Source organism: Phaseolus vulgaris, chromosome 3 (genome assembly GCF_051622355.1).
Source record: "Phaseolus vulgaris cultivar YP4 chromosome 3, ASM5162235v1, whole genome shotgun sequence".
NCBI lineage: Eukaryota > Viridiplantae > Streptophyta > Magnoliopsida > Fabales > Fabaceae > Phaseolus > Phaseolus vulgaris.
Window position 1 is genome coordinate 9263772 of NC_143500.1, and position 68249 is coordinate 9332020.

The 68249-nt window shown below is 31.6% G+C and overlaps 4 protein-coding genes and 1 pseudogene across 14 annotated transcripts; 3 read left to right on the forward strand and 2 right to left on the reverse strand.

The window, feature by feature from the left end:
- The first annotated feature begins 21292 nt into the window (after positions 1 to 21292).
- Positions 21293 to 22826, forward strand: LOC137806506 (two-component response regulator ORR5). Of its 2 annotated transcripts, none has more exons than XM_068606667.1 (5): positions 21293 to 21646; positions 21768 to 21856; positions 21956 to 22036; positions 22154 to 22224; positions 22309 to 22826. In XM_068606667.1, exons 1-5 carry the CDS (start codon positions 21484 to 21486, stop codon positions 22568 to 22570), a joined length of 666 nt encoding a protein of 221 aa, XP_068462768.1. In that variant the 5' UTR covers positions 21293 to 21483; the 3' UTR covers positions 22571 to 22826. The 2 variants fall into 2 exon arrangements, with proteins under 2 accessions (XP_068462768.1, XP_068462769.1); XM_068606668.1 differs by having other exon boundaries at positions 21316 to 21646; positions 21959 to 22036.
- A 12354-nt stretch (positions 22827 to 35180) lies between these two features.
- Positions 35181 to 36619, reverse strand: LOC150028653 (uncharacterized). The gene is made up of 2 exons (XM_090299826.1): positions 35614 to 36619; positions 35181 to 35305 (listed from the first exon to the last, which is right to left on the reverse strand). Exons 1-2 carry the CDS (start codon positions 36617 to 36619, stop codon positions 35181 to 35183), a joined length of 1131 nt encoding a protein of 376 aa, XP_090155952.1.
- A 2522-nt stretch (positions 36620 to 39141) lies between these two features.
- Positions 39142 to 41566, forward strand: LOC150028654 (uncharacterized; annotated as a pseudogene).
- An 8486-nt stretch (positions 41567 to 50052) lies between these two features.
- On the forward strand, positions 50053 to 53035 carry LOC137806507 (formin-like protein 4). Its single transcript, XM_068606669.2, has 2 exons — positions 50053 to 51541; positions 51633 to 53035. Exons 1-2 carry the CDS (start codon positions 50433 to 50435, stop codon positions 52852 to 52854), a joined length of 2331 nt encoding a protein of 776 aa, XP_068462770.1. The 5' UTR covers positions 50053 to 50432; the 3' UTR covers positions 52855 to 53035.
- Positions 53036 to 54264: 1229 nt separating this feature from the next.
- On the reverse strand, positions 54265 to 59975 carry LOC137806508 (uncharacterized). 10 transcript variants are annotated; one of them, XR_011080357.1, is made up of 10 exons: positions 59632 to 59819; positions 59242 to 59374; positions 58958 to 59029; positions 58053 to 58730; positions 57499 to 57918; positions 57329 to 57393; positions 55911 to 56060; positions 55712 to 55783; positions 55498 to 55584; positions 54265 to 54547 (listed from the first exon to the last, which is right to left on the reverse strand). XR_011080357.1 is itself a non-coding variant. In XM_068606673.1 (10 exons), the coding sequence occupies exons 4-10, from the start codon at positions 58728 to 58730 to the stop codon at positions 54518 to 54520; spliced, it is 1449 nt and encodes a 482-aa protein (XP_068462774.1). In that variant the 5' UTR covers positions 58958 to 59029; positions 59242 to 59374; positions 59632 to 59975; the 3' UTR covers positions 54265 to 54517. The 10 variants fall into 10 exon arrangements, 7 of the variants coding, with proteins under 7 accessions (XP_068462774.1, XP_068462776.1, XP_068462773.1 ...); XM_068606673.1 differs by having other exon boundaries at positions 55964 to 56060; positions 59632 to 59975; XM_068606675.2 differs by having other exon boundaries at positions 55964 to 56060; positions 58953 to 59029; positions 59637 to 59819.
- Between the last annotated feature and the right edge of the window lie 8274 nt (positions 59976 to 68249).

The window sequence follows — 68249 nt, forward strand, 5'->3', positions numbered from 1 at the left end:
GGGAAGACATAAGCCTAAATTTCATATTAGATCTTCCTAGGACAACAAAAGGTTTTGATTCCATTTTCATGGACATGGATAAACTCTTCCTTAAAGAAGTGACAAGTCTTCATGATTTCTCTTCAAACTTAGTGTTGGATAGAGCTCCAAAATTTGAAAACCATCATTTGAGGATTCTCTTGGAAAAACTTGCAACTAAGTTGTCCTTTTCAAATTCTTATCATCCTCAAAAGAATGGTCAAAATAAAATTGAAAACATAGCTCTTGTTACTATGCCTAGAGAAATCATGAAAGCCAACCACAATTCTTGGGATGAGTATCCTTTTTCTATTGAGCATGCATACAATAGAGTAGTCCACAAGACTACTAATATTTCTACATTTGAAGTTGTATGTGAACATAATCCTCTTTCTCTTTTTGCGTTGTTACCACTTCCTAAAGGAATTATGCCTAAGGAACAAGTAACCACTATTGAAAATTTTACAAAGCATGAAAGGATTAGAGAACACATGCAACCATCAAAAGAGAAATATTGTAAAAAGTTGCCAAAAATAAAAGAAAAACAAAAATGGCAACTTCATAAAATTGATTTGTATATAACTGCTTCAACTAACTCATTTGCTTTATTTGATAATTCCCCTAGGTGGACGTTTGATCCGGGAGGGCAAGCATAGTTGAAGAAGCAAGAGGCTGCTATCCGAGATCAAATCTCTAGATCTGAGGATAGATCTTCTCAAGGAGAAGGAGATGATGGACACCATCCAGCCACATCCATTCCCCTAGCCATGAAGAAGAAGAAGCAATGGATTTGAGGACAAATCCTTTTCAAGAGGGAGGGGATGATGGAAGAGGCCCAAGCACAAGCCCACATGCAAGCCCACCGGGTAGATTTGGGCCAACCATAGAGTTATGGCCAAGAGGATCCAAGAAGACGTTCTTTTACATGTTCAAATGCCATAAACTCTAGTGTAGAGTAGACTTTAATTTCTTGTCAAAATTAGTATAGGAACTTTATTTGTAATTTTCTTAGAATTAATTTTGGCACCTAAAACACCAACCTAGGTAAACTTAGAGTTTCTAAAAAAACCTCTAAATTTACCAAGGCCGGTCTAGAAAGCCCATGGAGGGGGTGAGCATAAAAACTAGACACACCCCTCCCCATGTGCTCATTTGTGCACCCATGTGCCATGTGCACCCATGTGCTTCACATTTACATTTCATTTGGCTAGCATTAGGGTTGCATTATGGTCCTCCTTAGCCTATAAAAGGAGGAGCCTACACCTTGTATTTTCAAGTTTATTGTGAGTAAAGTTATGCTGCCATTTTGTGCCAAGCTTTGCTTCTCCCTAGAACTCTAGGCTCTAAACTTCACATCCTTCACCTTTCCTTGGGCTGGCCGAACCTCCCAATGATCATACACATCATGCACCTTCAAGATCAACACCACTCTTAGGAGGATCTTGCACACACACATCCATTGCTTCCGCACCATCTCTTACATGATTCAAGAAGACCTTCATGAAATTTGCCATCAACATTCGTGCCTTAAAGAAACTACATCAGATTGAACCATCAATGGTAGCAACGACTTGTTTCCATAACATTAAGTTGTCATCACCAAGCTTGAGCGAAAGTAGTGTTGTAAAGTCATGAAGGGTGGGAGAAGCCATCGAAGAGCATTGCAGATGAGGCATAATGTTAATTGTCAAAGAAGACGAATCAGAGTCATAGGTCATGAAACACAAAAAAATAGTTCATGATACAATATTAACGTGAAAGAGAAGAGTCATATTTGTGAAAAAATAAAGTTTATTCATTTGTGACTTTAGAGAAAGACAAGTATCTATTATATATAGACATTTTCAAGTGTCTAACACATATAAATAGAGGGTCTAACATATTACTTTGTTATACTCTGTTAAAAAATAAATAAAAACAGAGATCATCTAATGTATAACCAGTGTTTATTGTATGTTATGGTTAAAAGTATGAAAATTTATTCTTTTCTTCCATTAAATTTCTAAAAACTAAGCTTCTACTTGTCATCGTTTTGAATTTTATTTCTTACAAATTTTTAATTCCAACACGTCTATAAAACACTAGTATTATTAATACTAAAAAAACAAAGCAGCATTCTTATTATTAATTACTATTGGAAATGCATGGGATTGTGTTTATTTTTTTATAAAAATAAGAAAAAATATTATTATAATAATTATTAAAATATAAAAATATTATTAAATTTTAGATTAAAACTCCCTAAAGCGTGTTCATAAAAAGAAGTTATTGAATTAAATCAATTTTTTTATTTTTTTATGATTTTATTATCGATATTTTTTTCAAAGAATAAAACTAATAATATACAAAATTGAGTTAAAAAGCAATAAGAAATATAAAAATCTTACAAAATATAAAAAATAAAATAAAATGGCAAAGAATTGTTTCAATAGAAGTAGTTAAGCATAGAATCTCTTTATTAGTGGTACAGATATATGGACTCCAGATAAAAATATTCTTTTGACAGTTTGTTATGTTTTTTTTAACAAATATTTAATCGAAAAAAAAACTGATTAAAGGTTAAAACTTAACCGGTTTTTATTTTCTTTATAACTAAAACTAAAAAAATACAAATAGTTGCTATATGAACTAAATAAACTATATATCCCATTTTTAATGTATCTTTTCCCTTAAAACACGAACAAATAATATTTTTTTTTTTAGATTTTAATTCCCTTTATTGTGTGGTTTTAAACCTTTCGATTTCAAACAATCAAGGATAGATAATATTTAGCGATTTTTCTTAAAGTTGATAATGCAAATTCTTGACCAAAATTTTTCCTGAAATTCAAAAATATAATAAATGACTCTTTCAAATTACATTGTTATATAAAAAATATAATATTATAGCATATCTTTGAATTCAACTTTCAGAGTACTGCATCTCTTTATAGTGTTTGAAAAGATGAAGGAATGCTCTCAACTTTTTGTTTTCTTATTCTACTTCTCTCATAAAGAATGCTTTGATTACTTGTTGTTTTTAAAGTAAGATCCAAAGCTCAAATTATATTCCTATAATACAACAAAACAAAAAAAAGATATTACAAATCACAGTCAAATTTGTAAAAGGAAAATGACAAATTCGGAGTGAGAAAAAAATATAAGGTGGATTCCTCTTATTTCTCTCTTATGGCCCTTTACAAAAGCCTTGTTATAGGAATAACTTAAAAGGACAATTCTTCCTACACCTCTATAGTTTCTTTTGCCACCCCATATTTTCAAAAATATCAAAATTATTTTTCCCAAATTTTACAATTTTAAATATAAATTTTGTATTTTGTATTTTCATAATACAAAATTTGTATTCTGAATTCTCGTGCTCAACATCTATAAATTAATAAAAATAACTATATATCTTTTATCTGCCCACTAGGGATCTCTCTCACTTGCAGCCTCCTTTGCTCCCGTGTAAAATACAAGATGATCACAGATAAAGAAAACAAACACAAAATAAAACACATGGTAAGCTAGCTATAAAAAAAATTCTATATAATTTCAATTTCAATTAACAAACATAAAGTCATCAACTCTCATACATTTTCTCAAAATCCATCAAGTGTCTAACATTAATTATCATTCACATTTCTCATGTCAAATTTCTACTGACCAACATACTTAGACACTTGATTCTACTTCTGGAATACTCGTGCATTCACTTAGACTCAGAGATTTGCATTTGTCATATTATCTCACTGTGAAATCCACACAGCTATGCGCATAAATAATCTCAATATCATATCTCTTCTAGTATGACAAGGTTAATTCATATAACAGGTCAAATTAGTTATCTTTCAAATAAACTTACTCATTCATATGAATCTTCTTCAACTTTCACCACCTGAATAATTTCATCTATATGATTCCATTATCTTAGGAGAGTTAGGATATATCCTTCTAGACGAATCCCTAGTTAATGCACACCCTAAACAATCTTAACACGATATTTTCTTTCCTGAAAATATTGTCTTGATTAAAAATTCATATTCCACATCTCACAATATCTAAAATCACACAATCAAGTCATACCAAACCTTAAGATTTCAAAACACACAAAATTTCATCCAATACTCACATAATTAGGTAATTAAAGAATTTTTCAATTATATATAAATAAAATAAAATTTTATATAATTTATAACTAAAATTTTGAAATAGAAATAACCAACCTTTTAAAAGCAAGTAAAAAAAAATAGTTTAGGTTTTTTTTTAAATCTGGCTTGAGCGAAAAATTTTAGCTTGAGCAAAACTGCACCCGCGAGCAACCCAAATTTTTTGGCTTGAACAAACTTTTTTGGTTTGAGCGAAACTGCACCCACAAGCAACGCAAAAATTTTGGCTTGAGAATTTTTTGTTTGTTTGAGCGAAACTTAAACAGTAAACACTCCAATGTTTAACCCATCTTCGGTTGAACGAGATCCTATCTTATTTGAGCGAAAATGGACCTGATAATATCTAATATTTTCATTAAAATTGTTATTTTATCAAATATACTAAGTCAAAGTAACAATGTCCCTACTATAGTTGAATAATTACTCTAAATCAAAATCAAACAATCAATACTCAATTACTTTATCCTTTAAGTGATACATTAAACTATTTAAATCCATTCATTTACTTATTCAAATAAAAAACAATATAATTTTTATAACATCTACCATATATAAAATTTCTCATTCTAATCTTAATCAACTACTAATATACTTAAAACAAAAAATCCTGCAAAAATTTTTGAGACTGGTGACCACGTCACCCCACATCCCATATCTTGTAGCCTAAGGTTCTATTAGAAATAAAGGCTAGCTTCTCTTATTTAAACTTGAGCAGATGCTCACTAAGAGCTACAAACCTACAAAAAACTCAAGGGTAGACTAACCTACACCACAAAGTCCTAACTATATCACTAGGACACTGAAGCTAACAGACATTAACCCTGAAGCTAAAAGAGTCACATGCAAAGTCTACGTAGAGACAAACCTAACAAGTTCAAAATCTGACTCAAAGAGAAGAGCAAAAATGGACTTACTCTATTAAATATTCTGATCGGGCAGTCTTGTAGTATTCACTGTCATGAGTCTAATGGCGGACTCCGATCATCAAACTGATGAACGAGGATATCATAATCTTAGAGAGAAGGCATGGAAGGCAGAGAAAGTAAAAAAAAAAAGTTTTTAGAGAGATGTTCTCTTAAAATGAAACCGGAATAACTGAATTTTTATTTATATACTCTTTTAAATTTAATAATAAAATATTCTGATGTTATTTTAATTGTATCACTTCTCCTCTACTAATCCTCTACTAAAACTATTTTTCTCGTTCTTTACGACATTAATTATTTGATTAACTGATATTTGCGTTCGAATTGCACAATATAATGCAACATACCTTTTCTTTACACAATAGCAATGTGTGAGCATAAATATATTTTAATTTATTCCAGTTTTATTTTTACATTAAATATAGAGCATAGTCTAAATTATCAATATATTTATTTATGTACTAGGTAAATTTGGTTAGGTCTTTTAAAAATAAAATAAAAAACTTGATTCAACCTTTTATATTTTAAAAATAAATAAATATCATTTTATTAAATTAGAGTTAAATTTATTTTTTTATCGATAAAAGAATAAATAAAGTAAAAAGTGAGGCAACACTCATCGTGAAACACTCATCATCATAAACATTCCCAACTTACACTATTCCATCATTACCAAAATATTATCTTCCCAAAACAGCAAAACAATACAAAAAAAATTCAATAAAAAAGCAGATCCCAATTGCATCTGGAACATTTAACTGGTATAGCACCTCTAATTGTATTGTATCCACGATGACCTTTTCTTCTTGTTGATGGCTGAGGGGACACAAAATGCTTTGTATAATAACCCCTTTATTCACTAAGTTCATCCTTGTGGGAACTTTACTTAATAATACCCTTAAGGCAATGATTTGAGCATTGAGATTAACACGGAACATTTTTTTTTATCGGCAATAATAAATTAATAAATACGAGTCATTTCAGACGTGGTTCAACCCTTATACAAAGGAAACAAGAGATATCAAACCAACTACTAGCTAAAATTCCCAAACTAACAAACACAATCACTAACCGGACATAGACTTAAACTACATCAAACAACCATTCTCATACACTCCAAAGGTACCATACACCAGCTAGAAAAGGGAAACAAAGCGGAACAAGATCTAGCATTAATCCAAGACCAAACATTTGCTTGCACCCGTGCACACACTTCAGACGCATCAACCACTCCCCTGTTGAAGATAATAAAATTCCTATGGGTCCAAATTTCACCCACCACCCCAACCCAAATTGTGTGCCACACTTCATTAACCGACTTTGAAGACTGGCACATCCTAAACTGTGCAAAGTTTAACACCGGATCAATATGGGACACAAACGCCACCCCCAACCACTCAAGGCAAAGGCAGCAAACCCGCCAAGCAAATCTGCAATCGAAAAACAAATGGCGGTAAGACTCTTCCTCTTTCCCACACAAACAACACAAAGGGTTACCAACCAACACACCTCGCCTTTCCAAATTGGCCCTAGTAGCAATCTTATTCTCCAACACCCTCCAGGCAGTGACTAAAGCAGAAGGTACGGCTTTACAACTCCATAACTTACTGTATGTCGGGGAGAAAACAACTTCACCATCCCTCCTAAGAAGAGAATAAGCATAACTAACTGAAAACGTTTGAAGACCCCCTGCCTTCCAAACCCACCTATCCGCTTCTCCCAGGACCAACCTAACCTCAAGTAAAGCTTGATATAACTGATCCACCAAAGGTTTCTCTCATTCAAACAAAGATCTACGGCAAGCTAAATGCCAAACCCACACACCATCAGACCAGGACCCAAACTCAACTACCTTTGCATCTTTGACCAGACACAGGGAGAACAGTCTCGGAAATACTCTCTTTAGCGCATCTTGACCTAGCCAACAGTCCTCTCAGAAAAGAACATCATTTCCATCCTTTAAAAAAATAATAATTAGTCACTATATTAACTAAATTACATACTAATTAAAAAAACTAAAAAAATTATTGATACATATAGTTTCTAAATTTAAATACTAATTTAAAAACTACTTTATATACTAATAATATTTTTAGTCTCTAAAATAATATTTAATTTTATTAATATAATAATTAATTATTTTGGTTTTTAAAATTAATTTTTATTTAATAATTTTTAATAATAATATAATCATAAAGATTTAAGTAGGTGTCAACACGTAGTTTTTTAACACTTACATCAACTTTTGTAATAGTGATCTAGCTGTACACAGAAAAATATGAACAGTGCTCAACAATTGCACAAATGATTCAGGAATGTTAAAGAATATAGATATATATACAAATAATTGTAATAAAAATAATTTTTATAAATTAAAAAATTAAGTTGTATCCTTTGTGGTGATTGTTAAGGCTAAGTTAGATATTAGATGTGAGCTGGAAGCAAATATTGAGAGTGTCCTTGGAAGGTGCATGATGTTCCTAAATAAACATACTAAGTGTTCACTCAAACATAGTTAAGATTGTCTCCACTTTCCCACTCTCTGGTTGGTTTTTCTCATCTTCATTTTAGAATCTTATCGTCTTTTTCTTTTCATTTTTACACTTCCTTATCCTGTCTGGAGGAACAATATAAGTCATGGTCAGAAAAAACTCTGATTCAAATTTCCCACAATATTGCTATTTGTAGAATGTGAATCAATTATTAACAATTGCAGTTTGGTTCAGAGGTAAGTCGACACGTTAGTGAGAGAAAATTATTGAAGATATGCCAACTCCCAAACAAATCTTTGGTAGATGGGACCAACTACGCAAATACCAATTCTCAACTTCACTCCTTCAAACTTTTTTCATGCTTTTTACTGTACCTCGTGGAAATTTCAAACTCTTGCGACAATGGCAGGTCTAAATCATGGAGATTTTTCTTTTCACTTCCTTTCATATCTGTCTGTGTTTCCAAGATTCATTTTTAAGAGACCACTGAATCAAACCATCTCTAACACATGTTCAAAATTATGAAATAATGTAGAAAAAGTATAACTAAATTATACTATATTCGAATTTGTAATACCAGACGATCAAGAAGAGAAAGGAGAATAGAAAGCTGACTGGGAGGATGACCGACCAGAAAGTTGAGTGCGAAGATTACTGATGAAAAAAGAAATAAAAATCATTCTCTAGATCCAATATCCGTTTGAGAACAGTATAATAATAAATTTAAATTTTTTCTTGTGTATTAATTTTTTAAAATATATCAAAATTTATTTAGTTTATTAGATCATTATATATACAAATATTTACTTTCAACTATGTGCTATAGTTCGAATGAGAAGTAATTTTGTAAAACGAGAGTGAGATAAATTTAAAAATATAATATATCTTAATATCCATTAAAAATAATATAAGAATTAGTTATATCAAATTTTAGTGTGGAAACAATCAATATTGCAAATTCTTAAATTAGATTAAGACTTAGACCACAAAATTTATACAATAGAAGATTGATTACATGAAGCACCAATACAGCCACAAAAATAATGTTCAGAATCTTAAAATAAATCTTAAATTTAAAGATGACATCATGGCATATCTACTCATGCTAACACCATATCTATTCATATGCTCACACCAGCTGGATGGCATTAGACATAACTCCTCACAAATAAAAAAGAAATAAAGGCTAAAGATAACCTAATTATCTTATATATTTTTCCATTTTTTTATTATAACACAAAATTAATTTTTTATTTTAATTTTTAATTTTAATAAAAAATATTAAAAAGAATTTTTATTAACTACATTCACGTTAACAATAAATAAATATAAAATATTTTAACATCTTAATTTATATTTAGATATTTTATTTTAAATCGGTTTCTATATTTCTAAATTTTTATACATACCATCTGTTGGGGATTTATTTATAATAAAGTAGATCATTTGTGAGGGTGTTAAATTGGTTGATGAAGAAAAATAAAAGAATTTTTATTATAATATTTTTTTTATTTCTTTTATTAATTACATTATTATATTTTTTTATTTCTTTTATTAATTACATTATTATATTTTTTAAAAGTTAAAAAAAGTAGAGTTGTCTTAAAAAACAAACAACCTAAGATAATGAATTGTTTCCATGACTACATCGTACCATTTATAGATTTGACAACTTTTCTATTTTTTCCTATCCAACTTTTTTTTCTTTTTCATTCTCATCCTCTTTTATTTTATGACACCTATTTTCATGCCATTCAAACCAAAAATTAAAGATACAAATAATTTTTACCGAGATTAAAAATTTTCATTTTTCAAATTCTTAAAATCATATCTTGTTATTAAAAATACTATAAAGTCTTATAAATCATTTAAATTCCATCCATTTTATTTTCTTATGAACCGATCAATTATTTTCTCAAGTTGATCTCAAAACTTAAGTAGAACATACTAATTTCAAGATTTTGAATGTAAAAATGTTAAAGATTTATTCATATCAGTTTAAAACATTAACTATTTTTTTTTTTATAAAAGCGTTTTGAGATCAAAATTACATGTTACTAAAAGTAAAATATATTTTTAGTTTGAGCATAGTAAACATGAAAGTTTTTATTTTAAAAAATATATATATTTTTAGTTTGTCTAACATTTTTAACATTTTGAAACTTTAATTTCAGTCTCCTTAATTTTTTTTTTATCTATTTTCTGTTCTTCTAATTTTGGAATGCACCACTATAAAAGTAATCACAATAACATTTCATAAGTATTACTAGTACGATATTAAGTCAGGGGAAGAGAAGTTGAGGAAGCGATGCCCTTTTTCGTGTAATTCACTCAAATGTATTTTAAAACTAGAGACAAAAAACTTGTATAATTTTTTTAAAAATAGATTAAACTAAAATTTAATAAATTTTACAATTAGTCAGAGATGTCTTAACTTATTAATAAAACACATTAGTTTTATAGTAAACTCATGATTCATTACATTAGATGTGTTTCACCATATATGTAAGATTACATTTATTTTTCATTCTTTTCGTACAATAAATTCGTTAAATAAAAATTAATTTTAGAGATTAAGAATAATTAGTCTTTATATTAACTAAATTGGATATTATTTTAAAAATTAAAAAATTATTGTATCTAAAATAGTTTCTACTATTAATAAAATTCATAGATTAGTTTCTAAATTGATATCTAATTAACTACTAAGGTTTTAGTTACCAACTTTAAAATGTAATGTTTGACGAGAATTTTTTGTTTGATTTTAGATGATGTTGGTTTAGTTTAGAGAACACACACAAACACACATATATATATATATATATATATATGTGTATATATGTGTATATATATATATATGTATATATGTGTATATATATGTATATATATGTATATATGTGTATAAATTAACATAATAGCTAGAATGCTTCAATAATTTTGAGTAAGAACTATTATTTTAATGTGTAGATTTAAAAAAATATGAGTTGAATGTAATTTTTGTAGAAAAAACATAAATATAGCAGGTTTATGCAGATTTTCATGCATATCTCGCTCAAGCGAGATAATTCTTGCTCAGGAGAGATAATTCTAGCTCAAGAGAAATAATTCTCGCTCAAGCAAGGTAATTCTCTCTCAATTGAGAATATAATGAAAATTGAGTGTTTTTTGGTTCGTTTTTCCCCAATCGAGAAGAAATCTCGCACAGGCGAAGCCTAGGATAAAATTTTGGGTGTTCTCAGGTTCAATCTTGCTCAAGTAGGAGAATTTTTGCTTGGGCAAGACTCTTCTTGCTTAAAGCTGAAATTTTATTCTTACTTTTCAAAAGGTTGATTTATGTCTATTTTATAGTTTTTACTTATAACTTACGTAAAATTTTATTTAATGTATATTTAATTAAAAAATATTTTAATTAGATATTTATGTGATTATTGGATGAATCTTTGTGTGTTTTGAAATTTTAAGTTTTTGTATGATTTAATTGTGTGATCTTGGATATTGTGTGTAAGGATCTAGAAAATAACCTTAGAGTAGAAGTGATATATTTTAAATGATACTGAATATTTTATTATTAAAATGAAAATGACATATAAATAGAAAATTCACTTATCCAGGTTTCATTTTAAAATAACCACCATCTCTCTAAAAGTTTCCCTTTTCCTTTCTCTCCCTTCTCTCTAAGATTCTGACCTCCTCGTTCATCTGTTTGACGATCAGAATACGCCATTAGACTCCTGGCAGCAAAGACTACAAGACTGCCCGATCAAAATAATTTTCGTACCCTTTTCCTTTCCTCTCCTTCTCTATGATTCTGACATCCTCAGTTATCAGTTTGACGATCGGAGTCTGCCATTGAACTCCTGCCAATGAACTCTACAAGATTGCCCGATCAAAATCCTAAATAGAGTAAGTTCATTTTTGGCCGAGTCAAATTTTGAACTTGATAGGTTGTCTACATGAGTTTTACATGTGACTCTTTTAGCTTTAGGGTTAATCTCTGTTAACTTAAGGTCCTAGTTATATAGTTAGATTTTGATTAGGACTCTGTGGTGCAGGTTAATTATTTTCAATAAAACCCTAGGTTAGAAGATTCTGGATGTGGAGGTGACGTGGTCACCAATTCTAATTGTTTTTGCTTGCAGGATTGTCTCTATTGAAGAGTAAAGTAATATATTGACTGGAATGGTTGATTTTGAATTTGTTATGGGAATAATTTGTTGAAACTGTTTGTGATTGAGAATTGAAAGTGTTTGAATGATAATATAAATGAGCTGAACTATTCTTTTTGAATATTTTGGTTGAATTACTTAAGTGAGATGTTTGATGAGAAGTGGTTGTGTGATTTCAGATGACGATTGATTTAAAAAGCATATATTTGGAATTAATTATGTGTTTTAAGTAAAGTTTGAGATATATTTGGATTGTTTAGAAAGTTTATATATATGAAGTGATTGAGTGGTGCATTGATATGTTAAATGATGTATGTAATGAGGTTAAAGTGTGATCAAGACGTAGTATTTTCAGGAAAGGAAATACCATGTTGAGATTGTTATTAGGGTATATTGATTTGTGAGTGTCCTGTGAATGAGACAATCCTGACTCTACTGATATAATGGAATCAAATAGATGAAGTTATTCAGTTGGTGAGAGTCGAAGGAGGTTCATTTGGCTGATTCTGAGGTTTGAAAGAACTGATCAGAGCATATCAAATGGATTTACCCTGTCATATGAAGATGATGAGATGATGAGATATTGAGATAATTATGTGCATGGCTGTGTGGGTTTCACAGCAGTAGTATGACAGGTGCAGGTCTCTGGATGCTAATTTCAATACACGAGTCTTCCGAAAGTAGAGTCAAGTGTCTATGTGTTGTGAGTCCGTAAAAGTCTGACATATGAAAGATGAATTTTATGAATGTAATAGACACTTGATGGTTTGAGAAATCATATGAGAATTGATGAATTATGCTTATTAATTTGAAATTTAAATTATATCAAAACTTTTTATATAGATAGCTTACCCTGTTATTTGTTTGTGTTTGTTTCTTTATCTGTGATGATCGTGTTTTACATGGGATGAGATTTCAGGTGATAGAGCTCCTTAGTGAACAGCTGGAGAATGAGATAGTTTTATTTGAATGTTTTGTTTTGTTGTTAAAACTTTTGATGTATATATATTAAATCCCTATGAAGAGGGATATTTCTTTTGAGATACACATATGAGAAAGTAGTATATGTTATTTGTAATTAGATATTGCTTGTTTTACTTTTATTACATTATATATGGGTAAAATTAAGGATGTTACATTGTGAGATGTGGAATATGAATCTTAATCAAGACATAGTATTTTCAAGAAAAAAAAATATTGTGTTAAGATTGTTTAGGATGTGCATTGATTAGGGATTCATTTAGAAGGAGATATTCTGACTCTCCTGATATATTGGATTCATATAGATGAAGATTATCATGTGTTGAGAGTCGAAGGAGGTTCATATGATTTTGTCTGCGGTGTGAAATATAATATGGTCTTTCAGGTCATATGAATTAACCTTGTCATACTGGGTGATATGATATTGAGATTATTTTTGCGCATAGTTGTGTGGATTCACAATGAGATACTATAACAAGTGTAGATCTTTGAGTTTAAGTCAACGCACGAGTCTTATGAAGCAGATTCCCTCTCACTTGAGCAAAAATGGACCCAAGAGAACCAAATTTTTCATTTTGTTCTTGCTTGAGCGAGATATGCATAAACTAGTTTCCAAAATATGATATATTACACATTTTCATCCAAAAAAATTCATTCACACTAGTATATATTCAAACATATCAAACCAAATAAGCAATTCCTTGCTAGAATTGGGTAGTTACTCTTTAAATCCATAATAACATATATATATATATATAATATTTCTAAATCAAAATCATTCTCAAATAAACAATTAAAAATTAGGATTTCTTGCACATCAATTATCATAATACAATTCAATTTACTCATACTAACATTCAACACTTTTAGTACCAAACAAAGCACAATCGATACATATTCTCATAAAAAAAAAGCATATACTATACAAAATATGCAAAATCAAATGTTTCACAGTTTAAGTTCCTCCAAAACACTGCTTTACTCAAAAGCAAACAATCCTACAAGAAAATTTGAGACGAGTTACCATGTCACTCCCACATCCAAATCTTCTAACCTCAGATTCTATTGAACATGAAACTAGCTTCCCTTACTAACTTTGAGTAGGTTCTCACTAAGAGTTCCAACTCCTACAAGGCTCAAGGATAGTTTAACTTATACCACAAAGTCCTGATAAAAAATCTAACTATATCACTAGCGCTCAAAGTTAACAATGACTAATCTTGAAGCTAAAAGCATAACATGTAAAGACCTATACTAAAGGCAAACCTAACTAAATCAAAACAGACTTAAAGGAAAATGAGTCAAAAGAACTTACTTTGTCTAAGATTCTGATCGGGCAGTTTTAGAGAGAAAGTAGAGGAAGGAATTTAGAAAGATGACGATTCTTTTAAAATGAAACATGAATAACTCAATTTTCTATTTTTATATTTTTTTCAGTTTAATAATAAAATATTCAAAATGTCATTTAAAATATATCACTTTTACTCAAAAGTTATTTTCTAGATCATCACACAATTATTATATTATTTTAACATTATATATTACATTTATATATCTTAAATATTTCCAATCAATTTTAGAATTAAAATTAAGTAAAAATAATTTATACTTAAGTAGATTAAGTATTTTTGTTATATTAATTAGTATAATTAGTATATTGGTTTAAAATAAATAGTTAAACATAAAAGTATTTAATAAAATAAAGTATATATCTATCGTCATCAATTTCTGAAAATACAGTTTTTGAATTAATAGAATAAATATTATGGTAGCTAAAATAAATAGTATGATATAAAAAGGCGGAGTATAAAAGAAATAACATAAATAAATAAATTACCTTATTCAGAAACAGTAACAAAGAAATTTAATAAACATTTGAAGAATAAAAATAGAATAAATCTTTAAAAAAAAACTAAAAATTAATCTTTACTTCAAATAGGTGTAAAAAGGCTAGCAAGTAGCTGAAAAGCCTTTTTAAACATTGTTAAGACTCATAAATAATCTTATGTAAAACCTATTTATTAATTTTAAATCCTTTATCATACCAATCTACTTGTTCTAATGAATATTTCTTGTATAAAATAAGAATGTTAAATTTATTATCTTCTTAAAACATATTTGTATTAAATTACTCTTATTTCAAAATCTTAGATATGATTGCAATATGCAGATAATCAGTTTTAAAAGAATAAATAAAAAAATAATTTAATTGGTCAATCATTAATAAGAAATATAGGTGATGGGAGAGGATTGTGCAATCGTTATTGTCATACAAGTTGTTTATTTTATTAATTAATTAATAAAGTTGGAATTTGCGTTGCCTTAACCTTTTGGATTCTACCGATGCAATCCGACCGTACAAATCACTAATTCTTGTATTATAGAATTAGCTAAATAATATCATAAAATAAAATTAAAGAAATAACTGAGCAACACAGAAAAATATAATAGTTTTGGAGTTTGCAGTGTTGTGTGTTTCTACCAATCTCCTACTTGAATATTCTAAAGGGATAAAAACAAATTCCCCCCATAAACTTTGTGCCTAAAAAATTACAAATTGGGGTTAGAATCCCACAATCAACATGCCAAATCTTGCCAAAAAATATTACAAATGCTAAATCCCAATGACATCTTAGCACAGAGTCACATACACCTAATTTCCGTATTGGAAAATGTACTCCCAAAAGCAAAATCTGTATCGTATAAATAAAATACAAATAAACCAACTCCTACTATCAAATTTATTCTCTCCAACAAAGTGGATAACGATATTCACCAACTCTAACACTTCCAAACTTACAATTTAAAGAAATATATATTTGGCTAATACAACATGTCTCTGAGTCGACCGAGTCTAGATTAAGGGAATGAAGGTTTGTCTTTTGGAAATTTTTTTATCTTTCTAGACGGTGTCAAATGTTTTAACATCATTCCATTGAAATGGTATCATTAAGTTTAATCATTACATTTAAGATATTGTTCGTTTTGGAGCTCAAAGTTCCATCATGATTTTTTCCTTATAAGATGGGGTTATTTTTTTTACTTTTTACCAAAATGGGATTCGTTTAAAAAAAATTACAAATTTAGGTAAGTTATGTCAATTCGGCACGACTTCATATGCACAAATTGTCATAATTAGATATGACTTTTGTCCGGTTATACTGAAGTCGTGCTAAGTTGGCACGACTTCTGCCCTGTCATACTGAAGTCGTGTCAACTTGGCACGACTTCTGTCTTGTCATACTGAATAAATTTTTTTCTATGTATTTATTCATTCATAACACTCTTAGAATATTCATTTTCTTTATCTATGTATTTATTCATTCATAACACTCTTAGAACATTCATTTTTTTTATCTATGTATTTATTCATTCAATTCAAACATGATCAATACACAATTATCCAATTTTTTGTTCTTTAAAACTAACACTCTTAGCAAATTATGTATCAAATTAATTTTTAACATTACATAACTTACTACCCAATATATAAACAATAAAATAAAATAAAAAACAAAATTATGACGTGTCGTGCCAAGTTGGCACGACTTCAGTATGACAGAGCATAAGTCATTCCAAGTTGACACGACTTCAGTATGACAAGGTAGAAGTCGTGTCAAGTTGGCACGACTTCAGGATGACATGGCAAAGTTGTGTATAATTGGGACGATTTGTGCATATGAAGTCGTGCCGAATTGGCACAACTTACCTAAATTTGTAATTTTTTTTAAACGGATCCCATTTTGGTAAAAAGCAGAAAAATAACCCCATGATGGTTAAAAACCCTATAAGATGTCTCTGTGAATTAAGGAAGGAAGATGTATTTAAAGTATCTTTAACCTTGAATCATGCAGGAGTATCGGGCTACCAGAAAAAGCCCCCAGTCGAGGGTTAAGGAACCTCATTTCGATTCTCACAAATGATACCAATGTTTCAACCTCAAATTCGTTGAAATGACATCACTAAAGTCAATTACCACATTCGAGGTATTGTCTTATTTAAAATTCAAAACTCTGTCACAGTTCTTATCCTTAAAACGTGCTTTAAAAATTAAAAAATATATATATTTAAAATGTCATTAAACTTCACAGGAATATGAGACTCTTAAACAAACACTAAAATTTATATTATAATTATAAAAAGTATGTATATAAAAAACAATTATAGAAATAAATTATTTTTATTAACTTTTGTATTCTCTAGTAGTTTTTTAGATATAGTAAAAGTAATAAAATAATATTTATCAAGTTTAAAAGAATAAAAAAAATGTACATAAAAATAATTATAAAACATAAAAGGTAAAATCTTAATATTTACAAGAAAATCTTTTTATCAATATATATATATATATAATAATGATAAGTTTCTGGTTACAGTTTCATATGATTTAAAGTTATGATACTGCTTTGTGTACAAACAAATCTATCTCATATTAGTATATATTTAATATATTATCTAGGATAAAATACAATTTTAGTCTCTTTATGATTTTATAATCCAAAAATTTTCCTTTCTTAATTTGAAATAGAGGCATCTAATTTTTCTGTTTTACAAAATCAACGACTTTAGCCAAAAATAATTTAAATTAAAAGTTTGACATACAAGATATTATAGTCTACATAAAACATTTTTAAGTAGTATTTTCTTACCATTATATTTGATTTGTTGCAAAAATAAAAAATAATTATGTAATTACGAAAAAACTAATATTAAAGTAATCTTAATCATCCTAAAACAAATAAATAGGACAATAACTAGAGCGTCTCATACATGAACAAATATTAATTTTAACTTTGATAATTTTAATAAAATTTTATTTTTTTAAAATGAAAAATAAATATGTCTATTTCTGAAAAAAAATTTAACTTTTAATCTTAAAATGACAAATTATATTTATAATTGTTTCAAAATAAACTATTACATGACTCTGGAATAATAAAGAAAAAGGACAGTACACGTGGCAAAATATGGATGCTAACGCTTCAACGATTCACGATACACGCTCTCCTCGGCCCTCGGAGTTCTCGTTAAAACGTTACGTATAATTAACTTAAACAATATTATTATTTCTTTTAAAAATAATAGAATCAGTAAAAATATATCGTCCAAAAATTTCAAGATTACCTTCTTTAATATACATTAATGTATAATTAAATAAATCTGAAAATTCAACTAGTTTTAAGAAAAACAATTTAAGCAATTATTTCACAAGAATAACAAATATAATAGTTTATTAACTTGAATCACACACTTTAATCACCTAAAAAGGGATCAATTATGTTCAATTTTATAAGAATAAATTACTGGTCGGAATCATTTTCGATACAAAATCAAAATTACTTTTGAGAAAAAGTTTTATATTTTTAACTCGTAAGTTATTTGACGAACATGATTTTTTTTTCTTAAAAATCATGCAATCTGAAAAAAAAACTACACAGGCGACACAAACCACACCTTTTAAGAAAATAAAGAAAAAAAAAACTCTCGTAGATTTTTCAAGAATGATGAGATATGCAATAGTTTAATAGTTCTACAAAAAAAAAAAAAAAAAGCAAAAGTATCGCCGGTAAAAGCGGTTGTTAAGTTTGTTCCAGTTGAGGAAGCTGCTAGGATTTGACGGCGCAGTTTTGAAAAGCATTGACCTCGGGTCAACCTACCCGGCCAATCACTGTGCGGCACGTCATATCTTTTCACATCTAAGTATTGACCAAAATCTCTCATTCACACTCGATATATAGGGTTCCCACTAACCATCACAATAATAATAATAATAATAAAAATAAAATAAAGTTGTTGTGACACAGAGAGATCTTACTAGGAAGTGGATTTGAGAATCTCATCTCCTTCTCTAAACACTATAAAATTAAAAGAAGAAGAAAAAGGGACACTAAAGATTTTGTGATTTCCAGAGAGATTGGCTTTTGCAAAAGGGACTTTATTTTATAGACGGATATTAGCTGATACATGGAATACAAAATCTTTCATTCATAATTACATTATTTTTTAAAATTAATTTTTTATAGATAACTTTTTAAGCTCATAATAAAATGAAATGTATGTAATAGTTATATATATATATATATATATATATATAATGTTTATGTCTAAGATCATAATCTATGTACTTGCTTAAATTGCTTGTTAAGTAGTATTTTTTAACAAAATTTAACATTTAGAGTACTTGACTTTATATTCCACATATAGTTATTTTACATTAAGTAAGGTTAAATATGTTTTTTATCCATGTTTTCATACGAAATTAGTTTTTATCCTTTTTTTTTTATGTAGCAATTTTTTTTTAAGTGTAGATTAGGATGTTAAAATCTTTTATGATGATTGATCACAGAAGTGGATGTTATAATATTATAGTAAAGTTCATGTTAGAAATTCATTTATTACTTAAAAAAACATTGATAAAGATTCATTCCAATAGTTTCCTAACTACTAGTATTCATGAGGTCTAAAATTTGAACGATGGACGAAAATCAATCTTGTTTTATAATATAGGAACGAAAAACATATTTAACCCTATTAAGTAACATTGTTTTAAGAATATTCCTTCCATGATTACTTTTGAGTTGTTCATCTTAATTTTATGAGTCTTACAACAACTACATATGTTCAAACATTTTATAAAATTTAATCTAGCGATAGAATGGTTAAAGTGGGTGTTTAACTTAATTTTACAAGTTCTAAAAAAAGTTAATATTAATACTTAAAAGTATTTTTCATAATTCTTCTTATTCAAAACATAATGCTTGAATAATTTGTTTATATAACTAAATATCAATGTTTATATAAACAACATAAGAACTATTGGTAATCATTTTATTTGTTTAACAAAATTTATTTATTTAAAAATCGAGGGGTTGGATGAAATTTATTTAAGTGGAAATTTAAGAGTTTTATTCGTTAAAAAATTAAAAAGTTGTTTGATGAGCATACCTTTGGTTGAGTGAGGAGAATAATGACTGAACAAATTTATACATGTGCTTAAATGCTAACATTATTTACATTTCACTAAATCATTATATTTTACCATAGTTGAATATTATTAAATTGTGATAAATGATGAATTGAAATTTATTAGTATTTATTTTTATGAAGAATTGTATGATTGAATAAGTATATGTTTGAAATGAAAACAATTGAATTTAAAAACTTGGGATGATATGTGAATATTTTTCGTAGTGTGAGGTATTAAGTGTATGCACATATGTTAAAGAGATCTTTTACTTCATAAATAATTTAAGTCATATAAATTAATACATTAGGTGATGAAAAATTAAAATTGAGTTTATCATATCATCGTAACACATATTTAAGTCAGAAAACTGAATCATAATACATGTCAAATTGTGAGTATGAATATATTTTAAACATATATATCCTGATTGACCAAAACCAAGATTAGGAAATTGAGAAGCTATGTAGGTCAGGTGTACGTCTTTGATAAAGTATATTTAATACATGACTTTTTTAGAAGGTATCAATAAATATTCTTTAATATATATTTTTTTATAGTATAGATCTATGTGTGATATAGATTTGGGGTGTGATTGAAAGGAGATATTTTCTTATAATATAAATGTAATGAGTAAAAATATATCCAATTCAATATATATGTATAATCATATATACATGATTAATTTATTTTTGATAATTTATCCTTGTATTTATCATTAATATTTCAACATGAATTTAATTAATTTTATTGATGGATGTCAGAAGTATTTTCTTTCTTTTGGAAATGAATATATTTGTGAGGTTTTTTTTTTTGAAAAACTATAAAATTGTAAACCCTATGTTACACAATCAATTATAGAATAATCTTTTGTTTAACATTTTAACATATGATTATACGAGTTATTTATCTTAAATTTAGGAGTTTTATAATGCCACTTAAATTTAAGCACTTTATACAAAAAAAAATCTTTAATGCTAAGATTACTAATTAATGTTTTAGTGCTTAATTTAGTTTTATGATATTACAATCAACTTAATATTAATATTTGAAATATTTTTTCATTAATGTCTCTCTTTTCAACACACAAAAGTGTAAGCAACATGTACAAACAATGGTATAATAATAACTTCGAATTCTATACCCCAATTATAATTTTTATTAAACAACGTTGTTTTATTTGAATAAAGTTCTGCAAGCAAGCATTCTAAAAATGACGTAATACAAAATTCAAGAACGATAATATGCGTAATTACATATAAATAAATGATACTAGTGTAAAAATATGTTATACTTTCCAATTCAATTTTTATTAATTATTTACAAATGAATATTATAATAATATCGTTTATTCAAAAAGTATTTTCAGCTTCGGTATCTATAATTTTAAATGTAACGACAAAAAACTAATAAATAAATTTCTTTTTAAAATTCGAATAAAGGTAGAGATTATATACATGATTTACAATATTAAACAATGACAATTTTAGTAAAAAAATTACCTTTTTCCTTTTTGAATTGTTGATCTAAATTTTTTATTATCCTTGAACAAGTATGGAGATTTTTTATTTCCCTTGTGAAGATTTCTATAAATGTTACACAGAAAATGGTGACGTGACCTGATATAATGGATAGATTGACAGAAGAACATATCATGTTACATTATTATATTACACTAAGCTGTATTTAAGATCTAAGCAAGCACCCGCGTCACGTTCAGGATTCCTTCGTCTCTGTCTTTGTCTCTCTCTCTCTCTCTGTTTGTTTTTCCTCTGGTCGAAGCAAGAGATGGACTCCAACACTCTCGTTTCATGGCCGAGGATGTCAGAAAACATCGAGGCTTTTGGTCTTTCACCCAAGAAATCCGAACAGGTTCATGTTTTAGCAGTTGATGACAGCCTCGTTGATCGCAAAGTCATCGAACGCTTGCTCAAAGTCCTAGCTTACAAAGGTTAATTCTCTCAAATAATTAAATGAAAAACAAAATTTTTGTTGATTCGCTTCATAAAAATCTTCACTTTATCAGTGTTCGTTGTGAAATATTAAAGCTTTTTTCTTGTGTTAAATTGCAGTTACTGCTGTGGATAGTGGGCTGAGAGCACTACAATTGCTTGGACTATTGGACGAGCAGAAAATTCCCTCTGAAGCTAATGGTTTTGCTGTATGTACCATTCGGATCAGTTCCATTTTCCATAAAAAGAAAAATTGCCATAAGAATGAAACCATAATGTTCTAATCTGGGTTGTGATATTTTCCTTAGCAGGGTTTAAAGGTGGATCTAATCATCACAGACTACTGTATGCCTGGAATGACAGGTTATGAATTACTGAAGAAAATCAAGGTTAGAGAATTTAAACAATGTTTCTTCAATTTTCCACATTATTATAAATTTATAATAATAATACTCTTACTATAAAGATATAAGAATTGGTTCTCTAAAAGGGTAAACATGGAACAGGAATCGTCCACTTTCAAGGAAACTCCTGTGGTGATTATGTCCTCTGAAAACGTTTTGCCACGCATAGACAGGTACCATTTTGTTTGAGTGTTTAGTGTTGAATTGGTTAAAGAAAAAGTGGTGAAAAAGATTTTGAATTTTAAGAAATTGTGCAGATGTTTGGAGGAGGGTGCAGAGGATTTCATAGTTAAGCCAGTGAAGTTATCTGACGTGAAGCGTTTGAAGGATTACATGGCAACGAAGGAGGCTAAGGTTGAAGGCCAAGACAGGGAAGGGATCCACAAAAGGAAGCTATTAGACGCTTCTGATGTGTCGTCATCATCACCACCGTCTACTTCCTCCTCATCACTTCCACCATCTTCACCCTCAGTCATTGACTCTCCAATCAGACGGCTTAAAATGACCAGCACTGATTGATATATATATATATTTATATATACTCAGAAATTTCCGTTTTTCTTTTCTTATTCCTCTAAACACTACAGCTGCAATGTCCATTTCTATGTTAGTGTTTTATTTGTTGTATGGTTTCCTCTTTTAGGGTTTATCTGCAATTACCTTCCCGTTAACTGTAACGGTTTTTGTTGCGCTGCCCTATTCTTATCTTTTACTAAGTTACTTTAATTGTTTACATGAAGGTTGGTTAATAAAGTTACTCAGTTATTAGTGTAAATGGTTTACTCATCACGTTATTGTTTCTTCGTTTTCCAAAAGGGTAAAACCAAAACTGAAGAAAGAGATTAAGCTCTAAGTGGGAACAAGTGTAGAAAGGGGAGAAGAAACATGAAATATTGTTGGTTAGATAAAAATGATGTGAAAGGGATGGAATTGGAAAATGTTGAGTGGCAGAAGACATTGAGAATGAAAGTAATTTGATGAAATGGAGAATGAAAAAGGAAAGAAAGAGGTAAAAATGTGATGTGAATTATTTGATAATGAGATAAGGTGAGTGGGATGGAAATGAAGTTGTTGGTATGAAGAATAAGGCAAAAATGGGGATGTGAAATGGGTGTGTTTTGAAGTGTCTGCATAAGAAAGAGGATAGGAAAGTGTAGTGGGGTCAGAGGGGGTTCTGTATTTGTGTAGTTGTCTCCAATGGAGGAGAGTTCTCTGCCATAAACCGTTTGCTATGCTATGTTACCAAACCTTGCCCATGTGGAATTGGAATATTTGGTCATTGCTGCTGGACCAGGGTGATGATCTAAAGAGAGTAGGGGACACACACACCATCTTCTACGTTTGCTTCTTTAATTTTAACCTTTTTCCAATCTCTTATCTCTTTTTGGCATCATCACTTTCCCAACCACATGCCACAATTACTTCTCTCTTTCACCACCTCATTTTTTAACTCATTGTTAAAAACAGAAAAAGCATTGCCACATGAACCAAGTCTTCATGTTTCTACTGCTGCTCATCTTCTTTTGGCTTTCTCTCTTCTGTGCTACCCTACATTAGATTGTGTTTTTTTGGGTCTATTCATTCTCACCAAGCTAAATAACCCTTATCAAAGTTAGTCAAGATTCCTATGATTACCACCTTCTCACGTCACCCAATTGAAGCCTTATCATATCAGAAATTTTTGCTACCCTCCTAACTTTTCTTAGACTTCATCCACTTCTGATAAGGTAAGAATAGTGCAATATCCATAATTCTATTTTAATATATCAGAGTCCTCTTAAGTTCTACTGTAATATTCATTAAGGTGGTTTTAGAAATTCAAGCAAAAAGTTCATATCAGATAAAATAAGAATGTAGAACAAGAATGTGGAACACAAAGTGTATTTTAAAGAGAAAAATAAATTGAAGGAAGAAAATGGAATCTGTTTTCCAGCAAGAAATTGAGGGAAGTAAAAGAATGAATGATATATGAGTTGATGGGTTGGGCCTGTGTAATTAGGAGTGAAGAAATAAGAAGCTTTATGCTGGGCATCAATGTTGTATGAGCAGCATGGTCCCATAATACAGTAGTCTGAATCCAAAGTTTAAATTTAATTATGGTTGGGAAGTTCATGATACGTAAAATCTGCTATGTTTTGTTTGATTCTGCTTCCATCAAACATATGGACCTCTTAATATCTGTCAATTTTTCATTATTGGAGACGAAAGTTTGCTAATGGATCATCTATAGATTCTCTTGTCGCTTTCATTTCGAAAACCATTTATGCCTTAACTATAGGTTAGGTAAAATTACAGAAATTATTCTCATCAAAACTTGCCTAATCAAAATATTCATCACAGTCATTTTGGATTCACCAATTAATTTACATACCTATCAATGGATCTTTTCAACGAATATTTAGGAGTATCAAGTATATACTAAAATTTTAAAATATTTTTATTTATATATTAATATTTATATACGTAACAAAATTTAATGTTGTATATTTTTTTTTACTATATTATAAATATAAAATATTTATTACTTTAATTAATAACAAAATTTTCAAAAGAATCGGAGACTTTAATTAAGTTTTTCGTTTTAACAATATTTTCTCATTTATAAACATATTTTTCTTAAACTTTGTTTGTTTCTGGTTATTCATTGTATACAAATTCTGCTTGTTAATTTCCATTAATTCCTGTGCATTTGTGAGTGAAGAAATGTGCTGAAATAACTTTTTTTTCATCTCACTTGTACTCAAAGATTTCTAAAGAAAGCCACATTATTATCTAATATAGAAATAATTTTAAATACATTATATTTTTTAAATGAAATATTTTATCAATAATATTGTAATATATATATATATTACAATAATAATAATAAATTAAAACCAATAATAATAAATATAAATATAAATTACATATTTAATTAATTAAAATAAATTTATTAAATAATAATATTAATACTAATAAAAAGTTAATTTTAATTTGATTTCATGATTTTTTTAATGTATTTATAATAAAAATAAAATAATTCAATAAAAATAAATATTTTTCACGCTAAATATTTTAATTAACTTAAATCTATATAAACAAATATCTCATATTTTATTATTCAAATATTTTTAAAGATAAAAATAAATTTGTAAACTTACATTTTATACATTTTAAAAAATTTAAAATTTTCTTCAAAACCATCATACCATTCACCAATTTCAATAAATTCTCCTCATAACTCCACTTTAACCTACCTTAATCCAAACAAATTCAATTTCTTTAATTTTTTTCTTCATTTTCTCAAATATTTTTCCAATTCAAACACAACCTTACACCTGGAATTGCCTACACAAATTCTCCATTAGAAAACGTGGAATGGTTATCAAAGGAAATGTCCCATCGCCACGAGGTGTCACCGTTTTCCCCTTGTAACCTCGTTTCCCCCACCTCCTTTTCATCATCACAATGCAACAAAAATGGGAATATCTTTTTTAATTGTTTCATTCTTTCCTTTATAAACACTTTTACCTTTATGTTATTACAGAAAAATAACTTTATTACTCTACTTTATAATTTAATTATGTATGTTAGAACTTTGTTAAATTTAGAAATATATATATTAAGTTATTTAGTTCATTTTAGATATTTAGAAACCTTTAAGTGGATATATGTTTAAAAGTTACAATATTTTATCCCTTAGTTATAAAACAACATTTATTTATTCAATATATTTGACGCTTTTGTAGAATACATAGCGATTCATTCGTGAATGTTGTAAAAATATTTCGTGAATTCTTACATAAATGTATATATAATAATTAATATATTATCACTAATAATATATTTATTTCAAGTTTCATTTGCAATTATTTATTCCAAGTACAATATTTTCATTTCATTCTGTCCATTGCACAAAAAATAGCCCCACACTTTAATAGTTATAGTATGTAGATGTGACTTAGGAAATGATTATATATTTTTTAATTCATCTAAATTATTATAAATTATAAATCATTTTTCTTTTTACTATGAATGTATGTAATATTTTAGATGGTGAATACATGTCATTCTTACATAACTTTATTAAACTTATTGTATACTATTTAGTTTTTTTTTTGAATTTATTACTGTTTTTTTTTAAAAAAATAACTTAATTTAAATCGCTAAAATAACTAGTTTGTAGTTTCAAATTTTTTTATAATAGAAAAACTAATATATATATATATATATATATTAATATTAATGTTGCATATATTTGCAAATGAGAAGTAATTGATCACATTGATAATTAAAAAAAATGTAATAAATGTTATTAATTAAATTTTGAGTATTGATTTATCTTTTAGATTATCCCACTTAGTTTTTATGGAAGTGGTTGATTTTGTTGAGATGAAACTTTATATTTGATCGTATTCTTCCACAATTAAATTAAAACAATTTTAGTATTGATTGATTAACTCGGTGTTACCTTTAAAAATAATGATAGTATATATAGCATTCTTATATTTTTATCATATCTAATAATATATATATATAACTCTTTAATACAATGTTTTAAAATATATCTCTCTTCATAAGGATTTTAAATATTTACAAAAGATTAAAAATAAAATATTTAAAATAAAATAAACATTTTTTTATCCTCTAGCTTCTTAGTGAAGAATTCTATCACATGTAACATCATTTGCTCCCATGTAAATACACGATCGTCATAGATTAAAGAAAACAAACACAAAACAAAGCACATAGGTAAGTTAACTATTTTTAAAACTTCTAATATAATTATAACTTTAAATATCAACATAAAACCATCAATTATCATACATTTTCATATACTATCAAGTGTCTATCATAATTCTTCATGTTAAACTTCTACTGACTCATAACACATAAACACTTGACTCTACTTCTAGAAGACTCGTGTATTGAAATTAACATCCTGAGACTTGCACATGTCATACTACTTGTTGTGAATCCACACAGTCATGCACATAAACATCTCAATATCTCATCATCTCATATCTCATATGACAAGATAAATTCATATGACCTGAAAGATCATATTATATTTCAAACCGTAGACAAAGTTATATGAACCTCCTTCGACTCTTACCAACTGAATAACTTCATCTATGTGATTCCATTATATCAATAGAGTCAGAATCGTCTCATTACGGGCCTAACAAATCAATACACCTTAACAACAATCTCATCACGACCTAACAAATCAATACACCCTAACAACAATCTCGGCACAGTATTTCCTTTCTTGAAAATACTATGTCATGATTACACTTTCACACCATTCCATACTTCGTGTAACACATCAATACACCATTCACTCACATCACATTTTAAACTTTTCTAAAAATCCTAATATATCTTAAAAATCACTTAAACCCATAACTAAGTTCCTTTAATCATATTTTAAATAAAATTTAGTGTGAGCAAAAAATGAACCAATGTGCACCCAAGATTTTTTGCTTGACCAAAAAATTTACTCATTTACTTTTCTACTGACGAGTTAATAGTTGTAATTCATTTTTCATTTCTCTTGTCTTTAGTTTACGCTACAATTTACTTTCATGTGTTTAACATTTTGTCATTTACATTCTCAAGTGGTTAGAGAGTCCATCAGACGATAATTTAAATCTAGTCTTTATTTTACTTTAGTTTTCTTTTTTATTTTGCATTCTATTAAGGAAATAATAATTATCAAATTATATGTAATTATTGTATGCAATATTGTACGATATTGTACCCAATTATATGCAATTAATTTAATAATGATAAAATCTCATGATTAGTATCATACTTAATTAGATTGTAATTTGGAGAGACAAACTCCCTATATATATTTCCTATACATGAAGTGATGTAATCATACACATAAGAATAAGAAACATCTCTTCTTCTTACCATTTTTTATCATTTTCTTATATGGTATCAGAGCACCGATCTTGGTGCCCTGACAGCCTCTCCATTTTTATCCCCTAAATAAAATATCATGTTTGGCAAAGAAGGCATCGGTAACGAGTCCGATAGAAAACTCGTACAAGGCTTCAGTGCCGAGCAAATTCAGCAATTGGCAAAAGCTATTTACTCGCTCAACAATAACGGTAAAAGTGACACGTTTGTTAGCTCTGCAGGTCTGCTTGTCCATAACTCCTCTTCTAATTCTGCTTTTACGAAACCATGGATTTTGGATAGCGGAGCAACCGATCACATTGCATCTGATTCACAATTTTTCACACACACTTCATCATCATTTATTTCAAATGTTAATCTGCCCACAGGCTCAACTGTGCCCATCTCATCTACGGGCACAATTAAATTCAATGACAAAATCACTCTCAAAGATGTTCTTTGTATTCCTTCTTTTAATTTAAATCTCATGTCCGTTAGTAAGATAACCAATTCACTAAATTGTTGTGTCATTTTTACTCCACATGGTTGCGTTTTACAGGACTTGACTACGGGGAGGATGATTGGCTCGGCACGCAGGCTTATACTACATGTCTCCTCTTCCAAACCAAGCCCACGCATCTCAAATATCGACCGACCCTGATTTATGGCACAAGCGCCTCAGACATCCTTCTCAGGCGTGTCTACAACTTGTATCATCTTTACTACCTATCCCTATCAGTAAAAATCTCATTCCCATTCATAATAATTGTAGTATAGTATTTGTCCCAAAGTTAAAAAGACAAGGCTACCGTTTCCTTTAAGCACAATAAAATCTCATTCTCCATTTAATTTATTGCATTGTGACATTTTGGGTCCTCATAAAACCCCAACTCATTTTGGAAAACGTTTTTTTTCTCACTATAGTCGATGACTATACTAGATGTACTTGGCTATTTCTTATGAATCACAAATCTGAAACCCAACATCTCTTAGAGTCATTCATTACATTTGCACAAAATCAATTTCAGGCATCTATTAAAATCATCCGCGTTGACAACGAACTGGAATTTATTTCAATGTATGATTTTTTTCTCAAAAAAGGTATTGAATGTCAACGCACTTGCGTCTACACTCCTCAACAAAATGGAGTAGTAGAACGCAAACATAGACACATTTTAAACACAGCACGAGCCCTCCTATTTCAGTCCAATTTATCATTAGAATTTTGGGGAGAATGCGTTTTAACCGCCACATATATCATTAATCGCTTGCCATCACCTTTACTAAAAAATAAATCACCTTTTGAGCTACTATATAATCAACCACCTTCACTTTCTCACCTAAAAACTTTTGGTTGTCTCTATTATGCAACTGTTGTTTCACCTAAGCAAAAATTTGATCCGCGCGCCCGAAAATGCATCTTCATTGGTTATCCTCATAGTAAAAAAGCATACAAATTATTTGATATAGATGCAAAAACTTTTTTTACAAGTCGGGATGTCATCTTCCATGAAAGTGTTTTCCCATTCTGCCAACAGTCACAAACACAATCCTCACCTCCATTACAAGGTATTTTTCCCACTATTGACATTGACTTACCCACTCCTGTCCAACATTCACTCGATCAACCTTCTTCTCTTACTCATCACAATGCACCTGAACCTCCATCAAACCAACATTCTTCACCTACTCGTCACAATACACCTGAACCTCCATCAAACCAACCCTCTTCTCCTACACGTCACAATGCACCTGAACCTCCATCAAACCAACCTTCTTCTCCTACTCGTCATAATACACCTGAACCTCCAGTAGACCAACCTTCTTCTCCCATGCCAAGAAGTCTAGCACCCATTACCAAACCTTCTCCAACTGACCTTCCTGTTCGACGATCCAGCACATCAACCCTGCCTTCCTGGCTTCAAGACTACGTAACGGGATCCCAAGCCAATCATTCGACCACTGCCCAAGACCGACAGAATGGAACCAGGTATCCTATGCATCATTTTCTTTCTAATTCACGATTTTCTTCTACACATAGTGCATATCTTGCTAACATCACAACCACCAAAGAACCTCACACTTATGCTCAAGCTATGCTTGATCCAAATTGGCAAAAAGCAATGGACGAAGAGCTTTCCGCCTTGCAGCTAAATCAAACGTGGACCTTGACACCGTTACCCGCTGGGCAGAAACCCATCGGATGCAAATGGGTCTATAAAATAAAGTACAACTCAGATGGTAGCGTCGACAGATATAAGGCGCACCTTGTCGCAAAGGGGTACACTCAGATTGAAGGTGTCGACTATTCTGAAACTTTTTCACCAACAGCAAAATTAACAACTTTGAGGTGTCTCCTTACCATTGCAGCAGCCAGAAATTGGTTTACTCACCAGCTAGATGTGCAAAATGCCTTCTTACATGGCACATTGCATGAAATTATTTACATGAACTTGTCACTGGGCATCATCGACAGGGGGAGAACGTTGTATGTCGACTCAACAAATTCCTTTATGGTCTCAAACAAGCATCTCGAACATGGTTTTCAACATTTTCTCATGTGATTAAATCTGTAGGATTTCAACAGTCCAAGACAGATTACTCCCTATTCAGAAGACATAATAACTCATCATTTACTGCCCTTTTGATTTATGTGGATGCTATTCTTTTGGCAGGAAATGATTTGACAGAAACTCAGCGTGTTAAAGATTGTCTATTACAACAATTTCGCATTAAAGATCTTGAAGACCTAAAATATTTTTTAGGGATTGAATTTTCCCGTTCCAAAGCTGGTATTTATATGTCCCAAAGAAAATATACGCTTGATATTTTGCAGGATACGGGACAATAATTTCCAATGGAACAATACCTAAAACTCACACCAGACGATGAAGAGTTATTAAAGGATCCAGTCAAATACAGGCGACTCGTGGGACGACTGATATACCTCACGGTTACTCGGCCTGACATAGCATTTTCGATTCGGACCCTAAGTCAATATATACAGGATCCACGGAAACCTCGTTGGGATGCCGCAATTCGAGTCCTAAAGTACATCAAAGGGTCACCAAAACAAGGATTGCTATTGCCATCCGAAAACAATCTGACATTGACAGCTTATTGCGACTCAGACTGGGGAGGTTGTCAGACAACTCGGAGATCAGTATATAGGTATTGCATTTTTTTTTCTTCTATTATCTCATGGAAGTAAAAAAACAGACAAACGTATCAAGATCATCAGCGGAAGCAAAATACCGCGATGGCCAATACTTGTTTGGAGATAGTTTGGTTGCGATATCTGTTGCAGGATTTAAAGGTGTCATGTAACTTGCCAGCTCAACTTTTCTGTGACAATCAAGCGGCATTACATATAACAGCAAATACAGTATTTCATGAACGCACAAAACATATTGAGATAGACTGTCACATTACAAGCTAGGATAATCAGTCCTTCATATGTACCGACATAGTATCAGCTCGCAGATATTTTTACGAAGGCACTGGGCAATGAACGATTTTTGACGCTACGACACAAGTTTGGGGTTCATGATCTTCACCTACCAACTTGAGGGGAGTATTAAGGAAATAATAATTATCAAGTTATATTGGTAGTATTAAGGAAATAATAATTATCAAGTTATATGCAATTATTGTATGCAATATTGTACGATATTGTACCCAACTATATACAATTAATTTAATTTAATAATGATAGAATCTCATTATTAGTATCTTACTTAATTAGATTGTAATTTGGAGAGAGAAATTCCCTATATATTTCCTATACATGAAGTGATGTAATCATACACATAAGATAATAAGAAACATATCTTCTTCTTACCATTTTTTATCATTTTCTTATACATTCCAATTTTAATTCCTTTCTTTCCCCATTTTTAATTTGTGTAAGGAGAATGTGAACAATGTAAATATAACACAAGTGATGCATCTTTAAAATTCGACCTAGGTTATACCTAAACCACATTAAGAAAAAATTTAACTTTATTTTGAAAATCTGACCCGAGTGAAGGTTTATCGGTCATCTTTTAATGCGAATATCCACACTCAATATAAAAACATCATAATGAAATATCTTGAATTAGGAGGAACTATTTTCCTAGAAGAAAAATACACATTGATCTTATGAAAGTTACTTTTTTAGAATTTTACAAAACTAAAAAATAATCCAAAATTATAGGAAAAATATTTAAATTTAAATATATAATAACAAATCTTGTCAGAGAGCATGTTTTTGGATAGATTTTGGCGTAGCCAATTCGGAGTTTCAAAACATCATATTGAATTTTACATAAAGAACTAAATCAAATGAAAAAAAAAATGTTTGTTACTCATCTTGCTTTTATTTAAAAAGTAAGAAGTTCAGAAATTGTAAAATTTCCATAGAAATATCAATTTGCTTAATTGAGCTGACTCTGGCACCAAAAAGTTGACAAAATAAACTAATAATAGATACAGAAACATCAAGGTGTGCTTCGTTCATTGACTCTGGCATCAATAACATTGACAAAATGAAGTAATTAGTAAGATTTTTGTTCAACCAAATCCAAATTGGGAAAGGAGAAGACAAACTTATCTACATAAGACACAAAGGTTGCTTTCTTAATAATTGTCAAATTTATGATTCCATCTGTTTATTTCAGTTAAACGGTGCATTCATATTCTTCTGTAAATACAAAAAGCATTGGAAGGTTAAGCAAATTCCATCTCTATCCACTGTCTTTATCATAGACCAAACCTACAATTTAATCCTTCTAATTGGGTTAGTAATTTGCTTAAGACAAAAAGTGGGAGGGGTTAAATTAATTAATCATAAGAACACTCTAATCTCATTCTATGAATAAAATATTCAAGTGGAATCAATATACACAAAAATGTCTCAGCATATTCCATTCACATATACAATAATCAGTGAAGAATATTATCTTCATATTCCTTCTCCATCTAACTCTTGAGTTTAACTTAATAAATTAATAAATTACCATTATTAGGAGAATTAATTATAACATTTAAACATATTTCAACTGTCTAAATAATTATTAAAGTTGAATTATTATATTTTAAGAATTTATTATAAATTGTAACATTGAAAGTAAAATTTAAAAGAGTGTGTTTGACATAAGAGAATGTTAAAATGACATGAAAAAATATGTTCTAAAATGATAAAGCTTGAAAAGTTAATAAATATATTAATTTTTAAAATAAACAAAAAAATATCCTACAAAAAGTATACCTGAAAAGAATAGGGTATTTTCGAACAAACTTTCTAACACTAAATCAAAGAAGTAAAACAATTATTAACAAAGTAAAGAATATTATATGACCATTTTTTGAAGGTGCAAACAAAATCATAATTATTTTATGAATATGGAAGTTGTCATTACCTAAACGTGAAAGTGGTCCTTGCCTACTCACGCGTAAGAAAGCTATTTTGATTTGGAGTGACAAATCAACCAACTTTACCAATTTATCAAAATTACGTAAAATATATGTAGATTAACCATTATTTACTATTGAACTAATAAAAAATAATGTTTTTCTCAAATTGTCTAACCAGAAAATTCAAAATTCAATTGCCCGAACAATTTTCATTGCTTTGTTTGTAAACTTTAGTTTGACATACACAAAATTTAACAATTTGATAAGTACTATAGAAAAAAAATGTATTAAACCTCAAAAATAATAAAAATTAAGGATCTCTCAATGAACTTAACTTTCCAAAAGAGAACAATACTCACTACAAGGAAATAACAATTTAGTCACCGAATTTAGCGACCGAAAATTAGTGGTCGCAATTTGCAACTGAAATAGCCACCAAATACCCGTAGTGTCAAATCTGTGACCGAAATAGCGACCGAATGAATTATTTATTATGTTAGTTAGTTTTGCGACCGAATCCGCGACCAAACATGAGAGTGACAAAACCATTGGTCGCTAAAGTGGTGGCTGTTTTGAATAACTTAGGAAAAATATATCCGCGACCGAATTAACGACCGAATATGTTTATTTTTTAGTCACTGATGTTATTTCGGTCGCTAAATTTTCTTGCTTTTTTCTACCACCGAATTAGCGACCGAATATTCTTACTTTTTAGCCACCGATTTTCTTTTGGTCGCTAAATATAAATGTTTATTTTTGCCACCGAATCAGCCACCAAATTTATTTATGTTTTAGCCACCGATTTTGTTTCGGTCGCTAGATATAATTGTTTATTTTTATCCTTGAATTAGCCATCAAATACGTTTATTTTGTAGCCACCGAATTTCTTTTGGTCGCTAAATATAATTATTTATTTTACTAGTACTATTAATAATAATAATAATTCATTTTTATTTTTAAAAAATTATACAAGGATTACAGACACTTTAAATATTAATGAGTACTTATCCCTTTAAAAAATAATTAGTTGTATTACTAATTTCTTTTTCTATTTAAAAAATATGTGTCAATTATATTTATAATTTCTTAAATTTAAATAAAATTTATTAAATATTGTATTTATAATAGCAGCTCAAATAAAAATTCTAAATAAAATTACATAACACAATATTATTATTAATAAAATTAATCCTTTTAAAAAAATAGATTACACTAAATAATTAAACTTAAATAAAATGATTTCTTTAAAATAACTTTAATTTTTAAAAATAAATATATTTTCCAAATTAAATTATAAATAATTTTTTAATTATTAATTTCTTTTATTAATAACAGTTTTATCACTTGTTTCTAAATTATTTTTGTTTAATTAAAAATTATTAACGTATCTGCGTTAGAAATTATAAAATGTATTATTATGAAAAATAATTAATTGATTAAAATATCCACATTTACTATAATGAATATTTAAATACTTATTTAATAATTATTTTTTAATTTTATATAAATTTTACATTTTTTAATATTATTTATGAAGAGGTGGCTTCAGTAAAAAATAATGTGATAATTAGATAAAATTTGGGATTTGTTTTTTTTAAGCTTCAAAGTTATTTTGAAGTTGCAGATGCTTTTAGGGCACTAAATACCCAAAATTGGTCTGTGGTGTAAGCAAAGGTGGGGAGGAAGCTGCAAGGTGGTCGAAGGAGGAGGAAATTGTGGGTGGTGGTCGTGGTACGAACAGAGGCGAACGGAGGTGCGAGTGGAGGCGAACGGAGGTGCGAGCGGAGGCGAACGGAAACGGAGGCGAACGAAGGTATTTGATTGCTTAAATAGTATGTATCACTCATTGACAATACAGTTTTACCTTACCTGAATATTCTTCAACAGAATTGCTTGCATTTGTATCCAATTTAATAACCTCTTTGAGAAATTTAGGTCCTTCCACTTTGTTAAGCCGTTTCCTGATACCTTTTTCCATTTCTTTTCCCATGTTGGTGGAACTGGAATCTTTTCTATGTTTGATAGTTTTGGAAGAGGATATTTCTCCTCTCAGTTTTGTTAACTCTTTTGGAAGAACTAGAATATAGGTACTTTTTTTCTGATTGTTGGTATAGAGTACATTGAGGTTTCATTAGTGCAATGTGAGATAAATCAACAAACTGCTTGGAACTGGTATCATTGAAATGATGCACATGAATTGCTTCCATTTGCATCCAGTTTAATAACCTCTTTGAGAAATTTAGGTCCTTCCACTTTGTTAAGCCGTTTCCTGATACCTTTTTCCATTTCTTTTCCCATGTTGGTGGAACTGGAATCTTTTCTATGTTTGATAGTTTTAGAAGAGGATATTTCTCCTCTCAGTTTTGTTAACTCTTTTGGAAGAACTGGAATATAGGTACTTTTTTCTGATTGTTGGTATAGAGTACATTGAGGTTTCATTAGTGCAATGTGAGATAAATCAACAAACTGCTTGGAACTAGTATCATTGAAATGATGCACATGAAGCTTAGAATCTTTGACAAAACTCTCCTTCAAAATACCTTTGAAATGCATAGTGTCAAGAGTTTCACTCTGGGCTCTTTGTTCTGGATTAACCCTTTCAGGTATAGAATCATTCTTTCTGACCTTTGACATATCTATCTCACCATCCAACAGTTTTTGCTTAACAGCTGCAAATGATTTTGAGGGGCCTTCTTCTAAACGCATCAGCTTGAAAACTAGGCTAGGTCCTCTTTCAATCTTTGAAGCTATTACGGATAAAGAAGGATCAGAAAGACTGTTGTTAGTCCTGACCCCAGAACATTGGCTTGTGCTTATAGAAAAAGTTTCTGGACCTGAATCAAATCCTTCAGTGGTCTCTGGAAACATGTTTTGCCTAACCAAGCTCTCCTTAATCACCTTCTTGAGTTCCTCTTTGCAGTTACTTGAAGAACCACCTGCAGAAGGCCGTGGTCTTTGAAACCCCTTTGCATTACTTTGTTCCCCAAATGGATTAGCTTGCCTTCTGCCAATCTTGCTTCCATCAATTCTGTCTCTTTCTGATTTCTTAGTATGTTTTCTCCCAAAAAGAGTTGTATGCTGTGAGGCCTCCTCTTGCAACTTGCGTATCATGCTTAGAGAATCTTGCAGATCAAGAGCTCCTTTTAAAATACCTTTTGCAATATCTTCGGACTTTCCTAGGTCCGAAGACTTGTCTGCATCTTGAAAAGAGTCAAAACCAAAAATTAAATTGGATAAAGTACTGGGTTTAGATCCCAGATATGGTACCTTAACAAATATCATCACCAAACTTAATTAATGAGCGTTATTACTTATTAGTTTCATTGTTTAAGATCTCACAGGCACAGTCCTCATATTGCATGCATATGCTCTAGGCCGTTTGGGTGAATTATTATTTGCAGTGTTTTAGGCTTTTAGTAGTTTTGAGCAAGTCTGCCTTATATAAGTTGTAATCTTATGTTCTCAACTGTAGCTGTATTGTGTTGCTCTGTTTCGAGTAAAAGATCTTCTTTCAATGTATGTGTGTTGGCTCAACAAGCTCCTTCCACCCAAACCATAAGGGGAGGTGGGATTGGACAGATTTTGCTGTCAGTTTTTAGATATTTGTCTCATTTTTAAAACTATTTTTTGCCTTATTTTATCTCTTATCTACGGTTTCAGAGGTAATAAATATGAATTGTTTTATTTTAAATTTATGAGTTGCATTGTCTTTTTCACTCAATAAAATCAAAGTTTTAACAAACCAACAATAGTTTAAATATTCAATAGGTAGTTTAGTAAAAGGTGTAATTGAAGTTATATAATAAATTTATCAATTCTTATAAATTATTTCAAGCAATAGACATTCTACAACAGGAGAGCACCTTATTATTCTTTTTCTACAGATTTCTAGGGAAATAACGCAAAACTAAAAAATAATCTCTTTTATTAACTTCTCTCTAATTAATTATAGCCTTTCCTCTTATTTCACTTTCATGCAAGATATGTGTATGTATAAAGTATTTAAAAATATACGATATTTGAGAATATGATAATATTAAATATATATAAATAAAGTAAAAAAAAATGTCTCTTTCAAATAGCCAAACAAACAAAAAGGAAAGGAATATTAGTAAAGAGGAAATATTACTGACATATTTTTTAATATAGCTTTGCTATTCATCACAATTTGTTTTCCTAGCTTTTTTACTTGTGTTTCTGTTTTTAAACTGATCTCATCTCCCTTTAATCAACTTTCCTAATTTCACTGCTTTAACTGGCCAATGGACAGCCTTCAATGTAGAGGTAAAATAACCCCAGAGCTCAGTTTCATAATCTCTCGTCCTAGTCGAGATTGCTAGTCAAAGCCAGTTACAACACATATAAGAAACACTCCAAAAACAATGCTTGTAGATCAACAACTGATTGGTTCCAAATATATTGTTTACAAAATCTAAAAAACTAACAAAAAGTGTGAATAAACCTGGACCAAGAAAGACAAGGGTAGTGCAAAACCAATCCTCTCTCTAATATAGAAGCTCGACATTTACAATTAACATTCCCAATACTGGGACACATTTTAGAAAAATATTATTTGAGGTAAATAAAAAGCTCAACAAAACACTTCATTTTGTATAATAAAAAGCCAAATGGCCGCGGAAGAACAGGGTGAAAACACATGACTAATGGAGAGAATAAATCATTATGATCAATGAAATTGGTGTTGGATTTCATTTCTGGTTTTGTTCCACCTTCGCTCGAATCTTCTGCTCCAAAACAGATATCTCAGTTTCAAGGTTGAACATCCTATTCAAAGCATGCATGTTCTCCAGTGTCTCACTAAGAGTCCGAGTGTCATTCCCATCGCACCATAAATGTTGCATTGGACCAAGAAGCAACTTATTCACTATACCCCGACTAAGATCATCCACAACCCTCCGATTTTTTTTTTAGGTATATCATCACCCATCTTAGTTAAGCATCTCTCAAGCTCAGCGAGCCTGATTCTTTCCGCATAAGCCCGCAATTTTTTAATTGTAGGGACAGTTTCCAGCGAGTCCCTCCAAGCTTCGAATTGCTTAGATTCTTCAGCAATGATTGTCTGTGCTTCCATTGCTTTTCTTAGGCGATCCTCTTTATGGGCAGCCACAACCTCTTTAAGGTCATCAACATTGTAAACTCACTCATTATTTCGATTACTTTTAATTTTTATGCATACCATTTTTAATCTGTTAGTCTCAATGTTTAAATTCATAGAAATTAAAAGAGATTACAATAGTATGTATAAGACTAAAAATATGATCTTTACATGAGACTAAAATGTAAAGTTTGTTCAACTATAGGGACCAAATTAATGGTTGAACTTTAAAAAATAAAAGGTAAAAGATTTTTCCCTCTGTTCTAAACTTGCCTCTGCATTCATTTTCTTAGTTTGTAGTTTCTTCTTTCTTATTCTTTTGTATGATATCGGGATGAAACTGTTGGCAATATGGCTAATCAATGGTTGATTATATCTCACTTTGTATTAGTTTTCCATGATGGTGACTAAACCTTTATTATTAGGCTGAAGCTAGTTTTACTTATTTAAATGATCTTTTGATTCAATATGACATTCTTCATCTCTCTTGTCTACAGGAAAAATATATATAGCAGCAGCTCTATATAAATAATAGAACCTCCTCCGAAGATCAGTCACAAAGTGAACCAACAAAGGTATGCTTCTCTTCCTGTCAACCCAATACTTTCATATTTGCATCTATTTTTTACTTTCTCCATTCAGTGTCCTGTTTTCTCTCTCCTAAAACAAGTGTATACATCAAGAATTTGTTGTAGTCAGATTGCATTAATGGAAATCCCCGAAGGTAGAAAGTGGATGTATAAAAGATTGGACAGAAACAAACATTTGACAGAGGAATTTAGAGAAGGAGTGTATGAGTTCCTACAATATGTTATTAGTCAAGAAAAGTTTCAAGAACAAGGTGAAATGTTAAGATGTCCTTGTATTAAATGTAGTTGTAAAGTTTTCAAGTATGTTGATCAAGTTGGGTGGGATCTTTATCAAGAGGGATTCATGCCTAATTATTATTGGTGGACAAATCATGGTGAAGAATTACCACAATCCCCCCCAGTGGATGTTGCCAGTTCATGTTATGGAACTTGTGAACAAAGAGAAGAATTAGGTCGTTTCCATAAAATGATAATGGATCATGTGGGGCCCTCAAATGCACATTGCATGCAACCAGAGAGTGTTATTGGATCTGAGTACATGGAGGAAAATCCTGATCTTGAAACTCGAAATTTTTTTAACATGCTTGCTGCTGCACAAGCACCCTTGTGGGAAGGATGCGAGAATCACTCAGAATTGTCAACTTCTTTGGAAGCTCTAAGCTTGAAATCTGATTATAATATGTCTGAAGGATGTTTCAATAGAATGGTCCAACTTATGGGGGAGACTATGTCCAAAGATCATCGAATGGTTAATAATTTTTTCCAAGCTAAGAAGTTAGTGGAAAAATTGGGTTTGGGTTGTACGAAAATTGATTGTTGTCCAAAAGGATGCATGTTGTATTATAGGGAACATTGTCATAAAAGTATAACTAATTGCTTTATTTGTGGAATGGAGCGATATAAGACAGTCACTAGGAGGGGAATTGAAAAGAAAATTGCTATTAAGAAAATGTGGTACTTTCCCATCATTCCTAGACTTAGAAGGTTATACTCTTCAATGGCAACTGCACCTCACATGAGATGTCATAGTGAGAATCAAAGGGACCCGTCTATTTTGTCTCATCCATCTGATGGAGAAACTTGGAAGCATTTTGATAGAATGCATCCAGATTTTAGTCAAGACCCAAGAAATGTCAGATTAGGTTTATGTGCAGATGGGTTTAATCCTTTTGGTCAATATGGAAAAAGTTATTCTTGTTGGCCAGTTATCCTAACCCCATACAACCTTCCGCCTTCCATGTGCATGAAGAGAGAGTTTATGTTTTTGACAATATGTTTTGAACATAGTTTTTCACTTGCAAATGGACCTTCCAATGTAATCTCATGAATCATCAAGCAAAAATATGATGAACCCAGTCCCACTTGGAAGAAGGTTCGTCTTGAGCTTAGAGATAGATGGTTTGGAGAGTTCAAGGTAATTTGAGTTATGATTACATTTAAAATGATATTTTATTTTTCTACAATGTTTTTTTTCTAATTTATTTTACATGCAGAAAGAGTATAGGTGGGATATGGAACAAGACCAACTCATTAGATCCATTTTTGATACAAAAGCCTCCCGTATCTTTAAAAATGCCTTGAGTAAAGTTAGGCATGGTCAAGATAAGGGGACCTGGATTCCACAACTTGTTCGAGCAACCTTGGACCAGCATTGGAGTTCTACAGAATTCCAGAACAAGAGTGCTATTGCCAAGGCAAATCGGGCTGTTGAGAAGGGAGCCTCAACCTACTGTGGTGGTTCCATATCTACCGCAGCTCACTTTGAGAAAATGGTAATATTATTATATTTCTTCTCTTTCTATATTTAATTTAAATACAATCTATTATATCTTTTTATTGAATTTATGTAGACTAAAGAGCTTGAACGATAACCAACTGCTTGGGAGGTTGTAGAGAGAACAAAGAAATTGAAGACTGGACAATGGGTTAATGACAAGACTCGCGACCTTGCGGTATGTTTAAAATTTGTTATAGTTTAATTTTTACTATATGTTTTCTTCGCAATAATCAATTTGACTTCATTTTTAGGAGAAATATAAGAAACGTCGAGAAGAAGCCCAACAACAGCAAATGCTTGAAAGCGCATCTTCGCAAAACTCTCATGTTGCCTCTATTGATGACAATGAAATATATATCGATGTTGTTGGAAGTGAAAATAAAAAAGGGAATGTCTATGGTCTTGGTGTATTGAGCAAAAGGTTTAATAGTTCAACAAGTGCTCACTCTGCTGCAAGTCAAGCTCCAGTAGTCCATCAAATAGAAGAAATGCGTGAGATTATTCAAAAGCTAAATGATGAACTTATGACAAAACGTGTCAAGGAGCGAACACTTGAAGAAAAGATGGAGCTATTGATGAAAACTCATGAAGAGCAAAGTGAACACATGCATAAACAAGATGAGAGGATGCAACTCATCCTACAACACATTCAAATGAATAATCCCGCATCAGGCTCTTCAGATCCTACTATCAGTGGACATCATAAAGGAGACCAGAGTAGAGATGACAGTTCAGAAGAAGATTAGTTATATGTTGAATTATATCATAGATTTGACTCTTTTAACTAGTTTTCCACAGTTTTAGTTGTGTAGTATGATTTACCTTTAATTTGAGCACAACTTCTTCTTAAACTATGTATTTGAAGTTCATTACAATTTAGTTTGATTGAATTTTGAGTATCTCTATAAGCAGGTCTGAATTTTTTTATAAAATGGTCAAAATACCATTTTAAATAGGTATTAATAATACAAATAAAAATAGCCACCGAAATTGATTTGGTGGCTATTTAGCCACCGAAATCAAATCTGTCGCTGTAGAAGTCTCCATTTAGCCACCAAAATAGTCACCAAAAGATTTTTTTTTAGCGATCGAAAATGGTGGTCACTATCACCTTCTAATTCAGCCACCGATTTAGCCACCGAAATTTGGGTAGCTAATTTGGGTTTTGAATTTCTGTGACCAAATTTTCTGCGACCGATTTAGTCACCGAAATTTCGGTTGCTAATTTGGTTTTCGAATTTTGGTGACTAAATTTATTTGCGACAAGTTTAGCAACCGAATTTTCGATTGCTAATTTAGTTTCTAAATTTTGGTGACCAAATTTCCTGCGACCGATTTAGCCACCGAAATTTCGGTTGCAAATTAGCGACCACTTTATAATTCGGTCTCTAACGGCTTTGCGACCAGGGTTTTCGCTTCCATCTTTATTTGGTGACTGTTTCGGTCGCAGATATGATTAGCGACCGATTATAGTGATTTTAACGACCGAATTTGGTGGTCGCTAAAAGTGATTTTTTTTAGTGACTTTTTGGGTGTCGAATATCCCTAGACCCAATACCAACATGTATCACACAATTCATTAAAAAACATCAAATCCAATATAAATCAATCAATTATAATTTACAATTCTAACTTTACAAATATAACTATTAATCTAACTACTTAATAATTCTAACCTAACAATTCTAACTTAAAATTTCCAATTTAACAATTTTAACTAAAATAAATTATACTTATAATTGAACATATATTGAGCTCGTAAAAAATAATAACTACAAAAACAAAAAATAAATAAATATATAACAATAAAAATAAAATAGTAAGTTTACTAGCCAGGTGGTGGTGGGTAGGAGGGCTAAAAGAAACTTGGTGGACAATGACTCTCAAGGCACGAGGAGCAAAGGCGGAGGAGAAGCACACATAGCGAAGAATGAACCAATGCAGTAGTGGAAAAGCCTTGGAAGCAGTGATCAAAGAAAGCAGTGAAGAAAATGTGATGGAGCAAGTGAGTGTTAGAGGAATGGAGCAAGGGAGAAGCAATGGAGGAAACACGAAAGAGAGCGAGGGTGCAGAGAAGAAGAGAGAGTTGTACAAATGAAGAACACATAATTGAGGCGCGCTCTGCCAGGATAACATAAACATGCATATAGACGACGATTTTACCTAATAACCATCGCCTATTAAAAAAAATTTGAACATTAGACTATGTTTGGCCATAGTAATCTATGCCAAGCTTTTAAGTAACAGTTTCTCTGAATAATCGTCGCCTATGTGTTTAAATTTTATATAGACTACGATTTTAGTGTGAATCGTCGCTTATACTTATTTTAATTTTAAAATTGTCATTGTGTTTTATTAGACGACTTATATCTGTTAGTTGTCGTCTATGGGATGTCCCTACTGTTATTTTGTACTAGTGCGTGTTTGAATAGTGGTACACTTTTGATATGGTTATCCAAATTTATTGTGTTTATAATTAATAATATATTATTCAATTAATTTTCAAAATTATCATTGATTCAATATAAGTATTATATTTTCAAAGTAATTTTTGGTTCAAAACTAGTTTAACTAGGGATGACAAAGTGGATCGGGTCTGGCAGGCTGGGCTGCCAGCCCATTTCACTTAGGTGGGGTGGGTCAACCTTTTAAACCCGCCAACCTATATTGACCTGACTCACCTAACCCACCAACCCGACAGACCACAGGCGGGACGGGTGGGTTAGCCGGCAAACCCGCCCTTCTTTATTTTTTACAATTTTAAAGAGAAATCTCATGTTTTTGAAATTAACCTTTTAAACCCGCCAACATATATTGACCCGACTCACCTAACCCACCAATCCGACAGACCATAGGTGGGACGGGTGGGTTAGCCCGCAAACCCGCTCTTCTTTATTTTTGACACTTTTAAAGAGAAATCTCATGCTTTTGGAATTAAAGTTGGTAGTGATCAACGTTTTACATAGAACTTTATTTACATTAAATTTTTATACATCATTTGATTCATTGAAATATTGTTGATATTTACTTTATTTTGTTATCAATGACTACAACCAAATAAATAGATCTAAAACAAACAAAAAAATTGAAAAGTGACGGGCTAGTATGCCAACCTACCCTATGATGGAGTCGATTACCAATTTGAGCCCATATAACCTTGGCGACCAACCCGCCCCAACTCCTTTTTGACATACCAGTATTGACTCAGGCCAAAACGAATCAAACCAAAACGGATGAGGCTGAAACTTTTTGTCACTCCAAGCTTCACAATCTTAACATTCAACTCTCATGTGAGGTTATTTGCAATATAAAACATAGTTTAGTAGCTCTCATAATTTGTGATTCACAATTTTAATTTTAACTAGAAATATTAGATTTATAACAGTGATGGAAAAATGCAAACTTCGAAGATGTAAGGTCTTTTAGTTGAAGAAAACACAATAGAAAAGCCAAAGTAAGCTTCGAAGACTCGTAAGATGACCGAAATGTGTAGTTTTATTTTTGACTGGTAGTGTGTGGCTCTTTCAAGCTTCAAAAGTTGTGGAAATAACACTAAAGTCTACAAGTCTCTCACTATCTAAACTATTACCACGAATTGTCAGTTTTATATTTTTTTTTATAAAAAATCCTAATAATATTAATTTACACTTAACTATTTATATTATCATTTATCTTTTTCAATTTGATTTATATATTAATAAAATATTCAATCAAATTCTTCAATTTTAAAAAATCAATAATAGATTGGAATTTTTAAAATTGAAATAATATAACTATTTTCTCTATTGAAATTAATATAACTATTTTCTCTATTGAAATTAATATAATTAATTTCATAAATTACAAGTATACATTATTATCCATAAATTGAAAGCATTTGGGAATGGAGAGACTTGATTAAAAAAATTATTAATAATGAGACAAAATTTAACAAAATAAATTAATAGTAAAATTAAAAATATAATTAAACCTATTAATGTATCTAATATTTGTCCTTTTCAATTTCCATACACATCATCGCATAAACTCTTCTCTAACGGTCTAACAACGCAATAGTTATATTCATTTTCTGTATGGAAAAAGTATATAGTTGTGATTAAAGTCTCTCTGAAGATTTCATGAATCTTTTCTTTTTCTGAACCTTATTACTTAAACTGAAACTATGATATTAATTTCTTAAAATATATTCCTTTTTCAATAAATATTTTTCTTGTATATGTGGACTAGATCCTTTTGTTTAATGGTTTCTTTTGGTTTAGAGAAGAATGTAAAATGAAAAATAAAAATAAAAAAATGAAGGAAACCTTTTTAATATATATATATATATATATATAATATAATTATCTTCAAATTATATCTCACGGTATTAATTCTTTAATTATCAGCCAACATATATCAAATGAGTCTTCTATCTAATTTCATAATTAAACTTCATTTAAATTATGAACCAATCTAATCATTTCAATATCAAATCTGCTAGAAAAATTTTCTTGGATACAAAAGTTTTTTTGGTGGTTGGGTAAGTTCATTTGTTCTCAATATATTTCTCCTTTCAAAACTCGGGTACTTTGGAAAGTTTTTCATGGACGGCTTCTTACGGTTCAACATGTTCAGCACATAGGTTTATATATATGTTCTATGTGTACACTTTGTGAAAAGCAGGAAGAATTTATTCAACATTTTTTTTTTGAATTTCCTAATGCTTTGTATATTTGGAGTTGGGTTTGACAATTTTTTCTTAATTCTCATTTCTCTAATGTGGATAATCTCCTTTTTTCTAGTAAGAGCGATGATAGTCCTCTGGTTAATTTGATTAAACTTGATGTGATTACCTTCTCTATTTGGATGATATGACGTATGATAAATTATGCTAGATTTCAGGTTAAGATTGATCTTTCCAAGACCATTTCCATCATTAAGGATTTTACTTGCCTAGTGAGTAATTATTCTAAAATCTTTTTGAGGAATGATATGTTCGAATTCAATGTGCTTAAGATCTTTGATATTAATATTCGGATTGACAAAGTTCTTCATCCTCTTCCTTAGATGGCAGTTTCCTTCATCAGGTTGAGTTAAAATTAATACTGATGGTGTAGCTAGGGGTTCTCCTGGTCTTGCAGTTTGTGGTGGTATTTTCTATGCGAGTATGAGGGATTTTATTGGTTGTTTCTATGCTTTCCTTGATATTCAGATTGTTTTGATTGTTGAGTTTTATGGAGTTATACATGCTATTGAAGAAGCTAAAAAGATGGATCTTACTAGTTTATGGCTTGAGTGTGATTCTGCCTTGGTTTGTGCTGCATTTATTGATAAAACTAATATTCCTTGGATTCTTCATAATAGGTAGAACACTTGCCTTAATTATTGTGGGAAAATCAGGTTTAGGATTTCTCATATTTTTCGTGAAGGGAATGCATGTGCTGACAAACTTGCTAACTTAAGATATATTCACAAAGAACAATTTTATTGGTATAATAGACTTCCATCTAGTCTTTTATTAAAATTCTTTATTAATAGGCATAAATTACCAAGTATCAATTTTCTTAGGTTTTTTATATATGAATTTTGGTCTAGTCCCCCATATTTGTTTGTATTTTCTTTCTTTTTTCTTTTTTAATAATTTTTTTTTTCGTGTGGTGGTAGATGATTGTTGATAATTAAGGTGTCAGCCTACCTGAGATGTCAAGTTTCATAATGATACTTAACATGAAAACTTTTTAAAAATAAAATTATGAACCAATCTAGACACAAAAATAATAAAATAATCAAAGATGCATGTCAACCGAAGAAATAGTAATAGTTAGGTGCAACAATATTATAAAATTTTATTACCGCGGTTAAACATAAATGAGGATCATCTGATTGAATTTTTGGGATTTAATCGTTTTTTATGGTCTCCGAAAGCTACACATAGAAAATAATTTTTTTTATTTTCTTGTTTTTATTTCTAAATTTTTTATTTAAACTTAATGGCTTAAATTATTCTAGAGAGTTTTTTTTTTTTTTCACATGGGTTTGGTCTAGTCTCAATTTCTTTTTAAATTTTATGTTATTTTTAATATGATGTTGACTAACATGAATTTTAATTTTAAAAAAAAAGAACTTTGTGTGTAACGCGTAAAATTAAAATGTGTAACTGAGAAAGCCATAAACGTTTGAAAAAGTCCTTCTGTGATATATTTTATGTCCAAACACGGTAGTGGGAATATCTTAATTTGTCTTGTACTAAAGGCTTTTCAAAGTCAAAGGATAAAGAGTTTCTCCTTTATCCACTAAGGTTTTCCATTCACATTTACGGGCTTGTATGAATTTGACGCTGTCTGTGGTGTAAACAAAACATTTTACTACGCCCACCCCCACACCACTAAATATCTTGTTTCAATTTGTATCTATGCATATCGTCACTTCCATACAACAAAACTAGTTCCAAAATATGTTCCTGCTCCACGTCACACTCACTTTGAGAATTCACATTTGCTACTAAATATTCATTTTGTTAGGCTAAAATTTTATTGCAAAATGTTACTTCATTCTTCTAAACTACGATCGGTTAAAATGTTAATAAAGAAGGAGATTAACATAATGGGTGTGAAATAAATTTTGGTTGAACATAGATAGATACAATTGAAGAAGAAAATATTTTGTATGTTTTCATAATATAATGTTTCACAATCACAATAAAATCTCATTTACACCAATAAATTTTAAGAGTTTTCATTGGATAAAAAAAATAATAAGTGGTAACATTTACTCAACACTTGGTGTGTTGGTAGATGAGTTGAATAAATTATAGATTTTTACATATATTATTTATGTTTAATTAATACTCTAAGTGCTATTGTTAATGATTTAAAATTGACTTTAGAAGTACTTTTGTTATTATATTTTCTAGTTGATATTCATAAATGTAATACTCCTATAAATAGTAATTATAATTATGATTATTTTGGTCGTTGTCATCTTCCTCTTTATTGTTATCCTTATTATCTCTATTGTTGTCATCTTCACCATCTTCTTCTTAAATTCTTGTTCAAAAAGTATGTGTGAACTTGTGGAGTTCAAACTCATTGTTCATTCTTTCTAAAAAATAATAGAATTACCAAAGTGGACCCTTTGAATTGATGCCTCTCCAAACCATCTATTTTTTCTTTCCTTGACAATTGATTCTCTTGCTCAAGGTGAATGATTTTAACATTGGGTTGTTTGTTTTGCTTCTTTAGATGTTCAACAGGATTTAACACATTTTTATAATCATTATTAGAGAGGGTTAATTATCATCACATTCTTTTGCATTATCTCAACAATTTTTTTTTTATTGCAAATCATTTGGGAGTTTATTCTCCTTCAATTCCTTGCTAAGTTGTTCATGCTCTATCTTTATAAATTTCACGCCACAACTTATATTATCATACCTCCAATTATTATAATCTTGAGCTCAATTGTTTCAAAATAGAATAATTTGAGTGGAAGTCTCTTGTGTCATACCATGAAAGAGAGTTGTTAGTATCTTTTGCAGAGGCTTACTCCCATTTTTCTTTCATTCATTTTGAAAACTTTTATCTTTCATCTAGATGGTCATAATCTCTCGTCTAGACGAATCAAATATTTTAAACTTCCTTTTTTTCAAAAACTAGACAATAATTCTCCTATATTATCTTTTCCACACTCAATATATTCTAACTTAGTCCAAGTATAAATAGAACATCTAAAATATAATTTGTATGAGGGAGTCTCAAAAGAAACAACTCCATTACATTTTGATTACTACTATATGTTTTGTCTTGCCTACAATAACATATAGTATTGTTGTATAGTATGAGCAACATATACTTTCCTACTTTTGTTTGTTTTTACATACTTTTTCCATGTTCCCGAGTTTGGTTACAATCTTTGCATCTAACATCTAGTTTGAATCAACAAAGTTTTTAGTGTGGTTTTTCTCCTTTGTTTTTGTAATAGGAGTAAGGTGTAAACTTCTTCCAACTTTTACCCATGCTACTATGTTCCTCACACTTCTCCTTTTTAGCACTATATTTTTTTTTTCATTATTGTACTTTTACCTTTGGTATGTGCTATTAAGACACTTTTTATACTCCCTTCCATCATGAGAAATCATCTATGCTAAGCAGCTTGTAGAGCATTCATCACTTTTATCACTATTATCATGGAGAAATCCTTGTTCTTTTCTAGCTGAGTAAATTTTATACTCAAACCTTTTATGAAGAAAATATTTTTTTTTCCACCACACATTAATCACTCAGTTTTTTTATCAAACAATCTTTTACATGTGACTACTTTTAAAAGTCAATCAATTAACTTTTTGAGTGATTTACCATAGTTCATTCTAATAGTTTCCTTTTATCATATTTATTTAGAACTTACATCATCTTTATTCTATTTTTCCTTTAAAACTCATCATTCAACTAATTCCACATTTCTTTGAGAGTTTTTGATGAAAATATCATAATGTAAAGTTGATTGTATGATCACAAGTGTTTTTTTTTTTCCTTTATCATATCATCAAATCTTTGGACAATGAAATTTAAATACTACCATTTTCCACTGGAAGAGATTACGAGAGTTAATATAAAATAAATTTTGGTTGAATAGATGAGACAAAAAATAATTTTTTTTAATATATTATTGAAAGAAAATGTTTCAAAATCTTTAAAAAAGAAAACCCACTTATACAATTAAACTCTGAAAGTTTCTACATTATCAAGAACGACTAGGAAACAACAAATAAAAAATCCATCAGACATGACATTAAAATAGTAAAACCTGTCAAATTCTCACCTAAATGATGAAACAAGAAAAAAAAAGAGAGGATAAATTAGAAGTTAAGTGCAAAGTAAGAAAGTGAGAGGACTTGAAAAGTTGTGTGCATTTGTGCATTAGATTAAGAAACAGATATAATAATTCTGATGGCCGTCCAAGGAAGGAAAAGAAGAGAATCCAAGGCAAAGTTTTAAGCAAAAGGAAAAAGAAATGGTGAAAATGTCTCTTTGTGAGGGCCATTGCCTTCTCTCTCTCAACTAAAAGCCAATTCGGTGAGCCACTGTACTCAATTCTCAACATTAAATACTCCAAATGGCTCCACCACCACTATTAATTCACAACTAATTCCTTCAGCCAGAAAGTTAAAAGTTCCATAATGGAATTGGTTCCTTTTCTTCTTACTTTAAACCTTCATCATCTATAGTTTAATAAGAGTTGTTAGTTATAAAATTGCACATCACAACCAAGTCAAAATTGTGAAGACTGTACTACAAGTTCTTGGCAAAAACAAAGGCATTGAATCACGATAGCACCACATCATTCACTTGATGTTTGACAAAGTAAACCTTTCCCTTTCCAACCAGCTGCATTGCATGTCCATTTATGACACACACCAACACCGACTCTTCCATATCCAAACAAATCATCCCTCTACACCGCTTCCCGGAACAACAACTGCAAGTAACCGCTTCCACTGTTTTGAAACTGTCAGCCAACTAAATCAACTATCTTTAGACAAAGAAGGACAAAAAACTTGCACTTATCAATGAACACAAAAACCAGAACATCATAGTTTTCTCACAATCTTCCTTTCCTCGCTTTGTGCCTTTCAATATGATGCTTCAATCCTTCCCTTTTCTGACCCTTTTTTTTCTTTTACTTCTCAACACTTTCTCAATACCAACCTGTCATTGCCAAACCACCACTTCTCCTCCTCAGAACATTGAAACTTTCTATCCAAATCAAACTTCAGCACCTCAGCAACCCGAGACATCACCACAGACTCAACCACCTCCACCACCAACTGATAACACAGCACCTGCCCGTGGCTCTTCCGGTGGTAAGATAGCCAAGGCGGTGGCTGCAACTGCCGCCAGCACCATAGTTTTTTGTGGTTTGGTTTTCTTTTTGGTGCAGAGGTGCTTGAGGGCCAGAAAGAGAAAGAGAGAGGTGATAAGTAACACTGCTTCTGGTGGAGATAATCGTGTTGTGCCTCAGGGAAATGGGTTTGAGAGAATTGATGGAAATGTGAAGGGGTTGATTGTGGATGAGGATGGTTTGGATGTTGTTTATTGGAGAAAGCTTCAAGGGAAGAACTCTAACAAGGATCTACATAAGGAGGTTTTGAGTAGTCCCAGAAACAAAGAACAAGAAGATGGGCATGATGAAAATGATGTGAAGAAGTCTAAGTCCGTCCAAGAAGTTCCTCTCCTTAGAGGGAAATCTTCAACTTCCCACTTGAATGTATCTCCAGAAGAGGATGAACCATACAGATTTTCACCAATTTCTTCTCCTGCTGCTTCTGTTCCTACCACTTCTACTCTTCCTTCATCAGCTGGGGTTGTTATCAAGGGTGCTCAGAAACCAGACTCTCCAACTCGGCCATCAACTCCACCCCCTCCAATTTCACCATCAACACCTTCATCCTCTATTTCTATTTCAGCAGTTCCGAAAGCGAATAATCCTGTGCCGGCACCTCCCCCTCCCCCAATCCCAGCCAGAAGGAGTCCAGCACCACCTCCTCCTCCTCCTCCTTCCTCATCAAAACCACCACCTGCTCCCATTGAAATTCCGGCTGTTAAGCAAAGAAACTCTTCAGGAAAAGGCATCCCAGAAACCAGCAATGACCAAGTGAAGCTGAAGCCTCTGCATTGGGATAAGGTGAATACTAATAATGCTGATCACTCCATGGTTTGGGACAAAGTTGATCGTGGCTCTTTCAGGTAATCCTCATGTGTTATGTTTTGTAAAATAAAATGTACATTTTGATCATTCCAGCTTAGACTTTACTGATCATCCAACACAATACTTCAGGGTTGATCAAGATCTCATGGAAGCTCTCTTCGGTTATGTGGCGACCAACCGGAAATCTCCCAAGGGAACAAGTCACTCAGCCATTCCAAGCAAGGATGCCTCAGCTACATCTGCAAAAATTTTCCTTCTTGACCCGAGAAAATCACAGAACATTGCTATTGTTCTCAAATCTATTGCAGTCTCAGTAGGTGAAATTGTAGATGCACTCACTGATGGTAAGGGCCTCAAACCAGATACCCTTGAAAAGCTTGCTAGAGTTTCCCCAACAGAAGAAGAGCAATCTCTTATCCTTGAATACAAAGGAGACCCAGCAAGACTTGCAGCAGCTGAATCTTTCCTTTATAATATCCTCAAAGCTGTTCCCTCAGCTTATAAGCGCTTGAATGCAATGCTATTCAGGTTGAACTATGACTCTGAGATTCAAGAAACCAAGGAATCTCTGCAGACCATTGAACTGGGATGTAAGGAGCTTAAAAGCAAAGGACTCTTTGTGAAGCTTCTTGAAGCAGTGCTCAAGGCAGGAAACCGAATGAATGCAGGAACTGCAAGGGGCAATGCACAAGCTTTCAATTTGGTTTCTCTAAGGAAACTCTCTGATGTTAAGAGCACCGATGGAAAAACCACATTACTTCACTTTGTGGTTGAAGAGGTAGTTCGTTCTGAGGGAAAACGGGTTGCACTTAACCGCAATGACAGCCTGAGAAGTAGCAGCAGTAGGAGCAGCAGCAGTAGCAGCAATGGAAACTATGAGAATAATGCTGCTTCAACTGAACTGATAGAAAGGGAATATGTGACACTAGGATTGCCAATTGTAGGAGGGATCAGTTCTGAGTTATCCAATGTTAAGAAAGCAGCACAAATAGATTTTAACAATTTAGTGAGTTCAATCTCAGCCCTCTCAACCCGGTTAGTCAAAGTTCAAGAACTGGTTTCCTTGTGTGAGAATAGTGAAGGAGGACATTTTGCAAAAGAAATGGATCATTTTCTTAGAAAGGCTGAGGAAGAGCTGAAATTATTGAGGGAGAAGCAAACAAGTGTATTGCAGCTTGTCAATAAAACAACACAGTATTATCAAGGAGGAGCTTCAAAAGAAACTGCAGAAGACAATCTTCAATTGTTTCTCATAGTGAAGGATTTTCTGGGAATGGTTGATCAAGTTTGCATTGAGATTGCACGTGACAAGCAGAAAAGGAAATTTCCTCCAAGGGCCATTTTTGGGTAGTCATCATCACTGTTATGAAATCTTCAAGTTGGTGTAACAATTCTTGAGCAAATTTAAATTCTGGTGCATATATGTTGGATTCCTTAAGCATCAACCAGAACATGGTTACTTTTTTCTGCTGTATATACTCTTGTAATTTGTAATTTTGGAGAAATGGATTTATTTAAATTTTTTCAGACAAGAATTAAAATATGAGATATGCAAAAGTTCATAGAATTAATAACTGGTATAGTGTTATAAACATGGTTAGTGTATATAATTGAATGAGTTAATAATAGCCGTGAGAAAAGAGAAAAAAAAAAGATTGCAGAGTTGACTTGGCATAGATAACATGTCAGAAGCAGAGAAGAAATTTGGTGAAAAACAAAAGTTGACCTCAAGAGCCAACGGAATCCATGTCATAAACGATTATTTTATTCGCCAAGAGACTTATTCACATTGCTACCAACCTCTCACCAAATAAAATTTGCTGTTAACCACTCCTTCACGCGAAACACTAAATTTGGCATCACAATTCATAAAATAAATTCCAATGGACAACCATTTCAACAATTCTTCTCATTAGGTGGTTTTCACAACTACACCTGCATTTAAAATAAATTCCCTATAACATTTCCAACAGAAAAAAAACAAAATAACTTTTTCTAAAAACTAAAATTAATTTATAAAAGCTCTTTTATATTAACTTCTTTAACTCACTCGAAACATAAAAAACAAACATGAACACGAAAAACAAGAAATAGTATATTTGTTAGCACAAAAAAAAATATAATACATTTATTAATTTACTCATTAAGAGATTTATGCGCAGCAAGTTATAACAAATATTGTATTAATATTTACAATATAATACATTATATTTATCTTTAACGTTTTATAAATTTTGCATTTTATTATTGTAACAAAATAAAATAAAAATATCAATAATAAATAAATAAATTTATTTTTCCACTAGTTTTACTTATTTTATTCAATTCAAAACAATACCTCTTTTCCCTCTCTTTTTTTTCTTTCTTTTATTCACTACCTTACTTTCCCTCCATAGAAGTTATTTTCTGACTTAAGCATAGTAAATTTTGGTTATCTTATAAGAAAATTATTTCTTTTTTTCTCCAAAAAATACCATTATCCATTAAGTACATTCAGCAATAATGCACATCTACACAACTCATTGGTCAACGCTGTTGACTTTTCCCTTTTTAGCTACACCCAAAATCAATCAAGAACATGACACCTGAAGCTTAACTGGGATGGAACTACTGTGAAAAATTGTGTAATGCAACTGTGCAAGAGTTATTGCTTGTGCAGTAGGTATCCCCATTTTCCATTTCTTATTGGGTCCCAAGAGTATTTCCCTTGATCCCACCCAAAATATATACAACATAGATGGAAACAATGGAACCAATCATATAAGACAATGCATGCATTCTCACATTTGGCATTTTAGTTATACAACATTGTTTCTCACACCAAATTTATTACCAATAATTGATGCTTTACTCCTTCCTCCTCCTTACATTCTCCATAAGCTCCTATAGTCCTGTATAACTACATAATTGTTCCCCTGTTGCAGACTAAACTAAGATATCATAGTGTGATCAGACTAAACATTTCCTCCCACCAACACTAATGTTTTCAACCTCATTTTCTCTTGCTCCTTAGGCTACCTCCATTTCTCAATCTTAATTCCCTCCTGCATAAGTACACAAGACAAAATAGCAGTTAATATAGCAGAGACTTTAGGATGAACAGATTTAACACCACATGGTTGCTCAACTACAATTTGAATTATTCAGAAAATCTTCCTATGTCAAGGCTTCTTTTCCATTCTTTATGCTGTTTCTTTACCCTCACTTTTGGTGGTAGGTATATTTGTATATAATTTAAAGGATGTAGCAGTTGAATGATATTTTGAAGATCTCTTATAATGATTTTAATTCCAGGGGATCCATAAAAATCCTTGCCAAAATACCCAAAGCTGCATAGAATACTATGTTTCACACAGCTCATGAAATGTGGAACATAAAAAATTCAGTTTTAGAATAGAAAATAATTTATATTTTAAATGATCCATCTAAAAGGAAATTAAATGAGAATGGGAAATAACTCCATGCCTCTTAGATTTTCGGTTAAATTTTAGTTTTTTCCATTTGTAACAGTGCCATAGTTTAATTTAAGTAGCAGGCTCCACTTAGGGGGGAAAAGACAATTTTTCTTGTACTGTTTAAGGAAACATAATGGCATTATATTATAGGACGATTTAATGGAAAGGAAAAAGAAATTAGCATAGAGTAATATTTACATGTGGTATAGTCCTTTAAATGATAACAAAATAGTTTCATCATTATCTCTTGTGTGACCCTCCACTAACTACTAAATCACTATGTTCATTGAGCAGAAAATAGGTTTGCCTTTTAGAGAAAAATAAGATGGCTAGTTTCTAATTCCTACAATCACCACCAGACTATTAACTTGGACAACACAAGTTTTAACAGACTTAAATTAAAGTTAAGCATAAAGAAAAAATATTGTTAGATAGGTTTTAACAAACTACTATTCATGTACGAAAAAGATTGGCTATATAAAGTCTTCACCCTACTTGTTGACCTGGTAATGATAAATTTACAATGCACAGTAGCAAACCTTTTGTGGGTGGTTTTTGGATGCTTTCTGACCCTGGTGAAAAGCTGGCAAAGAAGTGGCCTTGAGATTAGGTTTTAACTTTTCTTCCTGTGTCAAAAGTACACACTGTTAAGACATGTCCCTTTATTATAACATCGAAGAGCTCAACTTTATGATAACCCATTCTTTAAATACATGCAGACACTCAAGCAATGGCAAGAGAAGGAAAGTGTACCTTTGATTTCAATTGAAGATGCGTTCTTTCTACCGCTTTTGCATAAGATTTTTCTTCTATTTTCCTTGGAAACTGATTAAAATACAAAAGATTAAAGAGTTTGATCAGAAAAAATAAAACAGTAGTTTCAAAATCTTATCAAAGATTAAGGGGTTTGATCACTAAAAATAAAACAGTAGTTTCAAAATCTCATGAGAACCCTTGATCACAAGTGCTGGATTGTGTAGACATGCATCAAGAGTCAGACCACACCTCTTTTCCTTTCTCTGCTTTAACATCAGTTTTTAGGCCGAAAGCAGTTCGCAGAGCATTCCCGCTTCTTTTAACGGCACTGTCAACCTTGGGTGACCTATTCCATTCAACAGCATCAAATTACATGCAATTGAACTCCTTATATGTTCATCAAAAAAAGTGTAATGGTGCATATTCTAATAATGAAGGAATGATGGGGGCTGAAAGTCTATGGTCTTACTGATTAACTATGGATCATGATTTTCATGTTCCTTCAATCAGCTATGGTTTAAATTGTTCCGTATTTCCACTATATTATTAAAGACTCAAAGTTTTAGTTAAATAGTCTAGTTGATAGCTCAGTTGAGTGAGTCATGGGACATGCAAGAAGAGTGCATACGTTCAAACCAAATAATGCAGTTCACACCCCCTTCCTTGTGGAAACCTCTAGCAGGATGGTTCCTCCTTTCAACCCAAAAATTAAAAAAAAAACATTTTACTTCAATATTAGATCTATTTGGATGAACTTCTCCATAAACAATTTTAAAAGAGAACAAGATGGAAAAATTAAATAAATTTCTTCATAAGTTAAAATTAATTTATACATAAGCTAATTTGTAGAAGTTATCTCTCATTTTCCTTCTAATTTTCATCTCCTATTAGTGTTTATGAAGAAGTTTACCCAAACAAACATTATAAATTATGATATGGAAGATGGGGGAAGGGGAGCCATGGCTTAATGATTTGAATTGTTGCATTGTGACCCAAGTCACATGTTTGAGTCATAGAATCAGCATCCTGCAAATGCCAGGTAAGACTCTCTAATATACATAGTGGGTATTTTATAGTACCATGCTTTGGTAAAAGTGTACCACAACCTGGAAAAACAGAATGTTTCTATAATCGGTGTTAAGAACATGGGGCATAAGTAGTAACTGAATGTTAGTCATAGGATAACTTAACAGTCTGAATTCAGAAATTGATAGACACAATGACAAGTAAAAGGACATTGCATCAAATCTGGCTGTAAAAGGAAGTTCCAGTTGAATAAACAAACTAGCAATATGTCTAATTTGTATGTAAGCCAGATCTTACTGGACAAATCAAATATAAGTAAAGTTTATAATGTAAAATCATGACTTATTTTAGTTATACAATACATATGACCATTACCTGTTTATACTTTCCTCATTCACTCACATTTATATATTGTTTCCATGACTACCACTCTCCCACAGAAAACCAACAAAATTTGGTCACTAATCAGATTATTGTTTTTCAGCAAGCAACCATAACAGGTTAAAAACAAAGTTATGCAAACTACATGGAGGAAATGAAATAGATGAAAATAAGAAACACATTAATAATGTAGATTCAAAAACTTACTGTCCATATTCCTTTCGCAAAGATATAGATGTCAGATTCCTTGGGTCTGTCACCTTTGAAGGAACCTGCACAAGAAAAATATGGGCAATGTTCTCAAACGAAAGTGATTTTCTACTGGTACACATAACCATTTATCAACAAGAAACAGTTATACAAGCTTTCCAAAACACCTTTTCTTTAACCATAGATTTGTTTTCACCAGAAGTTTTGGGCTGATTGAAATTATTCTGGAAAGTCTTGAATGCTCGTTTGACTATGTCCTTATCTCCCATTCTCTCCATAATCAAAGATTTCCTCACTGAAGTACGTGGAGCAGGATCAAGTTGGCTTGGACCCAAGCTAAGAGACATGTGCAATGATTTATTAGGAATTTTTCTGTTCTCTGCAGTGGAAGCAGTTTCCCTCCCAGATATTGATGGAGAAATTTCCCTTTTAGTTGAAGAAGATGCAGATGCCAATGTTTTGGTGGGAGTTGATGTAGGCTTTGGATTTCTAGGGGTGGAAATTCGGGATGCCTTAGACTTAGACGTAGGTTGCATGGATTTCTTCTTCCCCTTTATTGCATTTCTTTCTCTGCTCACTGGGGTAACCTGTTCAAACTATAGATGGTGAAGAATAGAATAATGGGTAACAAAATAGCCAAAATTTAAATGTGTTAATTATTATTTAACCACTCATTGTTTCAATGATCCTAAATTTGCTGAGTACATGAATTAATGTATACCTTCTTAGATACCTTCGGATTATCCAATGTCTTATATTGTGCTTCGGTTTCTGAAGCCCATACTGGCTCATTGTTTACATCGTGTGAAATTTCATTCAAACCTTCAGCTTCACTGTTAGGACATTCTTCTTTACTTCCTCCTTGTTCAACGCAGACAACTTCTTCCTGTTTATCTATCTGGGAACTACCTGATCTTCTATCCAGTTCATCATTCACTTTCTCTCCCTCAACTGATGAACCTTGATAATCTGTTGAAACTGCAGCATACTCCCCCAAATTACTTACATCAGTCCTCACAATCTCACCGATTGAGTTGGTTTCTTGCTTAACCCCTTCACTAGAATGTTGAGCATTGGAAATATCACATTCAGCATCAGTCACAGAACTAATACAACTCAGATCTTCATCATTTTGATATTGTGATTTAACAGAATCTTTCTCCATCTGCTTCTCTTGAGCAAGCAATTCGGCTTTCCGGGCAGCAACGTTCTTGTAATGAGCTTCAAAGTAAGCTTTCTTCTGAGCAACTGATCCAGGTGTGGCACACTTCTCAACTTCTTCCAAGTACTTATTTGGTGAGAAAGCAGACCATTTCTCCCAAGACAAGGAATCGTTCTCAAATCTACCGAACGAAACAGACACTTGCAAAGCAGGATTGGAAGATGCTGTCTCCCCCATCTGCTTACACAACAGAGAGAAAAGGCATAAACGAAAGCCAAAAACAAAAACTGTGTTCATAAATACAAGGTCCCAACATAAGGACCATTCACAATAACACCAAAAGCACAGGATTTTAACAAATATAAACTGAGGAATCAACACATCAGATAAATTTGAAAGAAAAAAGAAAGAAAGAATCAATCTTTAGTCTCATAGAACCAAAAGGATAAATGGGTTGACCTTGCCTTCAAAAATTGGTGCAACAACAACTACTCGGCCGTAACCCTATAGAACCCCAAAAGACACAGAGGCATGTCCTGCAAAGAAGCAGCAGTGGGGAAAATAATCATTCGGCGGATCTCAATGGAAATGGCAAGAGTAGTAAAAGTTGTCACAATGGGACAAAAAGAAGACTTAGAAATTTGCAGCAAATGATGAGTAAAGGAATAGAAGAGACATGTGCATGTGGTGTGAGAGTGAGAGAGCACTCATTCTCAGATTCTCTCCTTAACTTCAGTTTCCACCTCACCTTTCCAAAGTAAGGGCATAATTTATCTGCTTTTTGTACTTGTGCTGTTATGTAAATTCCTAAGTCCTAGATGATAACCCCAATCATGAAAGACAAAGCAAGCAAAGCCACCAGGAGTTCTAGATCACACCACCTGCATCATACTTGCAAAGATCACTTAACTTTTAATGACATTTAAGTACCATTACTTTGCAGTGAAGGCCAAAGTGTAGTGGAACAGACAGAGTTGGACTTGATAAAATAATTGAGAAGGAAAAGCACAAAAAGAAAAGAAATGACTTTTCAGCAAAAGCATAGTTTAATGATGTGAATGAGATTAGCTGGCACAACTTATTAAGCTTCCACCAAACATAAAACAAAGTTTCATTTTCATCTTATTAACTAACTTACCATACCAATGGACTCTAGCATATGTCGCACAGAGGGGTTCAGAAACCGTGCGAGAGAGAGCCAAGACGGCGGTGGTGATAATGAGATTGGATCAACCAATAACCATGACATGAAATGGAAGGCAAAGAAAGAAGGTCCACGTGAATAAAGGTGCACAGTGTGCTAGGAAGTGTGTGAAGGTTACATACATCATACATGTGTCATGTGACAGGTTTCTCTACTAGCTGCATTAATTATCAACCTCACTTCCCCACATGTGGACCCATCAGAATTGGTTTGGTTCACTTCAACTACAAACTGTGGATTTCATATATTGAATTTTTTTACAATAACACTTGTATGTCAATGCTTAAGAATTTTGTAAGTAGTAATAAATGGTATAAGACGAGTAGGGTAATGGTAGGAACCCCAGCACAGCACCTCAAACATGGCTTGAGAGTGTGGTTGCAGAAATGGGACCAAGCCAAATAATGCAAAGGAGTATTTACGTTGGACTTGACTTCAGGCACAAGTCCTTTTCAGTTGAAACCGGACATAGCCACCATCCATCAGTGTGGCTCACCCTCTAACTTGAAGTTGATTAGATAACATTTTCCTTTGGTTTTGTCTCCCCCGCATCCTATGCTCTTAAGCTACTCTATCAGTAGCCCCACTTACACAACCATGTCAACCTTAATTAATATTCTTACCATCTACATTGTTACCTCAACAAGTATCTAGGATCAGAACCCATAAGCTACCTATCTTTGGCTTGTAATCTAATCTAAAAAGGGTATCTAAAATGAGAACCCTTTTTGAGGTGCGTGAAATTTTTTGTCATTCAATTTCTTATAGCTATTTCTCTCCTACTCAAAATAATTTTCAATCTCTTCTAGCAAGCTTCAAATCGTGTTGTTACTAAAGAAATAATGTACAAAAGTGGTGAGTAGTTGATGAGAGTCAAGTAAAGGAGGTTTTTATTAATGAAGGAAGAGGCAATTCACCATCACACTTGAAGTTCTTCCTTCTAGTCTTCTCAAAATTAAAAGAAGACATTAAATAAAGAGAGGCCCAAGCCCAAAGCCCAAGCCCAAGCCCAAGCCCAAGCCCATCCTATGAAGGGCAAGGCCAAGTTTTAAATAATAAAGAATATTGTTTGAAGGTGCTTAGAGGGAAACATTAGAAACCTCTATTGTTAAAGCATCTTTTAGTCTTTAGTTAGGAGTCTTAGGGGGGGTGTGTTAGTAGATAGGTGTAGGAGTAGAAAAGGAGGTGCCAAAGTGAAGGAAGAGGTCACACCTTCCTCATGCTTTGTTTTAGGCGCCAATTCTAGAAGCTTTTTAGGAGGGAGTTTTTGAATTTGTGTAGCTTACATTTCAGCACCTTAGGTTATAAATAGAGGTGCTCTCTTTGTAAATTTCAGATTGGAATTAATCTAAGAAAACTCTACTCAAATTTTGAGTGAACTTTGGAGAGCTTTGAGCCTTCTTCTCTAGTCTTATCTTGATGGATCAATGGAGTCCTCAAGTGGCAGCATCACTCTCATCTAGGAGCATTCCACACTTCTAGTGGCGAGATCATCCATCCTCCTTCCATCTTCATGAGCATTTCTTCTCTCCTTCCTTTCTTCTTTGTTAATTCTTTGTTCTAAGCTTGTTGTCTTGTTATTTGGTTCGGCTTTTCTTGTTTTCCAGCACCTATTTTCTGTTCTTGCCTTTTAATTTCTCTTTTGTTCGGTTCAAATGTTTGCTTATTCAATTCTGTTCGGTTCCTTTTAATGTTACCTCTCTTTGTTGATTCAATTTGACAATATGTGGAGCATCCAAATGAGTATGGGATTTGGTACTAGTTTTTGGTGAGTTCTTGTCTTAGAACAATGATCCAACTCTAAGAAAAGTGTCTCTATAATGTCCAGCTCAAGGTGATTCCTAAGAATGTTAAGAATCATTCTCTATATGGCTAGTGGAATCACATCATGTGGTATCATGAGTCTTAGGTTCTTCTTGTTTAATTGTTGAGTTGTGTGCACTTTAATTTCAAGAGCTCTTTAATTTTCTTGCAATTTAAGTTTCTGTTTTAGGTATTAATTGAGTTTTCTTGCTGTTTTTTCTTTTGATACACCAAGTGCTTGTGAAAAGGTTTATGGCACTCATTATTCATATGAGTATGGTTGCTCTTTTGGAATGGCATTCTCCTTCCTAGAGTTTACCTTAAGCTTCCTTTCACTTGTTATTATTTTTTGTCATATGTCTTTTAATTTTGTAATCATGTCAAGTTTTGTCTTAGTCATGTTATTCCATAATTGTCATTACTTCTAGTAGTACTTTTATTATTTTTGATTGTTTCTTGCTTTAGTGTCATATAATTTTCTGAATTGATATTGATCCTTTGTGCATTTTCTTTTTAGAATTGAGTTCATACTTTTATTCTAGGCCTATACAAGTTCCAATACATCATTTTCCATTATGTCTTTGCTAGTTCATAATTCTGTTTTTTATTCCTATTAGGATTTCTCTGTTTCTAAAAAAAAGTGCTTACTGTTTTTCCTTATTGCAATTGATTTACTCACTGGAAAATTCTGAAATTCTGGATTTGTGATATTCAAAGTGTTAGAAAAGAGTAGAAAAAAGAATCATTCAAAAATTCAAAGTACACAAAAAATGATAAATAAAATAAAAAAAAAGTGTACAATTCTGCCGAAAAGAATACGGTAATCTGGCAGCGATTTTAAAAAATTTATCTCAATTAATTGGCTTACTGTTTTTAATTGATTCCAGTGCCATTATTGAGTTAACATCTTGAAGTTTCTATGGTTTAAATTTCATAATCCAGTTCGCTCTACATCATTCCAGTTAAATAAGTGAATATCAAGCACAGTTTGCATTTTAAAAAAAAAAAATTCCAGTAGCTAATTTTTGTTTTCTTCATCTACTCTAGTGCTTTTCCTTAAGTATTCTTTTGTGTGCCTACTTTTCTCATTGAGTTCTTTATTTTCTTAATTGTCTTTCATTCTTACTCTTTGAGTTTGTCTTACATATAGTTTTCCTTTTGCAATTACCTTTCTTTGCTTATACCTTTTTCTTGTTTGTCTTTATTGTTTCATTGGTTTTGTGGTGGTTGCCTTTGAGATTGGTGTGCTTGCTTTGACATCTTTCATTTGAGGATTCCAAGGCCTCAAGATCAGATTGGTGCAAGGACATTATTTCTTTGAGAGTGACCTCTTTTTCTGCCTCATTTCACTTCGGCATTCTTGCTGGCCACACTCACTGTTTTTGCTAATTTTGTTGCTTAACTTGTTTGCTGTTTTTGTGTGTTTGCTGTTTTTTTATTTCCAAAATGGCTGGATTTTCAAGTGATGCATCATACAAGCAGAATTCTCCATCCAAAGCTTCAATCCTTGGTGAATTACATGAAGCTCAAAGAACCATTAGACGGTTGGAGGAGAAATTGCAAAAGATGGAGGTGCAACAAGCTAGACCATCTCCTTCAATTCATGATGAGCATCATAGACCTTCCACAAGAGCTTCTTCAAATGATTTTGGTCGTGAAGATGAGCATAGGAGAAGGAGACCTCCACCCCAAGTCCATGGACAAAGACATCATCACCAAGGGGAAAGAACTCACTACGGCAATGGCTTTTATCATGATGCAAAGTCAAGGCTTCCTTCGGTCAAGCTACCTTGTTTTAATGGCTCTAGTGATCCTAATGTATATTTAGATTGGGAGGCTAAGTGTGAACAAATATTTGAGATCCATGAGATCCAAGATGAGCATAAGCTTAAGCTAGCCACCCTAGAGTTTAGTGATTATGCCATGAAATGGTGGCATGGAATTGTAAAGGACATTATCTATCACAAGGGTCCTCCCGTGGACTCTTGGAACTCTTTAAAGGATCATATGCGCGCTAGGTTTGTGCCCCCACATTTTAGGAAAGACCTCATGTTGAGACTCCAACGGTTTCAACAAGGCACGCTAAATGTGGATGAATATTATAAGGAGCTTGAGACGCTTGTGCTTAAAATTGAATTAGAAGAAAGTGAGGAAGCAATGATTGCTAGGTTTGTGAGTGGTCTTAGGAAGGATATTCAAGACATTGTTGAGTTACAAGAGTATTCATCATTGGGCTCTTTAGTTCATCTTGCAATGAAGGTGGAAGCCCAACTTGCTAAGAAAAACTCTTTCAAAAATGCTTCCAATGATGGATACTACTCCAAGTCTTGGAGAAACAAAAATTCTTTTTCTAAACATCCTTCCAAAGATTCTTCTTTCAAACCCAAGGATCCTACGCCATCTACTTCTAGGCCTAAATTCCCAATTAAATCGTCTAGTCAAAAGTGTTTTAAATGTTTGGGATATGGTCACATTGCTGCTAATTGCCCTTCTAAACGAAGTATGTACATGCATGAAGGCATTGTAGTTAGTGAGCATGATTCCAATTCACCTAGGCATTCTTCACCTTCTAGACCATCAAGTGAAAATGAGAGTGAAAGTCCTTGTGAAGGTGACTTATTGATGGTAAGACGTATGTTGGGCACAATTCCAAAATCTTTGAATGATACTCAAAGAGAAAATATTTTTCACACCCGATGTCTTATCAACAACAAGTTATGTTTCTTGATTATTGATGGGGGAAGTTGCACTAATGTGGCTAGTACAAGAGTTGTGGAGAAGTTAGCCTTACCCACTATCTCTCATACCAAGCCCTACAAATTACAATGGCTTAGTGAAGTAGGTGAAATCATGGTGAATAAACAAGTCCTCATTAACTTTGCAATAGGAAAGTATAAAGATGAGGTTTTATGTGATGTTGTGCCCATGGAAGCATCTCATCTTCTTTTAGGAAGGCCTTGGCAATATGATAGACATGTTTTACATGATGGCCTATCCAATACAATGTCTTTTTCCTTCCTAGGGCGCAAGGTTATATTAAAACCCCTCTCTCCCAAAGAGGTTCATGAGGACCAAATAAAAATGAAAACTAAAAGAGAAAATGAGAAAGAAAAAGAAGTAAGTACTACACCGAGTCACACCATTTTCTCCTCTAAATCCATCATGTTGACTCGTGCTATACCTCAAATGGACCCTCCAAGGTCTTCTTCTTCTTTATCTTTTTCATTACCCAAGGTTCCTATTTCAACACCACCTTGGTTAAAATATGTTAGGGATGATTTTTTCATACCTCCTAATGGGTTTCACCATTTAAGAGGTCTTTTTCCAAAAAACATCATCATTCCCAAACAAATTTTTCCAACTTGGTCGATTTATAGGACATCCTTTTCTGCAATCCCTTTGGTTCCATCTGCTAAGTCATGTCTTCCTTTTTCTTACACTTTTGATTGTAAAAGTAAACTGACTTTGTTATATGCAGGGATTCAGAATTCGTGGACGAATTCTCTCCAACTCGGGGAGTATGATGAGAGTCAAGTAAAGGAGGTTTTTATTAATGAAGGAAGAGGCAATTCACCATCACACTTGAAGTTCTTCCTTCTAGTCTTCTCAAAATTAAAAGAAGACATTAAATAAAAGAGAGGCCCAAGCCCAAAGCCCAAGCCCAAGTCCATCCTATGAAGGGCAAGGCCAAGTTTTAAATAATAAAGAATATTGTTTGAAGGTGCTTAGAGGGAAACATTAGAAACCTCTATTGTTAAAGCATCTTTTAGTCTTTAGTTAGGAGTCTTAGGGGGGGGTGTTAGTAGATAGGTGTAGGAGTAGAAAAGGAGGTGTCAAAGTGAAGGAAGAGGTCACACCTTCCTCATGCTTTGTTTTAGGCGCCAATTCTAGAAGCTTTTTAGGAGGGAGTTTTTGAATTTGTGTAGCTTACATTTCAGCACCTTAGGTTATAAATAGAGGTGCTCTCTTTGTAAATTTCAGATTGGAATTAATCTAAGAAAACTCTACTCAAGTTTTGAGTGAACTTTGGAGAGCTTTGAGCCTTCTTCTCTAGTCTTATCTTGATGGATCAATGGAGTCCTCAAGTGGCGGCATCACTCTCATCTAGGAGCATTCCACACTTCTAGTGGCGAGATCATCCATCCTCCTTCCATCTTCATGAGCATTTCTTCTCTCCTTCCTTTCTTCTTTGTTAATTCTTTGTTCTAAGCTTGTTGTCTTGTTATTTGGTTCGGCTTTTCTTGTTTTCCAGCACCTATTTTCTGTTCTTGCCTTTTAATTTCTCTTTTGTTTGGTTCAAATGTTTGCTTATTCAATTCTGTTCGGTTCCTTTTAATTTTACCTCTCTTTGTTGATTCAATTTGACAATATGTGGAGCATCCAAATGAGTATGGGATTTGGTACTAGTTTTTGGTGAGTTCTTGTCTTAGAACAATGATCCAACTCTAAGAAAAGTGCCTCTATAATGTCCAGCTCAAGGTGATTCCTAAGAATGTCAAGAATCATTCTCTATATGGCTAGTGGAATCACATCAGTAGTGTATACATATATGCTTGTGATAAAAAAACCAACAAGGTCCAGTACAATACATTGATAACCGGATACAAAAAGTATATTGGTTTTGTTTGGGTAGTGTTTTTAATAAGCAATTTTGAATCAAAAATAAAATTAATTTGTTGGGTTTACAACAATAAACAAGAAAATACAATAACAATATTGAAAAGAAAACACTTTTATTAATATTAGAAGGTTCTATAATCACATAGTCTCACACAATATAGTGTGTCGTCTACACATATATTGGTCTCTATATATAAAACTTAATGATCGAAATACCAAAAATTCATTTAAGGAAAATCATTAAAACAATTACAACAAAGACATACTAGACGGTCTAACAAGTCTTAATACTACTAGATAGTCTGTAGTAAACATTCTTTTGTTCCCTTCCATCAAACAGTATAATTGTCTAATTGCACTCTCCAGCAGATCGTTTAATAAACATGATTTAGAGTCAATCATCACAATTATCCACCTTGACTCCAAATCATGAAAGAGCATCCAACATCATCTTCCTTTGTCCTCACACAAAAAAATTAATTCGCTCTAGACATTGTTTGAACCTTGATCTTTGCAAGGATTTCGTAACCACATATGTTGGATTATCATTAAAGGTTATCTCCTCGATTCTGACCACCCTAGACTCAATAACATCTCTCAAGAAGTGTAGTCTAACATTTATCTATTTGGTCCTCTCGCGGTAGATCCAATGATGTGGTAGATCTTATTATTACCTAGATGAATGGCACATAGTAACACAATACTCAATTCTCTAATCACAATGAGTAGCACACAGTCATGCACAATACTTACCTCTCTAATCATCTTTTTCAATCATAGTGTTTCATTCACCCATTTGTGAGCATGATATACTCTACCTATGTAGTAGATAAAGCCACCACTGGTTGTAAACTAGATTTCCAGCAAATTGTAGTTCCAAATAATGTAAAATCATGCCCAAAAAGTGACTATCTAGTATTAACACTCCCTGCATAATCAATGTCTACAACCCCTTTATAACAACTTTGTTATGGGTAGATCATCTATACACTAAACCTGAAGATATTGTTCCATTCAAATATCTTAGCACCCACTTCAAAGCCTCTCATTGAGCATATCCAGGATCTGCCATGAACTTGTTAACCACGCTAACAACATGCGCCAAATCCGGTTTGCTACAAACCAACACATACATGATGCTCCCTATGTTAGAATGTATGACTGAAACAAAATAGGGGTGAATCGTTTTTGCAAAGACTAGAGTTAGATTGAAAAGATCAATTAAATCAATCAATTGATTCAACTAGTTATTTAACAGATTTACAGTTTTGTAAAAAATATAAACCTGTTGTTTTACAAACAACTTATTTTTTTATGCAGAATATAAAGAACAAAATTTAAAATAGTTTATCGGAGTAAAGAAGAGATATTCACACAAAAATTTATATTGGTTCACTTTTAATCAAGAGCTACATCCAGTCTGCAGCACACCACTGAGAATTCATTAAGTAATCAAAATCAGAGTATAAAACAGCCAAGAGTGTTGATCTTGAACCCTTCAAGAACACACAACACTCTCAATAAAAACATAGTTTCCAGAAACACTATTTGAAACTATTTTACAACACAATGCAGATTAAAAGAAAGAATTAGAATACACATGAGCTTTACACAATTGAAGAACAGAAGATGAAATAACCCAAAATCATATTTCACATAGAAGCAATGATCCAAGATGATTCTTAAAGCTCTTTGATCTTCTCTCTTGAAAAACTTTATTGTAGTCACGAAACTTGAATAAAAGTTTTTTCAACTGATTTAAAACACAAAACAACTAACTAAAATTAACACAAATTTGAAACATAAAACTTTCAAAAGAGATTCCAAATCATACGAACTTGGATCACAACTAAGTGCAAAATAACAACTAAAAATCTACCCAACTACACCACACAACAACAACAAATTCTTCAAGTTGGATTTGGAAATCATCAAAGCAACCTTATTTAACAATCTCCCCCTATTTGATGATGACAAATCTCTAGTTGTTTGTGTTGTGGATTTTGATTTTAGGAAATCCTGCAAAACAGAAAGATATAACATGCAATCCACACAATTCAAGTATAACAGGATATCCAAGACAAATTTCTAAATAACTTATAAAGCATTACGGTTTCTACATAACCACA

Bases quoted from the DNA above. Each gene is read 5' to 3' on its own strand.
- LOC150028653 (XM_090299826.1), bottom strand. From the start codon at position 36,619: ATGATATTTGTTAAGGTACCATATCTGGGATCTAAACCCAGTACTTTA. The intron at 35,306-35,613 runs GTATCAGGAAAC...AAATGGAAAAAG, and splicing joins GGGAAAAGAAATGGAAAAAG to GTATCAGGAAACGGCTTAAC.
- LOC137806508 (XM_068606670.2), bottom strand. From the start codon at position 59,742: ATGTCATGGTTATTGGTTGATCCAATCTCATTATCACCACCGCCGTCT. The intron at 58,731-59,631 runs GTAAGTTAGTTA...TTGTGTAAGCAG, and splicing joins TGCTAGAGTCCATTGGTATG to ATGGGGGAGACAGCATCTTC. The intron at 54,548-55,497 runs GTTTGCTACTGT...GTACTTATGCAG, and splicing joins CCAAAAACCACCCACAAAAG to GAGGGAATTAAGATTGAGAA.
- LOC137806506 (XM_068606667.1), top strand. From the start codon at position 21,484: ATGGACTCCAACACTCTCGTTTCATGGCCGAGGATGTCAGAAAACATC. The intron at 21,857-21,955 runs GTATGTACCATT...TATTTTCCTTAG, and splicing joins CTGAAGCTAATGGTTTTGCT to CAGGGTTTAAAGGTGGATCT. The intron at 22,037-22,153 runs GTTAGAGAATTT...AACATGGAACAG, and splicing joins AATTACTGAAGAAAATCAAG to GAATCGTCCACTTTCAAGGA.
- LOC137806507 (XM_068606669.2), top strand. From the start codon at position 50,433: ATGATGCTTCAATCCTTCCCTTTTCTGACCCTTTTTTTTCTTTTACTT. The intron at 51,542-51,632 runs GTAATCCTCATG...ACAATACTTCAG, and splicing joins GTTGATCGTGGCTCTTTCAG to GGTTGATCAAGATCTCATGG.